Raw genomic sequence first — 60,948 nt, 5'->3', positions numbered from 1 at the left:
AAAATGGGGATAATATTATCTACATGGTCCAGCTGTTGTGAGGATTTAAAGAGGCCCCACATGGAAAGCTCCTAGCCTCTACCCTGGCCCACAGAAGCCTGCTACACTTTAGCTGTTGCTGTCTGTAACTAATGGAGAACAGGTCAGAGAACAGGTGCAGGGGCCGGATGTGCCGAGGCAGAGGCCTGACCCCCATCTCTCCCCAGGCTGGAGGTTCAAGCCTGACACCCCTATCTCCTCCCAGGCTGGAACTGGTTCCTATAAAGACAGAGCCCCAGGTCACGGGGAGGGGGTTGGGGGCGTGTCAGGGCTGCTCCCCCTTTGGGGGCCTGGGGTGGCCACTAGCCTGGCATGGGGCTGGGGGCAGGGCTGGCCCGGTGGCCGGGGTGGAAGGAAAAGGGGAAAACCAGCTAGGTGGAAATTACCCTGCGGTTGGCTCAGGCGCCCACGACACACTGTATTTATAGAGAGCTCCCAGCAGCTCTCAATGCCTCATAGTCGAATTAACCCTTTCCAGGCCACGGTACCAGCCTGGTGGCGGAGAACACTGGACTGGGGGTCAGACAGCCAGATCCGAGGTCCGGCTCTGCTGCCAGCGGCCAGGAGGGGGAGCCGGGGTGGTCAGTGACCATTCACCTGTCCCCCTAGCAGAAAATAAACTTCGGATCTTGGGAGGGTGGGACAGGGTGGGAGATGGGCAGAGATCAGACCAGCGCCCCTTTACTAGGGCCCCCGCGTGGGTCTGGACCCGGGTCAGGGGCGGGTCCCGGCCGGGTGCCCTGCCCAGCGGGCGGGCTCAGGCCTCTGCCCCAAACCTTCGCCGCGGGGCCAATCCTGCCTCTGGGGCGCACCCGGGCCGCCTTTCCGGGCCTGCAGCTTCCTCCAGCCCGCCCCGCCCCTCGGACTCCCGGGGCCGCCCCCGGACCCCTTTCGCGCCCGGCCTCGCGGCGGCGGCGGCGGCGGCGGCGACTCGGCAGCGCTCCGCCGCGTCCCCGAGTCCCGGGAGTCAGGCGCGGCGCGGTGAGTGCTTGCGTGGCGGGCTCGGCGCGCGTCCGGGCGGCCTTTGTTTGCGGCCGAGTCCTGCCCCGGGCTGCCGGGCAGCGTGCCTGCTGCAGGGCTGCTAGAGCGGGCGGTGAGCCCCGTCTCTCGCAGGGCGCCCCCACCGCAGCCCTCTCCCCGGGCCCGGGCTGGCCTCCGCGCGGGGAGCACGGTGAACCCCGGTTCTGGGTCCCGGAGGCGGCAGGGGGCTACCAGAGTCCAGCCCCGCCCCCAACCTTGCCTCCCCTCCCTGGCCGGCGGGGCCTGGGGCAGTGTGGGACCTGCCCTCCCTCGGGAAACCGCCGGAGGAGGCTGGGCGGGTGGCTGTGATCGCGGAGGCCCTGGGTGTGCAGGGGGAATAGAGGCAGATCTGTCATTGTGTTGATGATTCTGGAAAGCTTCACGAAGCCGCTAGCTGGAGCTAGGAGGGAAGTAGAGTCTCCCGGAGTCCCAGCAGAGGAAAACACCCTGACCTGACCACTAGTTCTGAGGAGGAGGAGGTGCCAGGGAGAGGAGGGCGAGGGGCTGGATCGGGGAGGGGGGTGTCCATTCTGCCTGGCCCAGAAGGATGAAGGAGTGGGCGACTGGAGGGCTTCCACGGGCAGCAGTGGGCACGAGGGGGCAGATTCTGAGAAGGATGGGCAGGGACAGCTGGCCTGGGTGAAGGGATGCATAGGTGTTGGGGGGTGGGAGGCAGAGCATGAGGGAGCAGGCGTGGGGCCATTTGGGCTTGGGAAGTCTCAGGGAGATGGTGGGTGGGGTAGGATGGAGAGGGGGTGGAGGAAAGGTAGGGACCCAGGGTGGGGACACGCTAGAGGGGAGGGGATTGAATCCCAGTGTCCCAGGTCCTCTATTGCTGCTTAGCTAGCGAATTGGCAGGTTTGGGGGCCTAAGGCAGTGAAACGCCAGAAAAGCGGATTTCTTTCTAAGCCAAACCTGCCCTAATGAGAAATGCGTGATGGATGACTCAGATATGGGATCTATCATTGAGGAAAACATTAAGCAAATAGGAAGGCAAAAACCATTGGGGAGTTGGGAGGGTTTGTTTGACTTAATTGAGAAAAACTACCTTCAAATTGGATGTGGATAATTGTAAATAAGTCTGATTTCATCATTAAATGAAGGCCCTAGGTCCTTTTCTTACATGCTGGTCTTTAGCAGTTAGCTTCTGTATTAGAAAGTAATGAAGCTGTTCTGTTTTTAAGAGAGTTCTTTATTTAGTTCAGCCTCCTCTCTGACTCCCTCTCGCCTCCCAGAAGTCCCTAGGAAATCTGATGCTGTGCAGCCTTCCTTGTAGTTTGGGGGCCTGCACACAGGTGGGTGCTTTTGGAGGCTGAGATAAATTGAAGTCTAAACTTGAATTTTAACTCTAAACATGTCCAATGGGTTGGGGTGATCTGAGTGGCAGGGCTCTGAGGCTGTGGGTATGAGTGGTGGCTCATATTTCCAGCTCTTTTGGAAATGGGAATATTTTGGGTGAGTATATTCCCTGATATCTGGAGTTCCTGAGATTAAGCATTAACACTTACGTTAACCATTAAGCATGGAAATCTTTCTCCGCTGTATTACACATATCACAGTCTGACATCAGGACACTCCTGATGTCAGTGAAATTTTCCTTCATGACTTCAGATCAGCACTGTGAACATCAGTTTTTGCACTAAGGACTTGTATAGCAAGGGGACTCTTGAGGGAGTGAGCTTTGCACTAAGTGGCTTCAGTTGATGCTTGTATTGGTCCCATGACTGACTTTGGAATTCTTTTCTCTCTTCAATGACATCACTGGTGGTTTCTCCTGCCTGCTTTCAGTGAGCTTTCCAATTCATTCCAGACTCCTGTGTTCCAAGAAATCAGACAATCCAGCTTGTTAGAGATGGGAAGCCTACATTAAAGCAAGCCCTAGGATGAGAAGGGGTTCTGGGATTTGAGGACCGCTTTTCCTTCCTGTCCTCAGCCCTCTGCACCTCTGTCTGGGCACCTGATGGAAGCAGGCTGGCTGAATGTCTGAGATACTCAGATGCCTGATAGCTGGGTCAGGTGCATGAATATTTGTGGAAAGGACAGTTATAGAAGTGTTGTCCCTTCTGTAGAGCCTGTGTCCTTATTCTGCTGAGGTTGACTTCTGAAAGTTCCGGTGGGAATTCCTCTGTCCTTTAACTGTAACCTTCTATGGCGTCGTCAATCGTCATTCTTTGGAGTAGGATTTGGGTTTGATGCTGAGCTGAGCAATACTGTTTGGGGTCAGAGACTGAGTGTGATCATAGGGCTGTAAATTGGGATTCCACAGCACCCAAAGAGACTCCTAGAAAGTGTTGTAGAACAAGTGTCTGGCTTATTGCAGGCTGCTTCTTGGTTGGACATACAGGGCTTGTGCTATGTGAAGAAAAATGACCCAAATCCAAGCAGCCTCTGAGATTAACAGAGCCTGAACCCGTGGCCCTGAGTCACGGGGTCAGGGGAGGAGGAAGAAGCGCAGGCGGGATGACGTCACTGCCCATGAGCTTATCCTCTGAGTGGGTGGCCACTTCCATTGCTGTCCTTTTCCCACACCCCCAGGGCAGGAATGACAGGGAGGTCCACTGGCAAAAGAGGGAAGGCATAGTCAGGGCCTGGGGGAGGGCAAAGAGGGTGGGAACCGGTCCATGTGATCTTTGAGAAATTTCTTTTGGTCTCGTTGGCTCAGAATGGATCAAACATCTGGAGAGGGCCACGTGTGCTTTATGTAACCCTTGCCTGCCAACCCCAGTTCTGCCACCCCTGCAGTAAGAGATTCCAGATAGGCACATTGAGTTTTCAGGTTTGGGGGCATGGGGCTGTGCTGGATGCAGTCCTATGAGGTAGGGTATCATTAGTTCCATTGTATAGATGGGTAAACTGAGGTCCAGAAAGAAGTCCCGAGCCCAAAGACATGCAGTTGGCAAATTCTGGGGCTGGGATGCTGTCTCCCTCCAGAACTGGCTCTTTCTGCCACTCTGGAGGCAGACACAGTCTTTACCCCTCATTCTGGAGCCTGGTAAGATGTGCTAAGGGTCCCCACAGCAAGGCAGAGGATTCATCTGGGGAGCTGGGGAGAGAGCAGGCCTGACCTGGGTATCCCAGAGTAGTTGTCCTTGCAGCCCAGTTGGAACCATTGCTAAGAGTTCTTACTCTTCGAGAGGCCTGGTCCTCAGCACACTCGTGCCTTTCAGGAGTCCCTCTCACACCCTCCAGTTCTGCCCAGTGCTCCCAGCCAGCTGCTCCCATTCTTCCTCATTCTCTTTGTGGTCCAGAGAATGAATGCCTCCTCCACACCCCTAATGCCTTTGGGCCTTTGGCCTTCCTGAGGCTTAGGGAGGGTATGTTGGAGGGAACCCGCTGGGAGTGGGGTTTGAGAAACATCTTTTGTTGGGAGCCTTGGAGCAGGGAGAGATACTACCTCTGGGAGGCAGGGCTCCCAGGTCACCCTAAGTCAGTGTAGGCTCCCAGGAACTGGGCCTCCCATGGGCGAGACACTGGAATGTGTGCTTATGGGGGAGGCCCTGTACTGGGGGATGTGGTGGCAGCAGGGGCAGTAGGGGCTTGAGCCCACTGGGAGGAAGAAGGGAGAGAGGACCACCAGGGATGAGCCAGACACAGAGATGGAGCTGAATTGTGATTTGCTGCTTTGGAGCTTGGGTGCTGGTGGGGTCCTAGGAGCAAAGGGGGTCAGAGAAAGAGTACTGTTCCCAGGGACCTAGATGTATAGATGTATAGCCTGACAGAGGAGGCTCAGTGCAGAGGATCCCAGGAGGCCTTTTCCCCATGCCCATGGCAATAATAACAAAAGTAGTAATAATCGTTACCACTGTTTGAGTGCTAGGGGCTTTAAGTCCTCTGTGTATGTTATTTTATTCTTACAGCAGTTCTGTGGGGTAGGGATTGTTACCTGCTTTTTAGGGATGTGGAATCAAATCTCAAAGAGGTTAAGTCATTTAAACTTGATCATGTGTCTAGCAAGTCTTCCAAGTTAGAATGTGAACCTAGGCCTGCCTGCTGTACCTGAGCTCAAACTGTACCCTGGGGCAGGCAAGGCAGCCTGATGATGCCATTTAACAGGTGAGGAATTGAGGCCCAGGGCCACTTGTGAGCAGGCCCTTAGTCACCTCTCATGGTGACTGATGACTGAGCGTGGCAGCCTACACTCGTTTCTCTAGGCTCAGATTCCCATCTCTATGATGGGCATGGAAGTGGGCACTGGACAGGTGAACTCCAAGGAGCCTTCAAACTCTGAGGACCAGTGGCGCCTGCTACACTCATGAGGAGGAATCCCTGGAGATCCAGGGGGGCTGGTGCTTAGGTGGAGAGGGGTCTGCAGCATTGTTCTGCCAGGGTGAACCTCTTTCAGGGTAGAAACCTAAAGAATGTGAAGGCAGGGAGGTGTTTAGGTAGAACACATCTGGAGTAAGTGGACCCTTCCTTGAGTGAAGTCTGGAAAGGCTTCTGGAAGGGATGGGGTTTCCAGACATATCTAGGTAGGCACGTAACAGGACTCAGCAGAAGTTGAGTGAATGCAGATATGTGTGCCACAGGCCTGCCAGGGCTTGACCTGGGATCCGCCCTCTGATTTGGTCTTATGCTCTCTCATGCCTTCCCTTCCTTTCTCCACTCCCCTCCTTCGAATCCTTTTATTCTGGCCAGACCTCTTCTGAGTTGAGTGTAGCTTTCACATTTTTCAGGGTTCTGTGTTTCTGATGGTGTGTGTGTGTGTGTGTGTGTACCTCCCGTGTGCACCCATGTGCGTATATAGCCTCTGCACACACTTCCAGTTCTGAGATGGTGTCACACTGCCTTGTCAAGTGGCTGTTGAACCCTGGAAGATGCAAACTCATTTTGTGGTGGCCCCTTAGCCAGAAGAGGGTGTGAGAGGCAGGCCAGCTGCTGTAGCAAAAGTCACCATGTTCTCAGATCTGCTGAAATGTCTACATTCTCTCTGGTTTTGCCTCCTCTGGTTCTGATGCCCTGACTTCAGTGTGGAGAGGGTGCCTCGGTGGGGATGGTCTGGCTTGGGGAGTCCAGGGGCTCTGCTCTGTCCTGTTCTCCCTCTTCCTTGTTCTTCCTATAAGCCATAAGGGAAGCAAGCTGCGGATGCCAGCCCCACTCTGCCGGGCTGGCGCTGATGACACACTGCTGTCTTGACTCACACAGAAATCACTTTGAGAGGAAGAATTGATTTCTTCTCTTGGGTGGGATTACGGGGCTGGGGAGCAGTGCCCAGTGGACAGCCTTGAACTCCAAAGGCCCAAACTGACTCATTATCAGGAAAAAGGAAGGCCAACAGGATTCCCAGGGAACTCTGGAGATCCCCTCGACTCTTTCCCCAGACTCCATTTACAGAGCACCTATACTAACTAGGACAGTTTAGATAATTTTGCTCAGTTGAGTCCTATAATTATCCTATGAGGGTAGAGTTTAAATTCCTATTGCACAAATGAGCAAACTGAGACTCAGAGAGGATGTTTTCCCAAAGTCGCATGGCTAGGAAGTGGCAGAGTCTGGATTTGAACCTATATCTCCGACTCCAGAGTCATCTTCTAAAACACCAGGGCTCACGCCTTCCATGAAGCTTCTCGTGACTACACCAGCCCAGCATGTGATCGTGGTCATAGCACAGGAAGGAGGCCAGGACCTTCCTTTGAGGGTTAGGGAGATGAAGACCCTGAGAGGCAATGGGCTTGCTCTAGGGAGCCTAGCAAGTCAGTGATAGAGCCTGGTCTAAAACCCACATAAATCTTTATGTTGCTCTTTTCCTTTTTCGTTTGTTAATACAAAAGATTTACATGCTCGTTGTCAAAGTTATAGAAGTACATCAACTAGAAGGTGGAAGTAGACCTTTACCTTCATCCCCATGCCCCAGAGTTGGGTTCACTATCACACTTCCAGACCCATTTTCTATATACAAACATTCATCCATCCATCTCGCTATCTATCTAAACACACAGGCATTCATTCATTCATTGAACAGTGCTTTGAACACTCATTATGTGCCAAGCCTTTGGTAGAACTAAGGATCCAATAGTAAATAAAGCAGACGTGGTTCCTGCTCAGGGAGGTCCCAGTATGACACGAGGTAAACAAACTGCAACGCAGAACAGGGACATCCTTAGAGTGGCAGACCTCCAACCCAGCTTTTCTGCCAAGGTGACCCTCAGGATGTCATCCAGGAAGAAGGAACTGTGTTTGCAAAAACCCTGTGAGGTAGGGAAGAGGGTCTCATTGTAAGAGACCCTGATGAGAGGTCAGTGGGAGGAGGTGAGACTGAGGAGGTGGGCAGGGCTGGACCGGGCAGGGCCCTGTATGCCATGGAGGAGCTGATTAGATATTGAAAGTGATGACATGATGCACTTTCGTTTTTACAGTAGTTTTTCTGGTTGCTGTGTAGAGTCTAGATGGGAGTATAGAACTGGGTTGGGGGACAAGAGAGAAAGTGGGGGACCGGTGAGGAGGCTTTTGTAGCCTTGCAGGCAAGAGATGATGGTGACTTGGCAGACCAGAGAGAGAAGCAGAGGTGGAGGGGAATAGAGAGAGTAAAGATATATCGGGTTGCCAAACTTTTTCTGTAAAGGGCCAGAAAGTAAATAGTTTAGGCTTTGTGACTATTGCAACTACTCAGTTCTACTGTTGTAGTGGAAAAGCAGCCACAGACAATATGTGAATGAATGAAGTGTGGCTGTGTGCCGATGAAACTTTATTTACGGATACTGAAATTTGAATTTCATGTGATTTCCATGTGTCATGAAATAGTCTTCTTCTTTTGATTTTCTAACCATTTAAAAAGGTAAACCTTGTCTTAACTGGTGAACTGAACAAAAGCAGGTGGTGAGCTGGATTTGGTGCTGGGGCTGTAGCTTGCAGACCCTTGAGATATATTTTGGGCTCAGGGATGGCTGTTCTTGGTGACGGATTGTAAGGGTGTGAGAAATCAGGTTTCTGGCTTGATCAGAGGGGGTGGAAGATGGTGCCTTTATGAAGTGGGAAGGGCTGGGGAGGAACAGGTTTGGGGGAGAAATCAAGAGTTTGAAGAGGGACATGTTAAGAGGGAGATGCCTGTGAGTCATTGGAACACAGATATTTAGGAGACAGTTGGGTTTAAGTTTGGAGCTCAGATGAGAGGTGTGGACTTGGAGAAGTAAATCTGGGAGTTGCCAGCATATAAATGATATTTAAAGCCATGGGAGTGGATGAAATCATCTAGGAAAAAATAGTAGAGAGAATTAAGGAGAGGGCCTAGGAGCAAGTTCCAGGGGGTTCAGTGCCAGAGAAGGAAGGGCCTGCACGGAAATATAGGAGATGGAGCGAGAGGTAGGTGACTAGATCTGGGACCATGGGACCATTTATTAATATAGAAATTAGGTCATATAACTCACAATATTCTTTATTCACATGACCTATGTCATGGGCTTATTTCCATGTAAGTACACCTTCTTTTGAAAGGCGGTATGCTATTCCATTATATAGATGCACCATAATTAATGTACCAGTTCCCTGTTGTTTTCCATTTTTGCTGCTGCCTGGGTATCTTTGAGAATGGAGCTAGTGTTTCTGTAAACCAGTCCCTGCCAACTATGGCCCCTGGGCCAAATCTTTTGCCACTTGTTTTTGTATAGCCCAGAAGCTAAGAATGGTTTTTACATGTCTAATCGTTGAAAAAAAAATCATGTGATTCATGAAAATTATATGCAATTCAGTTCCGAGTGTCCATAAATAAAGTTCCATTGGAACACAGCTCTGCTCATGCATTTATGCACTGTCTCTGGCTGCTTTCCTGCTGTAAGGGCAGAGTCGAGCACTTGTGACAGATAGGGGAGGGCCTGGAAAGCCTAAAACATTTGCTATCTGGACCTTCACAGAAGAAATTTGCTGACCCCTGCCTGACTCGATTCTACATCCAGAACCAGCAGTAGGTCCACACACAGGCTGAGCAGGGTATTTTGAGCGTCTCTGGGAGGACACGATCTAGAGAAAAAATTCTTTGATGCCCGAAATTCTGCCATCAGCTCTTATTTTGAGTAAACCATTGCCCTTTTAAAATGTCATCCTTTAAAATTCAAACCTCCTCTGCAAGGTTAACATTACATATGCATCAGTTAATCAAAGGTTGGGCCTACCTATGGCAACAATATTACTCCTCTACTTAAAACCCTTTCTTTCTTATCACCTACAAGCTAAATCCAAACATGACCTCCTGTTCCAGCCCTGGCTTGCCCTTTAGCTTCTCCTCCTCCTGTGACCACCATCTTACATCTCCTGTCTGCCCACATGGAAGGGCCTGCATTCCTCCAGCCTCCCACGCTGCTTCCTACCTCACTGCCTTTGCCTGGGTTTCTCCCAGTGCCTGGAATGGCCTTTCCCAGCCTGACCACCTGGGGAGCTTCAGGTCAATTTTAAGGGTTCACCTTTAGGGTTATCATGTCTCTGAGGTACCTCCAAGTGGTCCTCACTGTATCTTAAATAGTACACTGTACTGAACTGCAGTGATTTCTGTGCACTCCCCTATTGTAATGCAGGCTCCTTGAGGACAGAGACTGGCTTAGTCCTCTCTCTGTCCCCATTGCCTGCCTAACAGGCACTCAGTGAAGTGTTAAGTGAATAGCTAAATACACGAATGAATGTATATTCGAGGACTCCTTCGGCTGTAGATAATAGAAACCTGGCTCAAACTGGCTTAAGGAAAAAAAAAATAAAAGATTACTCATGTATCTGGGCAGTCTAGTCTAGCAGCTTGCTTCAGGCCTAGAGGCTGAAATGTTTTCGGGACTCAATATCCCTCCTGCCTTCACCTCTGCCTCTGTATTTGTTTGGATCAATTCTTTAGGTTATCGCTAGCTGATAGATTCATTGCCAACAGCCCCAGACCACATCCTTCTTAGCAACCTCAGCAAGAAAGAGTGTTTTCTGAGAGCGCCAGAAGCAAAGCCCTGGGAGGTCTCTGATTGGGTGTGGCTTGGCTCACAGGCTCATTCCCAAGCAAATCACTGAGTGGGGGCAGGGCAGGCATTCTCCAGTAAGCTGGGTCTGGTCACACGCTGAGGCCTGAGGCTGGGGATGAGCCCCACCAGCACCAGATGGAATGGGGTTCCCTGCAGGAAAGTGGAGCCCTGTTATCACAAGGAGCCAGCCTAGAACGAGGGAGGGGCACTCTAGAAGAAAGGATGAGGAATAAAATAAGAGAATCAAGACTGACTAGTGAAGGCAGAGAAGGTCTGCGCAGCATCTATTTTGCTTCCATATCAAGGAAAGAAGGGACAGAAGCTGTTAAGAAGGAACCGAAGTTCAGGCCAGGAGTGGAGGTGATAATCTGCTTTAAATGGATTTGTCTTCTGGCCCCTAGGATTGCGGAGTGAATTTGGAGATAAGATCTCTGAGAAGCTATCAGGGATATTTCAGGACAACTGGGGTAGACGGGGTGGGGGGAAGGGGAAGGTGTGGGTCGCAGCATTCCAGTTTCCCACTGTGTACAGAATCAATCCAGGGTCCCTAACCGACCCCTGAGCACCTCCCTTGCCTCATCTCCTGACTGCCTCTCCTCGGAGTCCCAGTCTTCCCAGAATATGCTGTGGGTGCTTGCTCCTCCGTGACTTTGCTGGTGCTGCCCCCTGTGCCAGACAGCTGAAATGTCTCCTCCTCTATGAGGTCCAACTAAACCTCCCCACTCCTCCATGAAGTGCTTGACCCTCCATTCCCGTAATACTGGCTATAAACCTGCATCATGTTTGTTGTGTGAATGGATAAATGAGTGCTGGAAGACCTAAGATGGGCAAATAACCAGTTTTATGGGGAATAAGGTAGATTATGGGAAGAACAGATTGGTGACCTTAATCCCTGACAAAACCCTGGAACTAATTGTCAATTGAGCACTTGAGGAAGAGTCCAGCTTCTTCAAATGAGCCTTTTTTCTGGTTCTTCTCCACTTGAGTGGTACCCCACCAGAAGCAGTGACACTTTGGGGATGAGATAGACGGGCAGCTGGGTGAATGGCAGCACAAGTAGGAAAACTTGTAACCCCAAAGCCCTGAATAGTGGATGGACGTTGATCCTGGGGCAGACCCTAGTGCTGTAGGGCTTTCCTGTTCCTGTCCTCTCCCTGAGGACCTTGATGACACAAGAAACAAAGTGGGGAGAGGAGGGCAACCTTTTTAGATAAATTCATTTGTTCTCTTCTTCATCTACCAAAAAATTATTGAGCACCTTCTATGCACCAGGTACTGTCAAAACAGTACTTCAAAAACGGCATCGTTACATAACATCGTGGCATGGTTACATAACACTGTGACTGCACTTAATGCCACCAAATTGTACACTTAAAAATGGTTAACATGGAAATTCCCTGGCCGTCAAGTTGTTAGGACTACACGCTTTCACTGCCGAGGGCCCAGGTTCGATCCCTGGTTGGGGAACTAAGATCCCACAAGCCATGGGGTGAGGCAAAAAAGAAGAAAAAAAGGTTCAAATGGTAAACTTCATGTTGTGTGTATTTTGCCATAATTAAAAAATATATATCATGGCAGTTGGAGTGAGGGACTCAGCTTAACTGGATGAAATGTAATTGTAACAAATGAAACATCCTATAAAAGTCCACCCCTTCCCTGAAGTTTTCAGAAGAGGATGACAGAGATGTGGATCTGCAGCAATGTGAGCAAATGACTTCTGGTTGTTGGCCACAGATTTGACAGTCTATTATTTTGGGTTGTTTTGGTGAAAAATGTGGCATGGCTGCCCAGTATGACCTCTACCAGGGAGAGGAAGATCTAATACTTGCAGGGCTGTTATAAGGGAGGGGGCAGACTTGTTCTGCATGCTCCAAGGGGTCGAATGAGGAATGATATGCGCTGACAGACTTTGGCTCAGTAAAAGGTAGAGCTTTCCACCAATGAGAGCTGCTCAAAAAAGCCAGTGAATTTCTTTGGGAGGTAGTGGGTGCCCGTCACTAGAGGGAGCACACAGAGCTTGTGGGAGTGGCCAGAGAAAGCTTCCCCGTTCTGCGACCTGACCATTAACTTCTGCATCTTCTTCAGGATTTGTTGGGTGGGGGACCTCTTCTCATTCCATGAGCTCCCTCAGTGATCCCAACTTTGGCTTCCATGAACAGCTCCCCCGTCCTGTTCTGAGTTCCAGCTCTGTGTGTCCAGGAATCCATCAGACATTTTGTCATGGATGATCCATTCCAAGCCCAATCAGAATTGTTCTTCCCCCTCATTTCCAGGTCTCCCCATCTTCTATGTGTGACACACGCACCCATTGGTTGAAGCCTTCAGTACATCCTTGGCTCTTTCAGCCCCTCGCATACAAACAATCCCTAAGACCAGTCATGTCTACCCTTGAAATATCTCCTAAGCTGTGCCCAGGTATCATTAAGTGACTCTGATGAGATAGTGTTCAGTTCATGTTTTGAAACACCTATTTTAGATGTGGTTTCCTTTTGCTGCTCTGAGCAGTAGCAATTTTCACGGGGTGGAAAGAGGGGGAAGAGAAGGCGGGAGAGGAAGGGAGGGATGAGTCCCTAAATTAGTCACTTCAGATGCTGTAAGAAAGACCCAAAATAACGGTGACGCTAGAATAGATGCTTATTCTCACCCAAGTGACAGTCCGGATATGTCCAGGGCTGATACTGCAGCCACTCAGGGGCCTTCTGTCCTGCTGTTCTGCAGTCCCCAGGGTGTTGCCTTTGGCAGCATGGTCCTAGATGGCTCACCACGTCTGTGTTCCAGCCAGTGGGAAGGGGGAGGAGAAGAGAGAGGGTATGCTCCTTCTCGTTAAAGGCATGCCCCAGAAGTTGTACACATCAGTTCCTCCCACATCCTATTAACCAGAAAATGATCACATGGCCATACCCTGCTGCAAGGCAGGCTGGGATCTGTAGTCTTTAGCCAAGAGGCCCTGTGCCTAACAAAATATTCTACAGAAGAGGAAGAGAATAGATGTAAGGGGAACACTAGTGGTTTCTACCACAGTCATTTTGTACATTTCAGTGTGACCTGCATGGCAGTTAATTGGCTAGACCTTAAGGATAGAGTACATGAAGGCTTAACGTACTAATGAAGTTCCATTAGCATCCAGTAAAGCGTTTTTTCTTTTATAGATGGGAACATTGAGCTCAGAGAGGGGAAGTCACCTATTAAGACTGCACAGCAAAGTGTCAGAACTGGGACTAGAACCCAAACTTTGGGCTCACTTTTTACTGTTGCAAAGAGATCTGGCTGAGAGGCAGACAAGCAGTGCCAGGAGGACAGGTCTCCTGGGACTGGGGAGAGACCACCTTTCCCAGCCTGTCTACCTGGGGAGCTGCTCATCATTTGTCAGCACTCACCTTTAGGGTTATCATATCTCTGAGATGCCTCCAAATAGCCCTCACTGTATCTTAAACAGTACTCTGTACGGAGCTGCGGTGATTTCTGTGCACTTCCCTATTGATGCAGGACAGACGCAGCTTAGTCCTCTCTGTTCCCAGTGCCTGCCTACCAGGCACTTGGTGAATAGTTAAGTGAATAACTAAATACACAAATGAATGTATATTCAAGGACTCCTTCAATTGCAGGTAATAAAAACTTAGCTCAAACTGGCCTGAGGGGGGGAAAAAATGATTGGCTCAAGTATCTGGGCAGTCTAGGTGTGCAACTTGCTTCAGGCATAGCTGGATCCAGGGGCTTAACTGCTGTTTTCAGAAGCTGTGCTTCTATCCTATGCTGGCTAGCAAAGATTGACACTGGTTATGTGGCTTGACCCTTCTTGCCCTCTCTGTGGGAAATGTCCAAGCAGCCCCTGCAGGAATTGGAAAGAGGCAGGGGGTTAAGAGAATATGGGGTGTTACTGGTGGTCATGGTAGGGGCAAGGAGTTCCTCTCTTGGATATCCCCAGGTCCAGGGCATCTTGGTATAGAGCCCAGCCTCAGCCCTTGATTTTTGGTTTTGGCTTTATGGGGGTACATCTTGGGTCATCTCTTGGGAGCTTCCCTGTGGCTCCACCTCTGCTGAGGTTGGATGCACTTACTGTACCCTCAGGCCAAGGGTGGCCTGGCCCCCTCACTCCTGCTCCTCTGGGAAAGCCAAGGCACCCTGTGGTCTTTCCTGGCAGGGTTCCGTGGAGTTCCCACATTCGGCTGGAACTGGGGTTGATGAGGGGGAAGGAGGAGGAGGAGGAAGAACCGGCTGCTGACTCACTGGGAGGGGCGGTACATGCTGACTCCAGGGCAGGTCCTGCCTGGGGATGACAATTCCCCTTTGTAGAAAAGGTGGGCAACGTGGTATGAATGCAGCGTGAGGTCTGTGTGTCTCCATGGGGCTGTGTGTACTGGGCAGCCCATCTGTCCCACTGGTCACAGGCCATGCTCCCATTCCCTGGCAACATCTTGTCTCTGAGATGTGTTCCTCCCTCCTGCCCTCAGCTCTGGGAGCCCAGCTATTGGGGTGGGAGTCTCTTGGTGTCCTCGGTTCTGGTCTGTCAAGGGCCTCTCCCCAGGGAAAGCATGAGAGTGGGAACTTCCCTGAGTCCAGAGTCTAGGAAGGGAGTTGAAGGGAGCAAATCCAATGCCCACCCCTGGGAACCTCTCATCCTCCCTCTGGAAGGAAGGACAGCTCGGCCCTTGGGGAACCTGATAGGTCTGGTCAGAAGAGAGGTGCTCCCTGACCCCCCCACATTCGTGGAGGTGGCAGGCAGTCCCAAGCGACCCTGGCAAGTACAACCCAGTGGCAGGAATTAGCTTGATGGATGAAGGAGAAGTCATAAGAAAGGTCTCGAGTGCCAGGCAGAGGAGTGTGGGTTTACTCCCGCGGTAAATAGGGAACCATGAGAGGTCCCTGTGGGGGAAGGATGTGAGCAGATTCCTGCCTCAGGTCCTAAGAGGAGACATGTGAAGTGTGGGGTTGTCAGGGACGGACTGGAGGGTCTCAGGAGGATCACAGGAGTGCTGGTCGCACAGGTCAGGGTGGGAGACGGTGGGCATGGGCAGCAGTGGGAAGAGTGAGGGAGGCCCAGGAAGGACAGGCCTTGGTTCTGTCTGGGGGTGAAAGAAAGGAAGGGAGACTTGGAATCTGGGAGCTTGTTAACCTTAGTCCCTGTGATTCCTTCAGTGGGCAGGCAAGCATGGCAGGCCGCTGCCTGCCAGCACTTCCTCTGGGCCGTGGTGGCCCTTGTAGGCAGGATGTGGCGCCCGCCAAGGGTGACTTTATGAATGGAGCGTGAAGGCTGCTGACTCAGCAGGCGGCAAGGCTTTGAGGCCGCCAGGTTTGGACCGGAAGTGTCTGGGAAGGAAGTGGCTGCTCAGGGCTTCCCCGCCGTGGACAGCTGGGGGTGGAGGATGGGCTGGGCAGGATGCACCCGGCTTGGCTAAGGGACTCCCTCAGCTCAGCTGCTGGGTGTATGTGTATGGGGTGGGGAGTGGGGTGCTAGGCTGGGATTGGGAGGGTTGAGGCTGCGTGCCTGTGACTGGAATTGATGCTAATGGCTGTTGATGACATTTGCTCCTTGGAAGGGCAGAGAGGTGTGTCAGAAGGTGGGGAACTCAAACCCTTCTCATCTGTGCTCGCTGGCAAATTACATCACATTAACGAAGTCCCCTCCCTTATCTGGGCTTTAATTTTTTTCTTCTTGCAGAATGGGACCAAGTCAGGCAGCCCGGCTCCCTGGGTGGTTTGGAGAATGTGAAACCTTTTATATTTTTGTGAAATCGTGTTGGATAGCATGAATCGACCCTGGTGACGTGGTTTGGTCAGGAGCTGGCACGAACAATCAGGCAGCAGCTGTGGGACACAGGGAGAAGGGGGACAGCTTGGTGGGGCTGGGGGCGGGCAGGAGGGCAGCCAGGACCAGGAGCAGGGCTGGACCCAGGGAGGTCTGGGCCTCCCTGGCTCAGGTCTGACGTGTATCACAGAAATACCTCACTCGGTCCTGACTCCGCTTGGGGGGTCAGCCCCAGTCCAGGCCTCGTCCATTTCTGATCGGTCTTGGGCACTCAATACACACAGGTTAAACTAGCCAGTGTCCTTTCCCTTCAGCCCCGTACTCATATACCAGGCTGCCTTCTAGAAGTCTCACCTGGAATTTCCTGCACAAACACTGCTCACTGTACGTGCCCTACACTGAACCCTTCCACATTCTCTGTCTCCGTGAGTGCCCCACCTGGTCACTGGGCTTAAAACCACGGACACCCTGACTGCTCCCTCTCTCTCTCCCCTGTCCTACCATGCTGTCGCTTTCCCCCAGACCTGCTTTGTCTCTTCTGTCCAGCTCTTCTCATTTATCCTGCACATGCTGTCAGAGTAATCTTTAGGAACCACAGCTCTGACCATATCCTTTCCTCTATTCCAGAACCTTCAGTGGCTCCCAGCTGCCTTTAGGATAAACTTCCAACCTCTTAGCCAATCTCTAAGTCTTATTCTCCCCGACTAGCTGTTGTCTTGAGCCAATCCGTGTACATCCTTGGCCTGAGCAGGCAGACTTGCCTTGCCGCCTTGCCTCTCCTTCCTTTTGTTTGCATACTAACATCTTAGAAGGGGTGGGTCCCAGCTGCCCCCTGCCCTGCTCCCCTGATCCAGCCTCCCCAGTGACTCACTTCCCTCCTGCCAGCATCTCTCAAAATATCCCTCAGCAGGGAGCCTTGTGCGGGTGTAGGAGGGAGGACCTCCCAGCGGGCAGTTGCAGCCTTCCACCAAGCTGGTCCAGGGGAGATGAGGTGAGAGAGGGCCTGGGGAGGACATTTTGTGACAAAGGCCTCACTTCCTCTTCCTCGCAGGCAGGGGCAGCCTTCCACCACGGAGAGCCCAGCTGTCAGCTGCCTCACGGGAAGATGCTGTGTGGACCAGGCAGCACGGGTATGCGTGTGGCCACTGCCCTGGGAGTGCTGTGGTTCTGCCTCGCAGGTGAGGGGAGCAGAGTGGGGCCTGGAGGTGGGGGAGGAGGGGACCACTCCCACCAAGCCTCTCTGTCTAGCAGGGCTGGGGAGGTTTTGGCTAACCTCCTCCATCTCCTCTCTGCCCTGTCCACCTCGTTCCTACCTCTGGGATCCAACAGGCAACTTACTTTACATTTTTAGCCTCTGTTTTCTCTTTGGTAAAATGGTAATGTGAGCACTAAATGTGATAACACTGTTTCTCGAACAAACTGTATGTGTGCTTCCTCCCCAGGGCCTTTGCACATACTGTTCCCTCTGCCTGAAACTTTCTGCCCCTGAATGTCTGCATGACTTGATCCCTTATTTCATTCAAGCCTTTGCTCAAATGCCACCTTCCCCAGGCTTTCCTGGCTACCTGTATAAAATAGCTCATCTTCCCTCCCTTTCCCCGACCTTACTTCATGCTTCTTCCCAACATTTATCTCTACCTGACATATTATATGTTTGCTTGCTTATTGCCTGCTCTGCTCAAAGAGCAGGATGTATCCCCAGGGCCAAGACTGATGCCAGCCACATAGCAGGTGTGTAAATCTTCCCACACAGTTCTTGGCACAGAGTTAGCATTCAATAATGGCAGCTACTTTAATAACAGCATCATCATAATTCAAATCCTAATCAGTTTCTGCTCTTAGGGAGAGTTTGCCTTCTCCCGCCAAGGGGAAGACAAAGTTGAGTGTCTGGTGCCATCTGGTGGTCGGAAGGAGGAAGCACCGCTTTACCCAGAGCTATTGATCCTTTGATTTCTTTAGACAAAGGGCATTGTCTGGGTGATTCCTCCAGCTTCATCCCCCAAATGCCCGATACAAGGGGCACCCTGTTGGTCTCCAACTGGAGAGCTGGCCTGTGGCACCTGGCATTGTGGCAAGAGATCCAATGCCCACTTAAGACCTTTAGAGATCACTACACACTGCAAAGATGATGATACCCACTCCCTGTATGTTATTCATGATGAAAATACTAACTATAAAATGCTATTTTTCTAAGTGTGAGAAACCTTTAATGAGTGCAGTATTCAGTTAGCTTTGTTTCGAGACTGTTTGATCTTCACATTTTTGAGTGTGCCTGCTTTGCTGGTGCCCAAAGCACACAATCTAACCATTACCCAAGAATGGCAGTGCCAGGCTAGGGGACACATCTCACCAAAGGAAAAGCTATCAGGAACCCCTACTTAACTTTCCAGGGCTCTAAAAGAAGAGCTGGACTGGAGGCAGAGGTGACTGGGTGGGAGGCTGCAGGGTAAATCCACAGGATAGAGGGCAGGGGTAGGAGCGGGGGAACCTGCCCCACCGAGCTTTTCTCTGGTTATGTCATACTCTTTTTTCATTCCCTTTCAATCTCAGCTTAATATCTCTTTATGGAGAAAGTAGCTCACCACCATATTTAAATGCATGGGTATTCTTTCTTTCTTGCATAAAAACTAATAATGTGTATTTAGGAAAAGAAAAATGAAAAAGCACTTGTGATTCTTTCTCATCCAGAGAAAACCACTAATAACATTTTGGTGCATACTTTTTTAAGACTCCCTTTTTACAATTTATAAAGATAATATATATTTGGGAAATGCAACCAGCACAGACAGGTGTAAAATACCTGCCAGAGTTTCGAAAAGCTACCTCCTTGCTTTCTACCCATTGGCTTGCTTTCTTCCTTCATACCCCTAATCACATACTAATAAGAATTTGTGTGCTAGTTTGTCCCTCTCTCCCACTAAAACGTAAGCTCTGTAGGGGTGTGACCTTGGTGTTGTTCTCCGTGGCATTCCTAACTCTTACCCCTGGAATAGTGGGTGCTTACTATATTCCTGCTGATTGAATTAGAACCAAAGGTAATAAACTCTTAGGCCTTAAAAAAAGGGGTGGGGGGGTGGACAGGGCCTGAAGTTAACCCGGAAGGGGAGGGGGACTAGGGAGGCCCGGAGTGTCCCATCCCCTCCTCACCGTCCCACCCCACCAACCCCATCCCCAGGCGCCGCAGTGGAAGTCCGGATCCCTGAAGACCCCGTGGTGGCCCTCGTGGGCACTGACGCCACCCTGCGCTGCTCCTTCTCGCCCGAGCCCGGCTTCAGCCTGGCACAGCTCAACCTCATCTGGCAGCTGACAGACACCAAACAGCTGGTGCACAGCTTCGCCGAGGGCCGCGACCAGGGTAGCGCCTATGCCAATCGCACTGCGCTCTTCCCAGACCTGCTGGCTCAGGGCAACGCGTCCCTGAGGCTGCAGCGCGTGCGCGTGGCTGATGAGGGCAGCTTCACCTGCTTTCTGAACATCCGGGACTTTGGCAGCGGCAGCGCCGCGGTCAGCCTGCAGGTGGCAGGTGAGAGCCGCGAAGGGGGGGGTGCCCTCCCTTTTGCACACCCCTCGTACTTCCGTCAGCTCCTTTACCCACTGCCCCAGGGCTGACCCGTGTCCTCACAGCCCCAGGCACCTTTCCCCTCCACTGTGTCCCGCTGCCCTTGCCTTACCTTGACCTCTGCCCTCTACCCTCTGCTCCCCTCCAGCCCCCTACTCAAAGCCCAGCCTGACCCTGGAGCCCAACAAGGACCTGCGGCCCGGGGACACGGTGACCATCACGTGCTCCAGCTACCGGGGCTACCCCGAGGCCGAAGTGTTCTGGCAGGATGGGCAGGGTGCGCCCTTGACCGGCAACGTAACCACGTCGCAGGCGGCTAAGGAGCAGGGCTTGTTCGACGTGCGCAGTGTCCTGAGGGTGGTGTTGGGCGCTAATGGCACCTACAGCTGCCTGGTGCGCAACCCCGTGCTGCAGCAGGACGCTCATGGCTCTGTTACCATTACACCGCATAGAAGCCCCACAGGTTTTTGTTTTGTTTTCTTAAATGTCCCCCTGGGGGTGGTGGTGGTCCTGTGTGCAGGGGTCACGGTATCTGAATCTAGCTCCATACCTTCAGTCTCCCGGAACAGTGAGATGCCTAATAATAATAACGGAAAAGATAAACAGGGTGCATAGGCGGCAATCTAACCGTGGTGGGAGTGGGTGAGGGTGATGATTACAGGTCCTCTCAGCTCTCTGGGTCCCCTGACTCCAGGGCCCTGGAAACCTCTGGAGAGAATGGAGAAGCATTCAGATCTCAGAAGAGAGAGGAAGGATAGGAGAGGGAAATGGATCCTGGCGGAAAGGGGAGTTTTGCTAGGGCTGGAGGCTGCTCCAGGCCGGGTACCCCCCCCCCCCACCCCGGGGATGGACCTTCTCAGGCCAAGGCCAAACTGCTGTGATTCTTGTCAGAAGATTAGGGAGACTCCACGTCTGGAAGTGCTGAGACTTAATCTGTTTTTAGGTCTGGGGAGAAAATTGGAAGATGGAACGGGACCTGGGGGTTGATGGAGGAGGAGCAGGGTGCTGTGGGGTGGTAGCCCAGAGTGTTGGCGCCCCTCCTCACTGCCTGCCGCTCCAACCTCGCCCTCAGGCGCTGTGGAAGTCCAGGTTCCCGAAGACCCCGTGGTAGCCCTCGTGGGCACTGACGCCACCCTGCGCTGCTCCTTCTCGCCCGAGCCCGGCTTCAGCCTGGCACAGCTCAACCTCATCTGGCAGCTGACAGACACCAAACAGCTGGTGCACAGCTTCGCCGAGGGCCGCGACCAGGGTAGCGCCTATGCCAATCGCACTGCGCTCTTCCCAGACCTGCTGGCTCAGGGCAACGCGTCCCTGAGGCTGCAGCGCGTGCGCGTGGCTGATGAGGGCAGCTTCACCTGCTTTCTGAACATCCGGGACTTTGGCAGCGGCAGCGCCGCGGTCAGCCTGCAGGTGGCAGGTGAGAGCCGCGAAGGGGGGGTGCCCTCCCTTTTGCACACCCCTCGTACTTCCGTCAGCTCCTTTACCCACTGCCCCAGGGCTGACCCGTGTCCTCACAGCCCCAGGCACCTTTCCCCTCCACTGTGTCCCGCTGCCCTTGCCTTACCTTGACCTCTGCCCTCTACCCTCTGCTCTCCTCCAGCCCCCTACTCAAAGCCCAGCATGACCCTGGAGCCCAACAAGGACCTGCGGCCCGGGGACACGGTGACCATCACGTGCTCCAGCTACCGGGGCTACCCCGAGGCCGAAGTGTTCTGGCAGGATGGGCAGGGTGCGCCCTTGACCGGCAACGTAACCACGTCGCAGATGGCTAACGAGCAGGGCTTGTTCGACGTACGCAGTGTCCTGAGGGTGGTGTTGGGCGCTAATGGCACCTACAGCTGCCTGGTGCGCAACCCCGTGCTGCAGCAGGATGCTCATGGCTCTGTCACCATCACAGGTAGGGGCAGACGAACAGCTGGGGAAGGATAGAGGGGGCCATTGCCTTTTTTTTTTTTTTCTTTTTTTTTTTATAGAAATGTGTTTGGCTTTTTTTTTTTAAATTAATTAATTAATTTATTTTTTTATTTTTGGCTGTGTTGGCTCTTCGTTTCTGGGCGAGGGCCTTCTCCAGTTGTGGCAAGCGGGGGCCACTCTTCATCGCGGTGCGCGGGCCTCTCACCATCGCGGCCTCTCTCGTTGCGGAGCACAGGCTCCAGACGCGCAGGCTCAGCAGTTGTGGCTCACGGGCCTAGCTGCTCCGCGGCATGTGGGATCCTCCCAGACCAGGGCTCGAACCCGTGTCCCCTGCATTAGCAGGCAGATTCTCAACCACTGCGCCACCAGGGAAGCCCCGGGGCCATTGCCTTTTATCTCGACCCTGAGCTGGAATTTAGGTAGGCTTGGGTGGTCAGAAGACTTAAAACATTTTCATACATTTCAAGTGTTTCAAACTCTCCCCCAAGAAGTCCTTAAGGGACTTGCTTTATCGAGCTCATAGGAATCATTTGTAGTGTTTGCCCTTCTAAGAGTGTCTTAGGTGGTACTTGTGCTTCTTGTACAGGGGACTGAGTACCTGCCTGGATCTGGAGGTGTGGGCGGGAGTTCTGGAGCAGCCACAAGGCATAGCTCTGGAGTGCTTTCCTACGGTAACCTCTCCAAGTGCTGGGAAGGTGTTGCTACATCACCATCTGATGCTGGGCACCATCTGACTGCGAGGCCCTGAGAGACAGCTGGGCCTCTCCAGGTGGCCATACCCCTCACCCCATCAATGTCAGCTCTCCTGATGGAGTTGAGCGGGACCCAGGCAGCCTTTGGAACAGCCGGGCTCTCTCTGCTGCCCCCATGTGGTCAAACACTAGATCAACACCGCCCCTTTGGCAGTTGCCTCAATCTCTGGTTTTGGGGTCCTAGCCCAGACACACTTCCCTTCCTTTAGTGCCCACCTGAGTGGGCATCCCTCTGTGAAGAGGGCTCAGGCCCACACTCAGGCCAGGGGAGGCAGTCTTCATCCTTGTTTGGACCTCATTCTGGCTCCTCTGTCCCTCCTCATGGGCCAACTAAGCTTTCCCAGGGGTCTCCCTGCATTCTCTGGGGTCAGGACAGCAGGTTCTGTCCATCTGGTTCTCCTATTTTCTCTTCCATGACTTCCACCCGACCCGCAGCCCATGCAAGTCCTGATCCCCCTGGTGGCCAGTTTCTGCATAAGCCTCAGGATTCACAGACTTATTCCTATCTTCCTGTTCCCCCCACTTACATGGACATTACATCAGAAATATTACAGAAATATTAGATAGAGCAGGATTGACAGAGAATGTGAAGCTTTCAGAGAAGAGGGGTTGGTCAGAATGGGCTGGAGTTTCAGGAGAAGTCTCTAGGGACAGGTGGGAGTTGAGGGGACCTTGAAGGATTGGTGAACTCTGTGATAATTTGCACACTGAGCTGAATTGGATATTTGCCACACTGTGTAGAAAGGGCTTGTGAATATAAATGTGGTTATACTCGTGTACCTGAAGATGCAGGTCTGAGCCCTACTCTGTCCTTGACTGGTGGGATGAGGGCAAGGCTGACCTGTGCTCCAGGCACCAACAACAGCCTAGGGGTGGACATAGCAAGAGCCCCTCCTCCCGGGTACTTCTGTGGCTCTGCTCCATGCTTTGTTGCAGGAGTCCCACCCTGGGATCCCCAGGGGTTTCTTCAGTGTGCTTCATGGACCGACCCCTCATGTCAGCTGCCATCCTCCTTTCCTGCTCCTGCTCACTGGGGACATTTACCCCACCTAAGAGAAGAATCTTTATTGAAAATTTTAGTAGCTAACATTTAAAGTGCTTTCATTTCACAAATGAGGAAACTGGAACCCAGAAAGAAGAGAGAACTTTCCCAAGGCCACAGGCTAGCACAGTGGCTCTCTTTTGGTGATTAGACACCTCTTTGAAAATTGGATACATGATAAATGCAGTCATTTGCATTTAAGTTTTGAGGGTTTGTGGCCCCTCTAAACTCAAACACGGGGGTCTGTGGACCTTGGCTCCGGAAGCCTGCAGTGAGCAGATGAAACGGACCAGAATCCAACTTTTAGCCTCTCAGCCTCATTTTCTCTCCTCCCCACCACCCAGCCTCCTGTTTTTGTGAGAGCAGGTCTGGCCTACTTTGGAGCCCTTGGCCTGTATTTTGCTTCAGGCAGCTTTGAGCCCTGTTAAACACTCTGGGATTCAGACTTTCAGTCCTCCAGCCTGGTCTCTCCCGCACCTGCGGGTGCTGTATGTGGAGGGGACTTTATGGAGCAAACACTGGACATGGAGCCTGGAGATGCAGGTCTGAGCCCCGCTCTGTCCTTGACTGGTGGGATGAGGGCAAGTCTGACCTGTGCTCCAGGCACCAACACCAGCCTGAGGGTGGACATAGCAAGAGCCCCTCCTCCTGGGTATTTCCGTGGCTCTGCTTTCCTGCAGGAGCCCCACCCTGGGATTCCCAGGGGTCCCTTCCATGAGCTTCAGGGACTGACCCTCCAGGCCCCTCGTATCAGCTCCTGTCCTCCTCCCCTGCTCCTGCTCGCCAGGGTGATGGGTCCCTTTGCTGCCAATATCCAGAGCGGCAGCGTTGCCAGCCATGCCCGTTGAAAGTGACGTCGGCTGCAAATCCCTGCATCTGTGTCACGGTCTCCACTGCCCAAGGGTTCATGGCACTGCTGTCTGCTCTGACAGCACCTTCTACAGGAGCTGCCTTCCCCCTGGCTTTTGTTAGATTTGTTGTCTCCAGGGCCTCTGCTCAGGACCCCGCGTGGGTCCTGGGACTGGGCTGGAGGATGGTGTGCTCAGAACAGCTGCTGGCCCTGACCCAGTTGAGGGTGGCTCAGCTCCTTCCCTCTGCCCTGAGATAGCTAACAGGAGGGCCCTCAGCATTTCGCAGAAACATTCCCCTGGCAAGTCTCCTCCTCTTGGGTAAACCCAGAACCTTCACTCTGGCACCCTCAGTGTCCGCCCTCATCTTTACACGGGAATCTGCAAACATCTTCTGTCAAGGGCTGGATAATGTATATTTTAGGTTTTGTGGGCCACATACCATCTTTGTTGCTGCTGCTGCTGCTTTTCCTTTTTTTGGTAACCCTTTACAAATGTAAAACTATCATTAACTCAAGGGTTGTACAAAAACAGGCCACAGGCCAGATTTGGCCCACGGGCTGTAGTTTGCCAACTCCTGATCTATAAGATGGGGGGTATCTCCAGGTGGGACTGGGGTAATCAGGGAGGGCCTCCCGAGGAGGAATCGTAAGCTAGATGGAGAGTTAGGGAGCAGCTTTTAGGTAGAGGAAACTGACAGCAATGGTGAGGAGGCTGGAAGGAGCCTCTGCAGAGAATGGTTAGGACACCAGTTTGGCTGGAGCAGTGGAATTACAAAGAAGATTGAAGCACTATTCTCATGTCAGTAGGGAGCCATGGAAGGTTCTTGAGCATCATCAACCACAGACTCTTCAGCCCTCCCAGGTTGAGGCATGTCCACGGCAGCCACGGCTGTCAGGGTTTAGAGGGTGTACGGATGGGCAGGGAAGGGGCACGGGAACTTAAGTAAGCTCTCTTCATGGTGTCGGGGCCCAGTGAGGGTAGGAGCCCCTGTTCACATCTTGGAGCCAGAGGGGCTGTCCTCAGGGCCACTGGGGGCCAGGCATGACAGTCTCTCTCCATTCTCCCCACCTCCCCTCCCAGGGCAGCCCATGACATTCCCCCCTGAGGCCCTGTGGGTGACCGTGGGGCTCTCTGTCTGTCTCGTCGCACTGTTGGTGGCCCTGGCCTTCGTGTGCTGGAGGAAGATCAAACAGAGCTGTGAGGAGGAGAATGCAGGTGAGTGAGAGAGGGGGAGGTGCGTGTGTGCGTGCGTGTGTCTCTGGGTATGTTAGTGTGTCTGTGACATCAACACAAGTGTCACTTTCCAGTGACAGAATGAGTGTGGGTGTGCAAATGCAGCTAGACAGTGTGTGTGTATGTGATCTTGAGGCTGAACATGTGTTGTAAACAAGTGTGAGCCTGCCCGTGAGTGTGCAGACATGGCAGGATGAGTGTGGATATGAGTGTGACTGGGAGTGAGTGGTGGATGTGTGACAAGGGGATGGATGTGTCTGTGCAAACAAGCGTGACTGTGAGAGCCTATGTCACATGAGTGTGTCTGTGAGTGAAAGCACATGGAACTCGAGTAGCACAAGCGTGAATGCTTTGTGGGTTTGCGTGCCACAGTGAGAGGGTGTGTCTGCCTCCAAGTGGGCAGAGTGTGAAGCAGCTGCTGTTTGCTTGGGCTGGGGGGTCAGTAGGAGTTGACTTTGGTGATTGGTAGGTGGTGAGTTGACATCAATAGGTAGGTGGTTTGACCTGGATAGGTAAGTTGACTCCAGTGAGTGGTGGGTGAGTGAGTGGACATTGGTGAGTGGGTGAGTTGACCCTGGTGGGTGTTATGTGGGTGAACATGAAAGTAGATGGTGAGGGGTGGGAGATGACTGGGTGTCAGGAAGGAGAGCTTATGTGAACGGAGAGGAGACTGGTCAGTTGGAACAGGTGGGTGGCTGCCTGTGTGGCAGGTGGCTGGGCAGGCTGCGGAAGGATGGGGAACCATAGACGGGTGGCTATGCACGTTGGAGGTGGTGGTTGACTGGGTTGGTGAGTGAGTGGACGGTGGGTGATGGGGCTGGTGGATGGTGCAGGGGCAAGTAGATGGTCCTTGGCCAGGTGAGTGGTGGGTTCCAGGCTGGGGTCCCTTTCGTCCTGCCACAGCGCTCTGCTCTGTGCTGGTCTCAGGCTCTGACCCTGTGTCCAGCATTTGGACCATAGACCAGGCCTGCTCAGCCCCATTTACCTGCTCTCGCGCTCCTGGGAGCAGAAGTTCAATGATGAAAGTAGGGCTGAGGAAGTTTTGTTTCACTCTTCCAGGCGCTGAGGACCAGGATGGGGATGGAGAAGGATCCAAGACGGGTAAGTCTGAGCTAAGAGCTGGAACAGGGGAGAGGACTCCAGAGTCTGGAGGGGCCACGTTCACTTGAAGGTTTGAATGAAGTGTGTCCCGGGGACTGAGGCCTCCCAACCTAGGTGCGTGTGTCTTTGCTCAGCGTTAGACCTCAGGCAGGTCTCCCGGGTGCTGCTTCATTTCTCCTGCCTCTGCCTTTACCTGCCTACCAGGCCACTCCACCCTGAGGGACCTGCACTGTGGAGTCTGGTGGCTTCCTAGGGGTGGAGTGAGGGCTCAGGAGACAGGGCAGCCTGAGTTTTAGTTCCAGCTCCAGCTCATATAAGCTGAGTGGCCTTGAGCAAGTCACTTTGCCTCTCTGGGTCTCAGTTTCCTCCTAACTGCTCCCTTCATAGGTTGTGTGGGTTAAATTAAATGAGATCATGTATCTAAAGGGCCTAGTATCATACCTGGCGCCTATAAGGGCTCCATACTTTGCAGTCCTGTTATTAGGACTGTGTTATCAGCCTGACATAGTCCCACTCTGGTTAGAGGCTGTGTGACTTTGGTCAAAGTGCTTTGTTCCTCTGGGCTTCAGTTTCTCATCTGTAAAATGTCATCCTGCCCTGATGGCACCAGAGGGCCATTTTGAAGCTATCTCGAGTGACTTTGCGCAGGGCATGGCACGAGCCTGGAGCCCAGTGGGGGCTGGGTGCCAAGGTACTGGTGCCCCACGGTCACTGGAGGCCTCACTGCCGTCTCTTCCCTGGGCTTCTTGGCTGGGGGAGGCAGGTTCCTACTGAGCCATTTGGGATGGTGCCAGTTGACACAGGTTCCCCCCAACACCCACAGAAGGAAGGGCAGGAAATTGATCCCTGGGGAGTGCTGTAAATTATGTCAATTAATTCTCTGCCTTTGGTGTCCCCGGGTGTGGCCAGTGTGGAGACAGCCCTGGGATCAGGCCTTATTTTTCATGCTCGGAGGCAGGTATAATTGGCAGAAGGGAGGGAGTGGGGAGAAGAGGGAGGCTTAGAGAGCACTGGGTCCCAGTTCTGCACGATCCCGGGCCCACGGGGGGACACTTGCAGCCTCCTTTAGTGCCTCACTTCACCCTATTTGTAGAGCCAGCTCAGCGTACTCTCACATCTCCAGCTCATAGGAGGGCTGGAGAGTTGTTCCCATTATAGAGATGCAGAAAACTGAGGCCCGGGGGAGGAGTGACAAGCCACAGAGTGGAGCTGGGACTTGGGATAGCAGCCGAGGGCCCCTTTTCTGGTGCTATGATGTTGCCCTCACCCTCTCAACTCTCCCTCCTGCCTTCTCCTCCCAGTTCTTCTAGCCTTTATTTCTTGCTTGGCTCCTGTGCCTCTGCCCAACACCCTACCCCACCACTTTTCACGGTGCCCCCCTCACTGTGTACTCCTTCCTTTTTTTGCAGCCCTGCGGCCTCTGAAACACTCTGAAAGCAAAGAAGGTAAAGACACGTGGTGTTTGAGATTGTGTATCTGTGTGTTTGTGCACCTGTGTGTAGGAGGCTGGGGAGGGTTGTTGTTGGTGGGGGTGATTATCACCCTTCACTGCTGCCCTGAGGCTCTCTCCCCAGAAGAGCAGCCTCGATTCCCCCCTGTTGAAATGGCAGAGAAACCAAGGTCCCTGCTGCTCTAACAGGACGCAAATATGATAGAGGCTTAACCAGGACAGGAGTCGAGGTTGTCTTAAGGCCACTGGTGCCCTGGAACCAACTTCCACTTACCTGGTTTCTGTCTTCTTCCACTCAAAGCTTCCAGCCCCAGGTCCAGAGTAGCTGCTCCAGCTCCCACACCCCCTCCAGAAGTAAGGGGGAAAGAGGAGAGGGAGGGGACACTTTCTTCTAGGGCTTGACTAGAAATAGCTCCTGTCACTCCCGTTTATATCCATTTGTCAGAACCTAGTCACATGACTCCTAACTCAAGTGAGGCTAGGAAATGTGGTTTTCAGCTAGACAGCCACGTTCCTGGTCCATAGTCAGTGGTTAGTAAGTGTTAGCAATCACTATTATTTAGAGTACTGTAACATCAGCAGTTACATTAGCAAGTGGTTGGGTGGAGGTTAGTTTAGCTTGAGATTCTTCCTTATTAAAAGTAACCAAGAGCCACACCTACGTATGTGTGTTTGTGTATAAATATATGTGTATCTCTGTGTGTGTGTGTCTGTGTGCGTGTGTATTTTGAACAAACTATTCCTTGATGCAGACTTGTCATTAAATATGAGTGGCTTCCAGCTAGAAAATCAAAGGTTTTGGGACCTTAATTTTTGGCCAGAGGTTATGGAGCCTTAAATAATTTTCAGGTTGCCTTTTTGTCCCTGTTAGGAAATAAACTTTCACCAAGTCCCTGGAGGCTGATCCCTGCATTTAGCTTTTCTTTGGGAAGAAAGGAAGAAAGGACATAGGCCCTGTGCTCAGAAAACTCCCAGAGGTGGGGGGCAGTGGGGCCCTCAGAAACCTGTGCAGAATTCATGATAAAAACTGGGTGAGAGGTCTTCAGAAAGGCAGCATCATGCAGAAGAAAGAGCCCCCTAGGGGAGACCTCGCTTTAAGTCTCTGCCCATAACCTTCCAGGGGGTTTCCTCATCTGTGGAATAGAGTGAAATCCTGTCACACCTCCCTTACGAGATGCCAAGGTGCCAAATGCAGAAGTGCTCTGTAAAGCAAGTCCTTCAGAATGCTGTAGAACGTTCCATGGCAGGAGTGGAGGCCTGTGTTGGGATCTGGAGGGATGGAGATAAATTATCCGCCTCCCCGTTGTCCTGAACCAAATGAGGCATAGAAGGATCAAGCAGATGGAGATCGAACCGTCAGCCTGGGTGTGTGGAGCAGTGGGCCTCCTGATCCTGCGCCCCAGTGTGGCAGCCTGGCCCCCTGGCCTCTGGCCAGGCCGGACAAGCACAGAGGCAGTCCCCAGAAGGGAGAGCTACTTTTCCAGGGACAGACGGAGCCCAAAGGATGGGAGAGGGAGGGGCAGGGTCACACATGCCCCGGTCCGTCTTCTAAACTCTCCGTTCAGGTCAGGGAGTGGAGTGAGGCCAGGGGTGTGAATCTATGGGGTGGGGAAGATGGATCAAAGGACAAGGAGGGTGTGGGGGCAGAGTTGGGAAGTGAAGAGTGTGCCAGACAGAGGGGAGGGTTGTGTGCAGGGTGGGTGAAACCCTGGGGATTGAGAAAGAGGCTGGCGAGGATTGGGCAGTCTCCCCCAGGCACCCTCGTGGTCTGTCTGATGCCCAGCTGCTGTGTGTGTGTCTGAGCCTCGAGGGCAGTGCTTGATGCAGGGGGCTGCTAGTCAGACTGCTGGGCCCTGTCACACATACTCCTCCCCTTGAGTATGTGACCACATCCCTGGGGTTCTGGCACGCTCCCGACAGTAGAACTCCTGCATTTAATGCTCTCCCCCCTTTTTCTCCTTTCCATCATGAAATGCAGATGATGGACCAGAAATAGCCTGACCATGAGGACCAGGGAGCTGCTGCCCTGCCCTGGGGCTCCCACCTCTGGCTGCACTGGGGCCTCAGTGTGAGCCCTGGGCTGGGGGCTTCTCTGCCCTTAACAGATGGCTTCTACTCTAGCGGGTCTACTCATTCTGCAAAGGACACGATACATAGACCACCCCGCAGCCTTATTTCTCCGATGGACATGATTCCCAAGTCATCCTGCTGCCTTATTTCTCCAGTGACACGATACATAAATCATCCTGCCGCCTTATTTCTCCAGTGGATATGCTACATGGACCAGCTGGCTGCCTTTTTTCTTCAAAGATGTGATACACAGTCACCCATTATCCCTTCTCAGCCTTTTCTCCCACCTGCCCGTAATTCTGTCTCCTCTGACAGGGCCACTGCAGCCTTAGCATTTCCTCGAGTCTAGAGGCTTCTCCTTCTTCTCTGTCCCTAAAGTTGGCCTTTCTCCTGTCCTACTAAGTGAAGACAGGGCCCCTCCCCCAGGCATGCAGACATGCAGGTGCACGTGCTGGAACACGTGAGGACCTCCCCTGGCCCCGTCTCTTCCGTGGCGCCCTAGGCTGTTCCCCGTGAGCCCCACCTTCTGCCCGCCCTCCCCACGGGAAGCACGTGCTGGTCACACTGGGTCTCTGGGCGGCTGCGTGGGCCCCCTTGGGGTCAGCTTCTGTCCCTCTGCTTTTCCTGACTTTCCTTTCGTTTATCCACTCAAGTAATGTTCACTGAGCATCTATGGGGTGTCAGCACTGTGTTAGGTGCTGGGGACCCTGTGTGAGAAGACAAGCCCCTACCTAAGGAGCTTGCCCTTCAGCTGGGAAACCCGTGAGGAAAGAGTGGTTGTGAGGGGGCTCCTGCCTCGCTCCCTACTGCACTCCTCTTCTGTACCGCATTTCCCTGGATACCTCACTCCCATCCCATCCCTAATCCTTACCCAGAACAGAGGGTGGGGGCAGAAACGTGGAGAGAGGGACAAAGCCTCTCACCACGACTGGAGAATCGGATGGTTTCCAAAGTGTCTTTCCAGGCATGAGCAGGGGGGCAGGCAGCCAAGGCCTGACAGACCCTGGGAAGCTGAGAGCCGCAGCATAGGGGAAGCCTGGGGCCTCTCCTCACTGGCTGGAGCCTGGGGGCAGGGACAGCCCCCTCTCCCACCATGGTGCTATTCTGGGGCTGGGCAGCCACTTCCTGGCTTGTCTCTGGCTGGTCCCCAGCCTCCAGTGGAGTAAACTTCTGATGATCTGATGTCCTCCTGTTGACATCCCTCCCTTCACCAGGAATGAAAGATGTGGGGATTTCTAATTTAAATGTGGGACTGAGGAATTTTGTTAACTGGGAGTGTATTTTGGGAAAAATAAATGCCTTTGTAGAAAGCATTTTCTCTGCAAAATATGTGGCAGTAGGGCGGGCAGCAGGACTTGGCAGGAAGGATTCCCTCCTGGACGTTTGAAGCCAGAGTAGGGATACCTGGATCTCCTTACTGCCACTGTCCTTAAGTCACTGGGTCTCCATGACCCCCTCTCTAGCCTCAGTTTCCCCCTTGGTAAAGTGATGTTGGCTGTCCAGAAAGCCAGGCCCTTTGGTCACTTTTTGGGGCTCCACCCCAAAATAGCTTTATCTCAGAAGACTAATAGCTTTGTCTCAGAAGACTCAGACCCCAGGCTTGTTTAAGGGCTAATGCCCCCATTTCATGGATGGGGAAGCTGAGACCCAAGAAGAAGTTGACACAGGAAAGGAGCTCTGTGTGCTGTTCTTGGCTGACCCAGTGGAATGGGCACCAGGCCCGAGTCAGAGGTCCAGGTCCAGGACCTAGTTCTACCCTGTGATCCTGAGCTGGGCATTTAGCTTCTCTGGGCCTTAGTTTTCTTACATGAAAAATGGGCCTGAGGTTTTCACCACCTTCCAGTGCCGAAGACTGGGAAGAGGGGTTGAATGTGGCAGGCAAACAGAGAACCGGGTTCAGGGACGTGGGAGCCTGCAGAGTGCACAGTGCTCATTTGCCCCTGGGTGCCAGGGTCTCAGAACTGGCCAGCCAGTCAGTCCCCGAGCTCCACAGGCCCTGGGGCTGCTGGAGGAGACCGGGCTGGGAGTCAGGACACTTGACTTTTTTTTTCCCAGCTCTGCTACTAACTTGTGACCAAGTCCTTCATCCCTCTAAACCTTCATTTCCTTATCTATTAAGAAGGGGTGATGAGTCCTCTTCTGAAAAGTATGTGGCATTCTTTACAAACTGGGGTGCTTCTTCTAAAGTCGATGACCCTGGGAATGAGACCGGTCACCTTGCTAGAAGTCCCACCCCTGGTCCTCTGGGTGGGTTTTAGAATCAAAAGCCTTGTGCTGAGGCTCTGCCTTTGCCCCCTAACTCGCCCTGTGCCCTTGAGCGTGTTCTCACCTCACCGGGCATCAACCCCACCTGTAATGTGGGGACAATAGTAGTTCTTTTTTCATAGGATCGTTGCGAGGGTTGGACAAAGCAGGAAGAAGGCACTACAAACTGTAAAGTGCTGGGCACGCGTGACAGCTTATCTTCCCCCCCACCCCCGCAGTTGGGCTGCACACTCTTGCGCCCTCCGTGATTTTGTAGATGGAGCACAGTGACCCAGAGCAAGACCCTGTCTGAACCTCAGTTTGCCCATCAGTAAAACAGGCACGGTAACCAGTGCTTTTTCTCTCTGACAGGGCTGGGATATGGCTCAGACATGATGCTGTATCAAATGCTCAAGGGAGGGACCCGGCAGGTGTGGGACTTCCCTGGGAGCTGAAGGGTGAGGAAGGTGGCCGCTAAGTCCCCTGGTGACTGGTGCCCCAGAGAGCAGTACTTTTAGCTGCCTTCCTGGGCAAAACTCCAACTCCTGCGTTTTAATGGAGAAATAATTCTCACAGTGTGACAAGCTGTAGCCTGCAGGTGTCACATCCATATTAAAGAGGGGACAGAGCAAGGGTTCATTTTCCTGGCGTGAGGTGTGACCAGAATAAATCTCCAGGACCATATGTAACCAAGGCTGTGAAGACCAATTAGTGGCCCTGACTACTCAGGAGGAGGGGACTGGGTGTGTGTGGGGGGTGCCCTACCTTTCTCTACCTGCCTGCTTCCTCTTCAGAGCGCTCTGCTTCTGCTCACAGGCAGGGACGGCACCTTCCATGGGGCCTGTTCGGGGAGAGGCACCTGACCTTGCTCATCCCGGGAGGCGGTTGCCAAGTGGGATGCTGGTACATGTGGGCCAATGAGCAGAGACCCTGGCAGATGCTGAGCTGGGCAATGGCCAAAGATCTTGATGCAAAGCCCAAGTCTTAAACTGAGACATGAAGCCAAAGTTTGCTCCGAGGAGTCCAAAACCCAGGCCTCCAAGTGCAGGGCACTCACAGAGGAGCAGGAGCGGAGCTGCCGTGAAGTGAGCAGCCGGAACGTAGAGAGTGTGGGGGGCAGAGGCTTCAAATACCACAAACGCAAACAATACAGAAATGTATAGAGTGGTTGTCTTCACCTCCAGTCCCCCCACTCAGAGGGAAGCACTGCTAAGGGTGCGATATCCTTCCAGACTTTTCCCCAGGCTTACACATTTATAAAAATGAAATCGTACATACAGTTCTGCAAATTTTTTTCTGTCTTCTTTACCATTTTCTCAAGTCAGTTCTCTTTCTTTACTTTTTATATGGAGGTGTATCATACATCTAGTGTGTAAAAGATGCTAGTCCTCAGGGTATGGCTCCGTGAATTTTTATAGAAGTATTTACCCATGTAAACATCACCCAGATCAAGATATAGAACATTTTCAGAATCCAGAAAGTTCCCTCTTGCCCCTGCCCAGTCAATGGCCCCACCCAGAGGTACTACTCTGGTTGCCCTCACCATGGATTGGTTTTGCTTGTTACTGAACTTCATGTAAGTGGAGTCCTACTGTATATATTATTTTGTGTCTAGCTCCTAGCAAGAGACTTCCCTCATTCTTTTAAAATGGCTGCATAGTATCTCATGGCACTGCTGTTCTAGTATATGTTTTGCCAGTTTCTATAGTTTGGAAACAAATAATGTAGCCTCGTGCTCCATTTTCTACAGTATGGAGCCCCAGAAGTGGGATCATGGGGTCATAGGCCTGTGGATTTTAAATGTTGATAGAGCTGCCAATTGTTTGGGCCCATTTTTTTTTTTTTTTAATAAATTTATTTATTTTTGGCTGTGCTGGGTCTTCATTGCTGCGCGCGGGCTTTCTCTATTGCGGCGAGCGGGGGCTACTCTTCGTTGCAGTGCGTGGGCTTCTCATTGCAGTAGCTTCTCTTGTTGCGGAGCACGGGCTCTAGGCGCGCAGGCGCAGTAGTTGTGGTGCGCGGGCTTAGTTGCTCTGAGGCATGTGGGATCTTCCCGGACCAGGGCTCAAACCCATGTCCCCTGCATTGGCAGACGGATTCTTAACCACTGCATCACCACCAGGGAAGCCCCTGGGTTGCCTTTGTAGGCAGTTCCTGTGGCAGCAAGAACTTGCAAATGAAGAACACTTAGGACCACTAGCAAAATGGATCCTAGACAGGGCAAAAATGGTGCTGGGAACTGCTGCCGCAGCCAGGCTCTCAGGGACTCGGCCGCGGAGCCCGACTCAGCAGCAGATGGGGCCTGTGGGCCTCTCTTTCTCCCCCACCCGCCCTGCACCACCTTCCCCTTCATCACCTACCTTGTGGTGGCCCCGCCTCAGTTCCCCAGGAGCTAGCGGTCTTCGTGGTTCTGGGACCCCAGTCTTGGAGGTGAGTGCGTCTGCCTCTTGCTGGGTGGGCTGGGAGCAGCCGTCTGAGTGTGTGCTGGGCCTTGGGCTGAGCCCTGCATCCTGTACCCACCACACCTGACCACAGGAATGGGGCCACGTTCATCAGCATCTCACTGGATGCAGGTGCCTCAGGGCAAGTTAAATTCCCTGCACTTGTGTCTGAGGGTGTTCATGACCTGGCCATTTGGCTCCACCAGCTCCAGGTAATTATGGTGACACTATTTCACCACTAATGAGGTGGTGCTCGTTAGGAAGCACTGGGTCTCATGGGGCGTGCACATCCCAGCCCTCAGAGACAGAGGGTCTGTGACCTTTGTCCCCAGCCTTTCCCCAGCACCTGAGAAGCAAAAGAACCCCCCCACTCGCCTCAACTTCCCTCAGCTGATATGATTTCTTCACCCCTATTGCCCTCCTCTGGACATGTTTCATTATTGTCCCTTTCAGATGGAGGCCCTGCCATGGATCACAATGTTTCAGCTCACAGTAGATCAGCCTCTCACCTCCTTGATCCTTAAGCACTATGCTCCTAGCGATACAGCTCCAGATCACATCCGTCCAGTGGTTCTCAACCCTGGCTGCACCTTAGAATCACTTAAGAAAGTTTTATTATTAGTAGTGCCTGGGCCCCACCCCCAGAAGTTCTGATGCAGCTGGTTGAGATCATTGCTAAATATTTGTTGTGCGTACCCCAGGGGCTCCTGCCTAGCTTACAAGTTAATGCGAAATAGGATTCAGAGAGACAGCCCTGAGCCGAGGCTTTGGAGACCAGGCACATGAGACAAGCCAGCTGTTCTCAGTGATGACTGAATCAGACCAAAGGGTATTTGTTTTCTCACTAAAGGAATCACAGACAATACAGGTGCAAGGAAGGTTAAAGGAAGTGATCTTGTTTAGTGTGGAGAAGAGCGGGACCCTATTCCCTGTGTTGTGGGACCCGGAGGAGAGCAGGAACCCTGAGTTCCTACCCTTGGTCAGACCAGGCACCCAGGCTCCAGGGAAGTGAGAAAAGATGGGGTGTCAGGGATGATGACTCAGCCCCCTTCACCTGAGAACAGGAGAAAGGGGGCTCCCTCCTTTTCCTCCCACTGCCTCCCCTTCTCCCTCTGTCTCTCTCCCTTGTCGCCCCCAGGCCTCCAGATGTGCACAGTCACATGAGAGGTTCTGGCTCCCTCCCTCCCTCCAGCACCACGAAGGGAAGGACCATCTGTCCTGCTCGCTGCAGCCCAGCAGTCTGTGTGCGTGTGCCAGGCTCAAGGAAGCACCCTTCACGCTCTTCCTGCTTTCTTTCCTCCCTGCCTCAAACTTGCTTCTGCCCCAGGATATTCTGTGGCCTCCATGGTTCTGCAGACCTGCTCTATCCAGAGTGACAAGAGTATAGCATCTTTCCTCCTCCACTGCCTTCCACCACCCTCCTGCAAGGTCTCTGGCCTCTAGTCCTTCCTCAGTCTCAAAGCTTACCTATCTGGAGTCTACCTGTCTAGTCCCATGATTCACAGACTGTCAGGCTCCCGGGGTCCTAGTCTGTACCTTATCCCATTCCTTTCCTGCCTCTTGTGTTTCAATATCCTCTCCTAAGTGGTTCCTGCAGAATGTGACCCCATTCTCAGGGCGCTGGGAGTAAGGACCAACATGTGTCTCTGCCAGCCACTGAGCTGACATTTTGCCTTATTTGCTAAGATAATTTCGTGTAATTTGTTGCTAATGAATGAACGCATTACTTCTTGTTCCTATAGCTTTCATAATTACTTTGACGTCCACGTGCTCACTGGTGACAGCTTCAGCAAACATTCTGAGAACCTGAAGCTGGCCAGGTTGCAGAGCAAGCTCAGCCTCCTTGGGTGACCACGCTGAGAGCTTTGGTGACCAGGGAGTCATGGCCAGGGTGCTGATTTCCTTGGTATCTCCATCCAGGCTGCCCTTCTGAGTGTCCGCCCATCCACTGCAGCTGGAAGGATCTGGGTCAGCCCTACAAGACAATGTGCTGGTGGCCAGGGACTCCAGACCTGGGGCATTTGTGGAGTGGGCTTGGCAATACTGGGAGAGGAGTCCATTTTGCTCTGTCTGGAGGATGGGTGATGAGGGAGAAGGGGACAGAGGTGACTGACGGAGTGGAAGAAGTTGTATGGATCATATTCAATCCTGTTTATAAAAGCCTTTGCTCAAGCTCTTCCTCCACTGGGTCTGCCCTCTCTCTTCTCTGCCTATGGAAATCCTATGTACTCCCTCCTGTGTATCCCCCTGGATCCCTGACTGCATCTCGGTGTTTCACAGCCATAATAAAGCACTGGCTCCTTTGCTGCTCTCTGGGAGTTCATATCCTCCCTAGAGCAGGTCTGGATTTCCCCCACCCAGCCCAGGGCACAGGCAGCCCCTGTCCTCTGGTACACTGCAGGCAGGGAAGTACCCAAACCACATTAATCCAGTCTCTGAATGGAAATCAGACTGAGGCTGAAGTTTATTTCTGCACCATCCCGGAAAAAAGGATTTCCCAGCAAATGAATAATGTAAATGAGGCTGCCAAAGGGTGCTTAACCTATTTAAAGGAATAATCTATTTAAAAAATCTCTTAGACAGCACCTATTTACCCAGAAACAATTGATATGGTAATTGCGAGTCATTCTCTTTTTTTATTTACCGGAGAAGGTTCCCTAAGCTCCATGTTCACCCACTCCCACACTCTGTGTGGGGAATGCTACCTGCTAACCCTTGGGGTGCTGGGTACTCTGTGTCCTTGCAGGTCACAACTGCAAACTGAGGTCAAGAGCAGTAGCCCCCTTCCCTGGTTCACTGAGATGAAGAGAGATCGCCCAAAGGACAGAGGCTTCATGGCATTACCTCACCTGCACTTATGTGATGTGAATGAATAGGTCTGAACAGGTGGCCTCAGGCTCAGCCCAGACCAACAGAGAGGGGATAGGCAGTCGGACAGGGTGTGGCAGGGGTGGAGGGGTGCAGGAGGATAGAGATGCGAAGGGGGAGGATTGCTCATGGCTCAGCTGAAGATGGCAGTAGAAGGAGCTCCAGGCTCGAGGGGGAGGCAGCCATGGCCCCCTGGGTACCAGCACTGCAGATCAATGTAATCCCTTGGCCTGCAGATCGATTCTGCTTTCTCAGGGTTTAATTGGCTTGTTGGCTTTGGCTTGGGGAAGAGAAAGAGGCTCTTACCCAAGGAGAGGAGCTGTGTCAGAGGCAGCCATGGCACCTCCATCCCTGCCCCACCCCCACAGAGGGATAATGGGTCAGGAGACATCATTCTTACCCCTTCCCCAGGTCCCTGAGCTGGGCTCTCCCTGCCCACTGGAGTGGGACAAGGCTAGGCTGAGATGCCTGGGCTGAGGGCCTCCTGGGGATGGTTGTCTGGCTCTGTGCACCTGCTCTGGCTCTGTTGCTCCTGGTCTGATGTGGCTCTGGATGGGTATGTGCATGGGGAGAAGGGAGTAGATGAAGGAGTGGGGGGGAGGAGAGTGAAGGACAGCATCCACAAATCTGGGTACCTCAGCCTGCCCAGGAAGGGACCTCCCAGCTCTTTCCCCTGTACCACTGAGTCCGAGAAGGGGAGCAGTTGCCCAGCAACTCAGAGCAGCATTCAGAGGAAGGCTCTTGCCCCAGCTCAGCGCTGGGTCCATAGGACTCTGTTATATTGCCTTCTGGGGTTCAATCTGAGGACAGGAACATGGCATCAGAGCAGCCAGCTTCACAAGGGGGGGAGGGGAGCCCAACAAAGTGGGCTTCTCCTCTTTGCAGGCCCCACAGGGCCAGCCCCTCTGAGGGAGTAGATGTTTCATTGGTGGTGGTGGCAGTGGTGGCTGAGACCTCACAAGCCATCTCTCCTCCCAGCCTCAGCAGCCTCTTCTCTGCTCCTGTGGTTTTCCTAATAAACACATTTAAAATATTTATGAAGGCAACTTCAATGAAGCAACACAACATTACTCTAAAATGATTTGCTTCTTCTAATAGGTAGCTTTGGCATGAGCGCTGATGGCCAAGCTCCTAAGGGCAGACCCCTCAGGGTGAAGCCCCAGGGTTGGCACTCACGGCTCTCCCTGAATGAGCTAAGCGGTGGTAGTCCCTTCCCTCTCTTGGGGGGCCAGGCCTGGTGGCAGGTGAGGAGGTAGGATGGTTTGATAGGGCTCAGGGACTGGACTCTGGAGGAAGGAGTTGACTGGATGAGGCTCTGGGAGAACTCCTGATAGGGGAAGAGCCTGAAAACTGGAAGTTTCTCTGGAACCATGGACAGCCCCTCCAAGCTTTGCTCCTGGGGGGGCTGAGAAGCCCAGGGGCTGGGAGCTAGGACTCCTGGGTCCATGCCCCACTTTGTTGATAGGAAGGGCTCTGCTCTAGAAGGAAGTGATGGATGCCATGGGTTGGTGGGGAGGGGCCTGGGATGCTTTGACCACTGAAGAGTTGGTGGCTGAGCTCAGCTACTCTCCAGCAGTCCTGGGAAGACTGATAGCAATACCTTGTATACACAGGTTGGGGTGGCATTCGGGATTGGCAGCTGGCCCCAGATTCTTCTGCCTGGCCTTTGAAAGTCCAAGGAGTCCCCGGCTGCCCTCCTTGCACAGACCCCTGCGCTGTCCTCTCATGTCAGCTAGATGCACCTTGTCCAACCCTCCCTGGTGCAGGCAGATGGGGAAATGGATGCTCCTTCTCACACCTCCACCCCTCCCCAGGCTGGAAGGAAAACCCCTGTCTATATCTATCTGGAATGCAGATGGAGGGAGGCCGTGCTGGCAAAATCTGGGGAGGAGGGTTCTATCCTCCCCCAGCTCATCCCCAGAAAAGCCTCTTTCTAACAAGAACTGTTTTCATCACCATCGCCTAAAGCCTGGAGCTGCTCTAATTATGTGTCAGGCTGGAATCTGACAGGAAGCATTTTAATTATTAATTTGAAGTGTGCCTAGTGTCAGAATGGAGGAGGGCTGGTTCCTTAAGCTCACTCATGCCCAGCCCTGTCTGCTGGGACCTCATTAGTGACACCCCAGGCCTCCCAGACCTCCCTCCTCAGGCAGAGCCTCTTTCTTGCCATGGCGCAGAATCTGCATCTCCCACTCCTCTGCCCTTCCTAACCCCCTACTTTGCACAGCGCTCTCTTGTTTTCCTTATTTCCCTAAACCCTTCGGCATGGAGTCTACCGTTCCCACTGTACAGATGGAAGAGATTGAGGCCCAGGGAGGGCATGGGGTCTGCCTGATGTCGCAGCACACAACAGCCACAGGCAGGACAGAACCTCTGCATTTTCTAGTTTGGACTCTTTAGTTCTTGCCTGCCAGTGGAGGTGGTCTTCTGCAGGGCTGTCTTTCCCTATTGTCCCATCTTCATATTCATGTCATCTAAGGTGGCATGCAGAGTCTTCTTTGATGCGTTGCATGCATCTGACACTTTTAAGGAACAGTTTGCTTGCTCCATTTACACCCAGGCATGGGCATGCCCTTCTGGGTTCTGGGGCCAGACTGCTTGCCCTGTCCCAGGTGAGGTAGGGTCAGGGCCTGCCGTAGACTGAGGACATCATTTGGCCTGTTTCCTTTTCCGCCTTGTCAAGGGAGATTCAGCTTCTGCTTATTGGTTGTTTTCTAGATTTGACCCTCCACATTCTCCTGTGGATCAGGGCCTGTCCCTTCTGTCACATGCCATTGTTTCTGCATTTCTGGATTCAGGGCCATGAAGCCCCAGACTGGACAGCAGCCCTGGAGCTGAAAAATGTACTGTTTCATGTGTGTCCAGCTGCTGCTTGCTTCTGTATCTGAAGATTCCTTTTGTTTTTCCTCTGAGCCCCGGGAGTTTTGCAAGGTTGAGGTGGCGTTCCTATCCCAGGCTTCCCTCCTTGTGTTGCTAGATTCCCAGGTAGCCTGGCTCCACCCTGGCTGATCCCAGTTCCTCCCAGGCCATGCCTGCCTCAGTCCACATCCAAGGCTTAATGCTTAGGAAGTTGCTCTCAGCTGATGGCCTGTGGTTCACTTCTCTATGCAGCCTTCCTTTATGTTTGATCCCATGCTGTAGCTGGATAGAGAAGTCATGATCCACTAGGGAGGTTTGATCTAAGAGGACCTGTGGTGTCCAGAGTAGGGAGAAGGAACCTTGGAGGAATTGGGGGAGGCTTACCAAAGATGGTGACATTTGAACTGAGACTTGAAGGATAATTGGTATTTTAGTCTTGGTTGGGTGTAGGAAACAGAAGCTACTGTATTTTAAGCAGAAAGAGGTTGAACGCAGGGTCCTGGGTGTTTACAAAATCATTGGAAGGGCTGAAGGAGCAGGCTTGAGGCTGGGTCTCCAGGAATGACTCCCAGAATACTACAGAACTGACCAGCCAGGAGGCTGCTACCTTGGCCACTTTAGAAAGGCATTGTGGTAGGCTGAATAATGCACCCCCCCCAATATCCCCATCCTAATTTCTGGAACCTGTGAATATTATCTTACAATGGTAAAGGAGACTTTGCCGATGTAAGTTAAGAATCTTGATCTCACCAAAGTGGGTATAGAAGGATCATATCTCAACATCATAAAAGCCATTTACAACAAACCCACAACCAACATAATACTCAACAGTGAAAAGCTGAAAGCCTTCCTACTAAATTCAGGAACAAGACAAGGATGCCCACTCTCACCACTTCTGTTCAACACAGTATTGGAAGTCCTAGCCAGAGCAATCAGACAGGATAAAGAAATAAAAGGTATCCAGATCAGAAGGGAAGAAGTAAAATTGTCACTATTTGCAGATGATATAATACTTCTATATAGAGAACAGTTTCCACACAAAAACTATTAGAACTAATCAATGAATTCAGCAAGGTAGCAGGATATAAGATTAATATACAGAAATCTTTTGCATTTCTTTACACTAATAATGAAATATCAGAAAGAAAAAGTAAGGAAACAATCCCGTTTAAAATTGCATTAAAAAAATACCTAGGAATAAACTTAACCAAGGAGGTGAAAGACCTATATGCTGAAAACTATAAAACATTGATAAAGGAAATTGAAGATGACTCAAAGAAATGGAAAGATATCCATTTGCTCTTGGGTTGGAAGAATTAATATTAAAATGGCCATACTACCCAAAGCCATCTACAAATTTAATGCAAGCCCTATCAAAATACCCATGACATTTTTCACAGAACTAGAACAAATAATCCTAAAATTTATATGAAACCACAAAAGGCCCAGAATTGCCAAAGTAATCCTGAAGGAAAAGAACAAAGCTGGAGGCACTGCTTCAGACTATGCTACAAAGCAATAGTGATCAAAACAGCATGGTATATGCAAGAGGGAAGAGATATGGGAACATATGTATATGTATAACTGATTCACTTTGTTATAAAGCAGAAACTAACACACCATTGTAAAGCAATTATATTCCAATAAAGATGTTAAAAAAAAAAAAAGAATTAAAAACTGAAAAAAAAAACAAACCCAGCATGGTACTGGCACAAAAACAGACATATAGCTCAGTGGAACAGAATAGAGAGCCCAGAAATAAACACATGCACCTATAGTCAATTAACCTATGGCAAATGAGGCAAGAGTATACAGTGGAGAAAAGACAGTCTCTTCAACAAGTGGTGTTGGGAAAGCCGGACAGCCTCATGTTAATCATTGAAATTAGAACACTCCCTCACACTGTATACCAAAATAAACTCAAAATGGTCTAAAGACCTAAATATAAGACATGACACCTTAAAACTCCTAGAAGAGAATATAGGCCAAACATTCTCTGACATAAATGGTAGCAATATTTTCTTAGGTCAGTCTCCCAAGGCAAAAGAGATAAAATCAAAGATAAACCAACAGGGCCTAATCAAACTTAAAGGCTTTTGCACAGCAAAGGAAACCATCAACAAAATGAAAAAACAACCTACGGAATGGGAGAAAATATCTGCAAATAATGTGACTGATAAGGGGTTAATATCCAAAATATACAAACAGCTCATGCAACTTATTGAAAAAACAAACAACCCAATCAAAAAATGGACAGAAGACAAACAGACATTTTTCCAAAGAAGACATATAGATGGCCAAGAGGCACTTGAAAAGATGCTCAACATCGCTAATTTTTAGAGAAATGCAAATCAAAACCACAAGGAGGTATCACCTCACACCTGTCAGAATGACTATCATCAAAAATCTGCAAACAACAAATGTTGGCAAGGATGTGGAGAAAAGGGAACCCTCGTAAACTCTTGGTGGGAATGCAAATTGGTACAGCCACTATGGAAAACAGTATGGAGTTTTCTTTAAAAACTAAAAATAGAGCTAACATATGATCCAGCAATCGTACTCCTGGCTATACATCTGGAAAAAACAAAAACTCTAATTTGAAAAGATACATGCACCCCAATGTTCATAGCAGCACTATTTACCATAGCCAAGACATGGAAACAACCCAAGTGCCCATCAACAGACAACTGGCTTAAGAAGATGTGGTGTGTATATATATATATATATATATATATATACACACACACACACACGTATATGTATATAGTGGAGTATTACTCAGCCATAAAAAGAATGAAATATTGCCATTTGCAGCAACATGGATAGACCTAGAGAATATTATACTTAGTGAAGTAAGTCAGAGAAAGACAAATACTATATGATATCACTTATATGTGGAATCTAAAAATATCAGTAATACAAATGAACCTATATACAAAACAGAAACAGACTCACAGACATAGAAAACAAACTTATGGTTACCAAAGGGGAGAGGGAGGGAGGGAGGGAGGGACAAATTAGGAGTATGGGATTAACAGATGCAAACAACTGTACATGAAATAGATAAGCAACAAAGATTTACAGTATAGCACAGGGAATTATATTCAACACCTTGTAATAACCTGTAATGGAATACAATCTGAAAAAAAAACACCTGAATCACTTTGCCATACACCTGAAACTAACACAATATTATAAATCAACTATACTTCGCTTATTTATTTATTTATTTATTTATTTTTGGCCTTGCCACGCGGCTTGTGGGATCTTAGTTCCCTGACCAGGGATCAAACTCTTGCCCCGTGCAGTGGAAGCTCGGAGTCCTAACCACTGGACTGCCAGGGAATTCCCAACTATACTTCACTTTAAAAAATAAAAAAGGAATCTTGAGATGGGGAGAGTATCCTGGATTATCCAGGTGGGCCTAATATAACCACGAGGGAGGTTACATAAGAGGGAGGCGGGAGAGCAGAGCCAGAAAACAAAGAAAGAAAAAGAAAGAAATTGGATGACAGAAGCAAGAGCTGACTTGAAAATGGAGGAAGGGGCCCTGACCCAAGGAATGCAAGCATCCTCTAAAACTGGAAAAGGCAAGGAAATGGATTCTCCTCTAGAGCCTCCAGGTGGGACCCAGGCCTGCCGACCTTGATTTTAGTCCAGTGAGATTGATTTTGCACTTCTGACCTCCAGCCTTAAGAGAACAGATTTGTGTTGTTTTAAGCCTCTAAGTTCGTGGCACCTGGTTATGGCAGCAAAAAGAATATGGGATGTAGGGGAGGAATCACTGGGTTCAGGACCTTGCTGCCGTAGCCAGGCCGGGGAGCAGGGATCGTGCTATTGCCTCCCCACACCCAGGAGTCGGAAGACTCAACCCTGAACTGCTGCTGCCTTTCCACACCCAGGCTTGCTGGTCCCAAACAGCCCAAAGCAGCCATAGATAGCCTCCAAATCTGCCATCCCAGTCTTGTCAAAGTGCCTCTAACGTCTGGAATGCAGCGTTCACACACAGCTTCAGCTGTAAGAGGGCCTGGGGAGTGTCCTTTCTACCTTTCCAGTCACAGCAGTCTAGCAAGGCCACTAGGAAGGGGTAGGACTGGGATGCCAAGTGTTAGTCAGACATAAACACAACAGGGAATAACAAATGATTCAAATGAGTCATATGTGTTAAAACCCTGTCTGGGGACACACCCTGAAAGCCTCACCCTGGCTCATGCACGGCTGCCTCTGTGCTTGAATGAGGCTAAGCTATTTGCCCCAAGTCCCACAGCCAGCAGGTGATAAAGCAGGGATCAAACCCAGCTTTGTTCAGTTCTACAGCTGGAGCTTCTAGGCCCTACAGAGGGGGAAGCAGGGTCAGTCCCACGAAGGCAAATGGCCTTGAGAACACAGAGGCAAGAGGGAAGCAGGCACTTCAGGGACTTCGAGCGGCTCATCTGCCTTGAACGAAAGCTATGTGGATGGGAGTGGCAAGGAGGGCTGGGACCAGCAGACACCAAGCTAGGAGGGTCTTAAATGTCCTGCTTTGTTTTTTTGTTTGTTTGTTGTTGTTGTCATTTGGCCATGTGACATGTGGGATCTTAGTTCCCTAACCAGGGATCGAACCAGTGCCCCCTGCAGTGGAAGCACGGAGTCTTAACCCCGGAACCACCAGGGAAGTCCCTTAAATGTCCTGCTTTGTGATCCTAAAGGCCACGAGGAACCACTGAAATTTTTTTCTTTTTTCTTTCTTTCATAGGATGTTTTAAGGCAGCAGAGTGACAAGTTATTTCGCATTTTGTATGTGAAGTACGGTTTACACTAGAGATCAGGGAGCTGAGTCAGGGAGAGCAGACTGAGCCCTGACCCTGCTCACACACGGAGCCCCTCCCTTGCCCTGACTGATCCTATCCTTGGCCTCTCCCTGAGCCCTAATTCTTAATGTAGACTCAGCCTGTCCAGCAACCGAGCCTTTATCTCATCCAACCATCCCAGGAATGCCACTGATCACAGGGGTAATCGGGTGAAAGAGTGATTCACTCAACACAGCCGTTCTCTATCGCTATGTCTGCAGCCCAGAGCTCACATCTTAAAAAAGCAGAGAAGTGTCAGCTTCCTCGTGAAGGATGACTGGACAGTGCTTGCCTTGCACCTGTGAATCGAGGAGGACCCGGAAGAGTAGGAGGTGGGGGAGGAGAGGAAGGTGTCCTAGAACATTAAGCTCCCTTTTCCATAATGAAGGGGGCTCTCATTACAAACCTGGAGCTTCCTAGCAACCAGATGGGGGTGGGGGAGCACGTAATGATAACCTGGAGCTACGTGTGCTCTGCTGGGCCTCCAGGAGAGAGATCTGACCCCAGGCCCTCCCACAGTCACATCCCAGCGGGGTCTTACTTAGGAGAGGGATAAGGAGACCTGGTAAGCAGGGCTAGCCAAGTCCATCCCTCACTGATATCCTCTGAGCTTTCAGAATGTACAAGCCTTATGGGGAAAAGGCACTTGATTAAGCAAAAATTCACTTAAGTGACATCTCACAGTGTCCCATCCCACACTTGAACGATGGCAATTACCTAGTGAATGAGTTGTCTCTGTGGCTGGTGCTCCAGTAGATTGATGGAATAGCTACAAGGGCTATTTGAAGATTCCTTTATTAAAAAGTATGAATTCATCCCTCGGTCTTGCCTCTAAATTAAAAAAACAAAGCAAAACAAAACTGAGTGGATGCTTCAGCACTTCCAGCAGAGGTCGGCGCCTTAAAGAGGAGCAGGGTCAGGCAAAGTGCCCTTCTTGCCCCTTTGCTCCCCCAAGACCCAGAATGACATCCCCTCCTTCTGGGAAGACTTTGCGACTCATGGCCTCCACTGTGGATCTGGAGAGGGGTTTAAGTCCTGAGGGCAAAGGAGGGCTATCGTGGGCCTGAGCGAGAGGCATGTTCATTCAACGTACATTCACTGAGAACCTACTATGTGCCAACCCTGTGCCAGCTCCTGGAAGCACAGTGATTGTTCCTGCCCTCAAGGGGCTTGTGATCCACTGGAGGAGAAGCTGTGTGGGGAAAATCAATCTCAGTTCAGTAATGAGGGTGGAAGGAAGGTATGTTTAAGACATGCAGGGGCAGAAGGAAGGCAATGGCACAATGAAAGATGAATTGGGGGCAGGTCCTACCCTCAGAGGAATCAGCCTGCCTGCAGGAGGCACTGTAAATGCATGAGGGCCACTGGGCAGAAGGGGGGAGGGCCATCCTGGGGGGTGTGGGTGATGCCCACTCCACTTGGAGGGGTCCTGCTGCTCAGTTTCTGCTGATTGTTTCCGTGTGGAATACCAGCCCAGCATTGTCAGATCTACTGATTTTTTTTTTCTTTTCTTTTTTTTTTTGGCCACGCTGTGCGGCTTGTGGGACCTTAGTTCCCTGACCGAGTATAGCACCTGGGCCCCAGGTGGAAGCGTGGAGTCCTAACCAGTGGACCAACAGGGAATTCCCTACTAGTTTTTTTTTTAAGACAATTTTTTAGAACAAAATTGAGGGGATTCTCTTCCCAAGAAACCTGAAATCTGTTTTTATGTAACGTCCTCTTTGAAACAAAACTATGTGTGGGAAGCAAACAAGTGTGCAGGCCACAAATTTGCAACCTCTGGATGCAACAAAGAGAAACACCCAGGGAACTGGAGGGTGAGTAGGGTCAGCGTGGCCTGAGAGGGATGTCACTGGGCTAGAGAAGTTCTCAGAACGCACCCCCCTCCCCGGGGCAGGAGGACCACCTGCAGCTTCCTGGACACGCTCCCAGTCTCTGGCCTGAGCACAAAGAACCCTTCTATGAGGAAGCCAGAGGGAAGGGCCTGGATTCGGCCTTCCTTTGAGAGATGCAGGACCCTGTGGCAGACCCACATGCTGAGTGGGCAGGACTGGACTCCATGTCTGGGGCCCACGCTGAATGGCCTCTCCTCTTGCCTTCACCAGGCCTGGAGTGAAATCCATCCTGAGAGAGTGGCACCCCATTCTCAGGCACCAGGCACACTGCAGTGTGCCCCGCCCATGAAAGGGGTGGTAGACTGAGCGCCCTGGGCCTTGTCAGGCTGGTCTCCTGCCTCATGCTCCTGGCTCCTCTGCCAGGGACTTCCTGCCCACCCCCCTTGGTGCCTCTGGGATCACAGGCTGCCCCCAGCCATTCTCCCCCCAACACTGGGCTCATCACTCCTGGGACTCATCCCCTCTTGTTGGTTTTATGGATTTAACTCTCCACACTTGCCCTGGGTCCCTGGGGCAAATGTGCCACCCCCCAACACTGTCCTCCCAGGGAGTGGTCAGTCTTGGGGGCAAAGGGGAGAGATGGTGCCAGGGTTCTGCCCCTCTCCCTGCACTCCGGGGTCACCAGTGAACTCTTTTCCTTCCCCACCTCTCCAAAGTGGACGTAACCATCACTACCTCCTTTGGGAAGCCTCTCACAGTCTACTACTTGGCTCAGGGAAAATTCTCCATCCCTACCAAGATTTCCTGGAAAAGTCCTACCACTGGCCACAAGGAAACCACAGAAAAATCAGGGCCCCCAGGCCTCTTTCCACAGTTCCTCCACAGGCTGTGTCCTGTAGTGACCCCTGCCTTGTCCTACCTTCTTGGGGGTGGAGGCTGGGTCAGGTAGAGTGAAGGGCAGGTGAGCTGGTGTCTGCGGTGCTTCTAAGATGGCAGCAGCAGCGGTGGGAAGGGAAGGACGCCCTGCTGGTGCTGCACCACGGTATTGTTGCCCACAGGGGGAGGCTTCCACCCTCTGCGGGGATCAGGGAGGGAGCAGCCTGAACAGGGAACTGAGAGACGCAGGCAGGTGTGTGAGCTTGAGCGTTCCTGGCAGGGAGTCAGATATGATCAGGCACAGTGCCTGGGTGTGGACAGCATGGGCCTGAGGTCACCCACCTCGGTCTCCTTGGCTGACATGGCTGGGGACAGGAAAGTGGGAGAGCTCGGTGGTGATGGTGGCTTCGCAAACTTCTGTAGTCAGGGTTCAGGGCAGGAAGGTGGGCAGAGTCAGCTCTCATCAGGATCTTGGCTAGCTCACCTCTAATGGGGCCAGTGAGGTCCCAGCATCCCCCCACCCCAACCCCACCCCCTGCCCCATGGAGGAAAGAAAGGTTCAGCGAGAATGCGCGTTGCAGGAGGGGTGTTTAATCTAGTTGTGAGATACTTTGGGGAGTTAGCATATCTATATTACTTACCATTGTGCTAATCATGTGATGTTCTTACCTATTCATTACAGTGGGTCCCTATCACGATACGGTCTTCTGGATAATGCATTACGGAGCTCCCTTCTCCCAGTCTCAGATTAGACGGGAAACCTTGATTCCTCTTCTCACGGTCAAGAAAATGGAGTGGCTCTGAGGAGGCTGCGGGACTCTCAAGTCCCTCACTGCAGGTGCTCTCATCTTTCCCATCTTGCACCAACATGCACCCTCTGCTTCAGCAAGGCTTTTCTCTGCTGTCCCCCGAATGGCCGCCCCAGCCATCTTTGTAAAGTTCTACTTACCCCAGATGTCCTTCATTCCCACTTCCAAGTGTCCAAGTTCTACTCCATTGCAAATGAATTCCATTTCAAATCCTCCTCCTTCCAGCATCCTTTCCTAGATATTCCGGCCCCTAACTAATGCCAGCTCAGCCCAGACCAGAAAAGGGCTGGAAATTTCTTGGGCTGAGGACAGCCTAGTCTTCCTGGCTCTGCTGGAGACATGAGAAGGGGAGGAGGACGATTTGGACCTGGGGCTGTTTTCTGCTGATCCCTAGTCCATGCCCCAGACCCACGGGGAACCAAGGGCAGGTTCTAGGAGTCTCGTTCCCAAGGGCCTGAGCCCTGGTGAGCACTGGTTAGTTGTGCTGAGGGAAATCCATGCTCTGGCAACATCTCTACTTGCAGGGGTTCCTGGTACCTTGAAGCTAGGAGTGTGGGAAGCATGGGGAAGTCTAGATCCAGATCCTATTTCTGCATTTAGGAGCTGGCTGTTTTGGGAAGGATACTACACCTCTCTGGGTCTCAGTTTTCTCATTTGTAAAATGGCAAGAGTCTCAGTTACGTGCAGGGTTGCTGTAAAGTAGGTAAGATAATTTATGTAAAGCGACCAATGCATCAAATAATAGGTATTCCATAAATAGTAGCTCTTATATAGTGTAAATAATAACAGCAATGGTAAATCCCCAGCTCCACCAATTTCCTACTGTGCAACTTTGAACAAATTCCTTATTTGTTCATCAGCTCCCTCACCTGTAAAATAAGGATCGTGGTTCATCCGTTTATTTAATAAATAATTATTGAGCAACCTATTATGTGCCAGGCACAACTAAATCTGTCATTTAGTGTTAGTTAAGAGATGCAGCACAGTGCCCAGCATGTACTAGGTGGTTGATAAATGTCAGTTTTCTTATACAAGCCGCAGCTGGAGGATGGGAGGTAGGTGGGGGGAGGGAGGGGTTGGGACAGAGAAAGGGAACTCAGGAGGGGCAGAGGTGGAAGGCTGGGCCTGCCTTGAATTCCCAGCTTCCTCCCTGCCCTTTTTTCCTTCTCTTGACAGAGCCTCGCTTTGTCTCTAAGGGTGGGGGATGGTGCTGGGGCCTGTGAATAGTTTGCCCCTCTTTCTGCCCCTTGGTTTCATCAGACTACTTCTGTAGACTAGATCATCTGTCCCTTGCCTGTAAAATGGAGACAGTGTCTTATTCTCAGACATTGGGGCACTGCAATGTGCCCGCCCCATTAAAGTGGCATCAGGCTGAGGACCCCTGCCCCCACAAGGACATGTCCCAGAGCTGTCTCCTCACTAAGCTGGTCTCCTGCCTCAAGCTTCAGGTTCCTTTCTCAGGGATCACAGGCTGGACCCAACGCCTGTGGGCTTCTCAGCACTGAAACCCCACACCGTCCTGTTTTGACTTTGCCCGACCCCCAGCCACACCAGACCAGACCCTCACAGAGCACTGTGTGTATGTGTGTGCACAAGCAACATGAGATCTGGTATGTAGGAAGTCTGCAATAAAAGCTGATTGAATGAATGCACAATGGATCCCCTCTGCAAATGGGGCTCATTCATTCATTCAACAAACATTTATTGAACTCATAATCCGTTTGGTTCCAGGCTCTATGTCAAGGGCTGTGACATTCAGGTTAACAGTAGCCAAGCTCTCCAAAGACTGAATGGCATTCACAGGTTTCCTGCTCCTAACAGCCCCAGGCCCACCTGGCTCTTAGAGCACCAGGCCCCTCCCTCACCCCCAGAGACCAGAGCACTGACTCCACCATGGATTTTGACTGCAGCAGATGTTCGAGTGCTGAGTCATTGACTTCGAGGTCGAATCCCGGTGCCATAACCCATCCTGTGCCCTTAGGCAAATTATTTAACTTCTCAGAGCCTCAGTTGCCTCATCTGGAAAACAGGCATAAATAAAAGTGCTTATCTCATATTTGCTGTGAGGAATAAATAAGATGAGGCACATGTTTAGAGCAACACCCAGTGCATAGCACGTGCTCGATGAACGTGAGCTGTAACTACGACTCTTGTCTCACTCTTGTGTCACAAGCGCTTACCTCCCTCTGTCTCCTCCACAGCACCGGCCAGCACAAGCCCGAGCACACAGGAGGTGGTCAGTGAAATAAGACCTCTTGGAAACAGGGAGCTCTGATGGGACATTCTGGGTAAGGAAACCCAGAAACCAGCAAAGGCGTGGCGGTGGGGAAGAGCAGGGGGGGACTGTGCCCGGAGAAGCAGGAAGATCGAGGGGAAGGTCTCAGGGATGGCAGCGTCTGCTCAAGGACGGGAAGCTCACTACTCAGAAGTAGCAGGTTCAGTGGCTCAACAACTCTGTCCTAGTTCTTTCCCTAGGTGGCCACATTCTGCATTTCAAGTCATAAGAAAGCCACGGGGATCACACTCTACTGTCAGCGAGGCCTGGACTGGATGTGGCATAATTATGAAGGAAGACCAGTAATCTGGGGGGCCTTCCGAACAAATACCCACTTTCCCCTCTTCCAGGACACCCTCACACCTCTGCCCTATTTGGGGCAAGTAGTCAGGTGGTGGACCAGGGAACAGGTCTGGCTAACTGATGGATGTTAGCCACGACCACATGCAATCACAGAGAGCCAGAGTGGGGGGTGGAGAGGGGGCTACCAGGAAAGGACAATGCCTTACCCAGGGCTCTGTCAGAGATCCCTGGCTCTGGGTCTGTTTCTTCCTTGGTGAAATGGATACTATTCTGTAGGTTTCTTTTCCCTGTTGTAAAGATGAAAGACTGTAAGGCTAAAACCAATCTTGCCATTGGAAAAGAAAATCAAGGGTTGGAGGTAGAACTGGAGGTCTTCCTTCAGAGCTAGGTGTGCCCATACCTGGGGTGGGGTGGGGCTGCCCTGGATTGCTCCCTCCTCACTGTCAGATAGGGCAGAACCCAGCTGGCCCTGGGCCCCTGGCATTCATCCTGTGAGCCAGGGTCCCATCAGCCCCAACTGCCTGAGAACTTCCTGGGGCTGATAAAGGAGCTCAGACCCCTGGCTCTCAGGCCTGGGCTGGGGAGAGCTAGCCACGGTCCACCATGCCCCTGGATCTCCACCCTGGAATGCTGCACCTTGGCTCACATCTTTAGGGCTCTGACTTTAACCCCTAGCCCGAGGGGAGATTCCAACACTGTAAAGCATGCGCCCTAGGCCTGGCCCATCTCATCCTGATAGCATCCCCAGCATCTGCTCGACTGGCCTGCACAATCTCTAGCTCCTGCACTGCTGCGGCTGAACAGCGCCTCCCCTGGCCCCTCAGGCAGGGGCAGTAGGTGCTGCCAGGTTGCTGGTCAGACCCTCCTGGGCCCCCATGTGCAGCAGGGGGGTCCCCAAAGAGTGGCGTCCTTACCTCCCTGATCTGAGCAAGGCGCAGTGAAGCGAGCTGCCGCAATCTCCGGAACTCAAGCTGCTGTGGGGGACAAAGTGAAGCAGTGACCCAGGGACAGCTCCCATTCGATGGGAGTGGCTTCTTTGCCCACTCCACTCAGGACTCCCCACCTGGAAAACACTGGAATCTGGGTTGGGTTGCACTGACCACAATGCATGTCCAGTGCCTTGGTGCTTACCAACTGCTTTCACATTCCCCATTTTGTCAAAGCCCCATAGCCCCCAATGAGGTAGGCGAAGACTATCAGACCTATTTTATAGATGAGGTAGATAGGCTCAGAGAGGCAAATGGATTTGCTCAAGTTCACACTGCTGCTACATAGCAGAGCCAGGTATAACCTGGAAGCCACATGCTCATGGTGGGCAGAGTGGCACAGGCTCTGTGACTTTGGGCCAGTTACTTAACCTCTCTGAACCTCAGTCTTCTCATGTGAAAAATGGGGATAGTGATAGTTCCTATCTTGTTGGGTTATTGTGAAGATTAAATGAGATAATGCTGTAAAACGACCTCGGCATAGTAGTCGCATAGGGACCTGCTCAATAAATGTGAGCAATGACTGTGGTTATTATCCCAAGAATACTCAGATGCTGTCCCTGTGTCGGCCACGGCCCGGATGAAGCCCTGTTGTTACCTCTAGGCTCCCATCTTGTCTCTGTTGGTGTCATTCAAGACCTGCTAAGCTGGGCTCAGGGTCCCAGTATGGAGAAGCAGGGACAGAACAGGGCCACTGGACTCCTCTCCAGGGCTGCCTGCCTGGTGAAGGGGGCCGGGAGCCTGTCTACGACTCTGGTTCACAGCCCCACGGTGGTGGCTGCCTGCTTTCTCATGTGGACCTCAGGTCTGCTCAGGGCCAAGCAGGGGCTGACTGAGATTCTGCCCTGCGTCTTTGATCCCTAGAGGTCAAGGCTGAACATGGGAGCTGAAAGGATCAGGAGTGGTCTAGGCTCTCCAAACAAATCTCGGCCCAGTCCAGCCTGGCCCTCCAGGGTCTGTGGAAGCCCAGCTTCCCAGCATGGAGGCCCACGCATGGGAAGAGCTTGTTCCTTCTCTATGTGCTGGGCAACCCTGAGATGGGAGGAGGGTGGGATTGTATATATCCAGGTAAGTTTGCCTTTGGGAAGCAGAGGCAAAAGTCAGCCTCAGAGTAAAAGGCACGGGGGTGTGAGTGATCCTGGGCCCAGCTGGAGTGATGCCACCCCCAGGCCCTCGGTCCTGCAGTCTCTTCCAAATTACACCAACCGTTAGCCCTGGGCTTGGACACTGCTGCTTGAGAGCCTGCCTCCTACTCACGAATGCCCTCCAGGACAAGGCGCAGGCCGGCAGCCAGACTCCACCACCGTGCTCTGGGGTCTGCAAGAGGAGTCCCAGGTAAGACCTCCCCCACCTCACCTACACACCTTTGGACACCCTCTTCAGGAGCCCTGCCATGAGAAGGAAGGGAGGGTAGTTCTGGCCACACTTCCTGAGACCTAAGAGGTGAGTAGGCATCTCTGTGTCTACGATGAGCTCTGTGAAAGCTTTGGGGCCTATGGGGCCGGATCCTTAGCATTTTAAAATTTTATTATGACTGCGTTTGTTTAAATATATATATATATTTATAGCTCTATGTGCCCACCGCCCCCCAGCTCCCTCCCCGGCCCCTAGTTTTTCCCCTTGGCTTTCTGTCTGGTGGCCATGTAGGGCAGCACAGTCTGAGTGCTCTTGTCTGACACCGTTTGGGTGCTGCTGTTTCTTGTGACCCTTCGGGTCTGCTCGGGGGCCGAGGTGGGGCCTGAGCGGCGGCCAGTCAGTGGAGAGCGCCTCGGCTTGTAGGGAGCCGGGGAGGGCTTGAGGGGGCCCGCGTGGGCCTCTGTGTGGGGAGGCTCCGGGGACAGGCCCACCTCCTCCTCGCCGTCCCCCTCCTCGTCGTCACAGCACAGAGCATGGTAGAGCACTTTGTCGCTGAACCGCACCCTCTCCCGCGTGCCCGGGGTCCGCTGGGGCAGCTGGCCCTTCACAGGGCCAGCGCTGAAGGCCTCCTCGCTGGAGGAGTCCGGGGTCTCCACCCGGGGCCCGTTGGGGATGGGCATGCCGCCATTCATGAGCCGGTAGTCAGGGCCAGCCCCCGGCCGGGTCGACTCGGGGCCGTCCATGGAGTCTGAGGGGGTGGAGACGTCCAGGAAGGAGCAGAACTCCCAGCTATCCGAGAGGATGTCAGCTGTCATAAAGTCCAGGTGGCCCAGGTCAAAGGGGCCGCCCACGCCCGCCTTGTCGCTGCTGGAGGTGCTGCTCACGGTGGCTGTGGTCCAGTCATCTGGCTCCAGTTCGAAGTCGAAGTCCGAGGTTAGCTTATCGATCTGGCTCACCACCTGGCGGGGGAAGGGGAGAGGAGTGAGAGGGGCCAGGCAGCGGCCAGCATCACCTAGGTGTGAGTGTGCCCCGTCCCGCCCTACTACACCCCCCGGCTGATGACCCTACAGGACACGACTGGACTTGAGGTCACAGGTTTGTTTGCCCTGTTGAGGGCCCAAACTGGACCAGGGTGGACAGAGCTGGTTCTGGCCCTTCCCCTGGTTCCACTCCTCAGTGCCTTTCGGGGAAGGGGGATGCCTTCCAGCCCTGCACGCCATCCATTCACACGCCCCTCTGCCCCAAAGCCAGCTGCTGTTCTGGGGGGCAGCCCTGGTGCTCAGAGCTTGATCTTCCTTTGGTTGACAGGGGGCCATTTAAAAAGGGCTGAGAGACTCCAGCAAGGCCACTCAGTGGTAGGATGAGCAGCCCACCCACCCTTGGAGAGGAAATGATACATGGCAACTGCAAAGAAGACTCTGCCCAGGCTTTCTGAAGCATCCTGGACCAGCCCCTGCAGTGGGTCAGCAAGTGCCCCCCATGGGTCTCCACTACCCCGCCCCTACATAGCCCTGCAGCCTCCTCCTTCCTCCCCTTCCCTGCCTCTTGATGAGTGAAGATCAATCTTGGTTTGATGGGGAAGGGATAAAGTAAGCATTATTTGGTAAGCAATAAGAAAACCATCCATCCTGGGCCCAGAACTGCTGGTTAAGTGCCCTCAGGGGCTACAGAGGTCACTGCACCCACCTGCCCCGCATAAGGTGAAGCCCTGTTTCATGCAGGAGGCCCTGCCTCAGGACAACCCTTGCCTAGGCCACTGTCAGCACAGACAACGGCAATGAAGACAGTGAGGGAGAAAGGGAGACCCAGTCAGACACAGGGAGAGGACAGAGCAAGGGGAGGAGAGGAGATTCAGGCCAAAATCCAAACCAGTAGAACAACAACAACAAAAGCAAAGCAGAGGGACCAAGAGACCCATAGACAAAGACATAGGCAGTGAGTCATCAGGCCCAGGAGCTAGCTCCCAGCCCTCTCCAGTGCTCTTTCCCTGGGGTCAGAGAGGTCAGTTAATTCATTAACTAATGAAGTCCCTAATTCAACAAACATTTACTGAAGATGACTGCTGTCCAGGGATGTGCTAGGCGTTCAGCAAGGAGTGGGGGTGGTGAGTGCCTCAAAGTGCAAGTGGAAAGCAAGGGCAAAGATGATGGGTCAGGAGGAGTCTGGCTCAGTGAGACGTCTACTGCGTCAGGAGTCGGGAGCTCTGACGCTGGCAACGTGGTCAGTCGTTTTCCCTCTCTAGGTCTCAGTTTCTCAATTTGTAAACGGGGAGTTGGGTGACTAGTTTATCTCCAAGCTTCCTTCCATCTCTGAGATTCTAGGACTCTGTATTTAGAGGAGTGACTTGAGAAGCTGTTTTGGGGTGTCAATGCCTAGGGATGCCCACTTCCCACAGCCCCAGACCAGGGGTGGAAGGAACACTCAGCTGAGGCCTATGGAAGAGCTGGGGGAGTCAAGACACCTGGGTTCCTGATTCAGCTTAGACATCAAATGTTCTGTGTGTCTTTGAGTAACTCACATAACCTCTCTGGACTTCAGCTTCACTCACCACCAAGTGGGTATGATAATCTCAGGCCTGCCAACCTCACCAGAGCTTCCTGAGGAACAATGAGAAGGCAGTAAAAGGGCTTCGTGGGGGCACTGGTGATAAAAGTGACATCATCTCCCATCTCTGAGCACCTACTATGTGTCAGGCTTTCCACCCACGAGATCATCATCTCCTGAGTTTATGGATGATGGGCCAGAGGCACCAGTCACCGGGGCCCTGAGATTCCCGCCTCCGCCGGCCCTGCAACACTGCACACGGCTGAGGTGCTGCCATGATTTCTGGGCTTGGACAGGCAATGGGGATAGGGCTCTACCCTCCAGTCTGACCACCCCAGTACCCCACCCTAGAATGACTCCCCCACTTCAGAGAAGCTCGCATCCCCCTGAAACCCTTGCTTAACCCAAGCCCCTCCTGAGAGCTGGTGGGAGCCCTGGCCTAGAGTAGGGGCTCTCAAACCCGGGTGCGCATCAACTCCCCAGAGTCTCCGATTCAGTAGGTCCCAGTGGGGCTCAAGAGGTGCATGTCTAACAAGCTTCCAGGTGATGCTGCTGCTGCCGCTGTTGGTGCAGGAACAGACTTTGAGGACCACTGGCCTAGGGGACAGGGGATTTAAGCCGGTGAAAAATAGCACCCCAGGGCATTGGCACCCTGGGGAGAGGCCCTGTGCTCCTGGGACAGCCACAAGCTCTAATTAGACTCCGCTGATCAAGCAAAGCTGCCGAGAGTCTGCTGCTGTCTGAGGGTGGGAGGATGATGGTAGGAATCTGGAGTTAAATGACTCAGCTGTGAACTCACAGCGTTGCCTGTGGCCAGGCCAGGCCCCGAAGCTGGGCTCCTAATCCCCTGTGAGGAAGATGCAGGGTCCACAGAGCAGGAGCCCTAGAGCCTCAGGCCTGGACACTCTTCCCGCCCAAGAAGCCCTTGCCGGCCACCTGCTCAGGAGGCCTTCACGTTCGGGCCCTTCCCCTTTTCCATTAGAATGCCCCTCTCTGTTTCCATCCTGGGAGAGTGGAGGGAAGGAAGGGAGGGAGGTCTGGGCTCAAGTCCCAAGTCTGCCCCATCTTGGCTAAGAGGCTTGAGAGGCAGGTGATTTCCCTCTCCATGTCTCATTTCCTCCCCTGTAAAATAGGAGGACACACCTCTACTCGCCAGATGTTGGGGATTCAATAGATAGGAATGTGCTTTAAACTGCAGAGTCTGCACAGCCAAGCACTTAAGAACCTGGGCTCTGCAACCGGGCCTGGGGACCCAGATTGTAGGCAGGGCCGGGGTCAGTTCACAAAACCTGCTGCACGTCCCTGGTGCCTCATTTCATGGGGCCAGTTAGGAGGGCGGGAATAGGGCAGGCCCCAGGCTACCTACCTCCCTGCTTTGGCTGTCTTGAAATCTATGATTTCTCTCTGAGATTTAATAATCATTTTGCCTACATGTAATTTGGGATTGTCTTGGAGTGCAGGGAAATAATTATATACACAAAAGGAAAGAGAGGGGGAGAGAGAGAATGGAACCACAGAAATCACAGAACCATAGAACCTTGAAGCCAGGAGGGACTGGAGACACCGCTGAGACCACCCTTCTCCTTGTGCTTGCTGACGGGGACAAGGAGCTGAGCTGAGACTGGAAGTCAGGGGTTAAGAACGGGAATCACCTGCTCTACAGGGAGCAAGAGTGAACACTAGAGAGGAGGGGCAGGGCTAAGGGCTGGGACAAAACCTGCTGGGGGCCCCAGGCCCTGTCCCAAGGGTGTCTACAACCTCCGTCCTGGTCACAGCCTCAGCTGCCCCCCTTGAACACTGCACCCATCCAGTCTCCCCACTGACAGCAGCTTCCTGACCAGCTCCTGCTGCATCCAGGGAACTTCCTAATCAGCCAGCAGGAACACATCCCCTCTCTGCTTCCAGCACTTCACGGCTCCCCAAACTCCTGAGCCTCCCAAACACAACCACACAGCAAATCTGGTCACAGGTCCTGTTCTCTCCAGCAAGCAGCCTCCTCCCTGCCAGGCCTGCCCCCTCACCTGCCCAATTCACTCCACCGAGCTCACTTGTGCCTCTGGGCCTCACCTGGAATGTCTCCTTTCTTTCCCACTCATTCCCTCTCACTTCCATAAGGAAGTCTTCCCTGACCCCCAGTTGAGGACAGGTTCCCTGTGAAAGGCTCTGAAAGTACCCTGCACCTCTCCTTATTTTCCAATAGTTATCACTGCTACCATTTTGTGTGCAGATGTTATAAGGTGGTTGATGTCTCTCTCCTCACTAGACAGGAAGCCCCATGAAGGGCAGGACTGGATCTGTCTTGCCCACCATTGCATCCCCAGCTTGGCACAGGGATTGGCACATTCTTTACAAATATAGCTTTTGAATGAGTGGATGAGTTGAGACAGCGGGCTTAATAAAACCACTTGGGGCTTCTTTTTCGAGAAAAAGTTCCACGGGCCTGGACACCCCAACACTGCCCGCCCTAGCCTGCCCTCCAGCTGTGGGTGAGACCTCTCTCCAAAGAAAGCACGTCTGTGTTCCCTAAGGCCCCAGGACTGAGGACCCGGGAGCCCCAGAACCTGTTTATCTCCTCCCCCTTCACCTCTGGCCCCTTCAACTCCCTTGACAAGCTGCTACCTCCTTCCCTCCCTCCCAGCTCCCCGGGCAGCTGGTTACATAACTGGGGATTCTGCATTATTTATGACCACTGATTATTTTTTAATTCTTGATTACGTTATTCATTGTCTTCCTGGAGGGCTGCGGAGTTGGGGAAGGGGTGCGAGTTGACCGTGATTCATGATTTTCATCCTGCAAGTTGGCATAATTGGCCGGGGAGCTTCTTGAATCTGTCTGGAGGAGGAGAACGCAAAGGGAAAAGGGAGGAAAGGAAGGCGAGAAAAAAAAAATAATAGGAAAAAATCCGCACAATTCTTGCTGAGCTGCGGGTGATGGAGCTGACCCACTTTGGCACAGCTCTGTGGTCCCCAGCCTCTCCTGCTCCAGCTGCTTCCTGGCTGGGCCACATTTATCTCATGCCTGAATGGCCCTTGGCTTTCCTTGCCACCTCATATGCAGCGCCTTGCTGAGGTGACCGCACAATCACCACTGGGCCTGCTCCCCATGAAAATTGGGTGGGGGGATCCTCCACCACCACGCCTGGCTGTGAAATGTTTGTGCCCACCCCTCCATCCTCCTGAGGTGTTCGGACCTAGGTGGGCAACTGTGCCCTTAAGTCATGTCCTACCCAAGAGTCAGTGATGATGTGAGAGACACTGGCGATCAACACGAGAGACAGTTTTGAGCCTCCATGCAGAGTGATATCTTGGGGAGGGGGCAACCAAGGAGGAAGAGGCCAAGTAACCTGCTGAAGGTAAGTTCAACATCCAAGAGGCCAAAGGCAAGCCCCTTATCCCTGGCCTTGGGGGCTCCCAGTTGATAGGAAACAGGGAGAGCAGTGGGGAGGCAGACTCCCACCCCGAAACACAACCAGCAGATTCCTGGAGAGCATGTGGGATTCTCGCTGAGGACAAAATCCAAATTCCATACCGTGGCCTGCAAGGGCTCTGTGTAATCTGACTCCCTGCTCCCTCTTTGACTTCCTGCTTTTCTCCTCCTAGTTCACTCCACTTCAGCTGCACTGGCTTCCTTGCTGATCCTGAACACGCCGAGCCCATTTCTTCCCCAGGATCTTTGCACAGGCTGTTTCCACTGCCAGGAAGGCTCATCCCCTAAATACCACCCTCACTTCCTTTGGTTCTCTGTTCAAAAGCCATCTTATTGGAAACCCCCTTCATATCCCCATGTCACTGTCACTCTCTATTCCCTTTCCTTGCTGCAAGAGGATGGGACTGCCTACTGCAGGAGGTACTAAATGGTGCCAGCCAGGAGGTCAGGGTCCTGGCTTTGACCTCCCTGATGATGGCTAAGAAGCTGATGTGACTCCAAAAGAACAAAGCCATACACGGAGTGAGGAGCTGGCCAGTGCTAGAATATTTCATTAATAATATCTAACAGATATGGAATGAGTTTTGTGCCCATCACTGTGCTAAGTACTTTATATATAATATCACATTTAATTCTCACAACAACCCTGGGGCTGGGGGGTGGGGTGGGGAGTGTAAAATTTGTTATCCTCATTTACATGGGAAAACAGAAGTACAGAAAGGTAAAGAAAATTTCCCAAGTTCACACAGCTAGGTAGGGGGCAGATCTTGGATTTGAACCAGAGACATCTGGCTGTGGAGCCCATGCTCTTAGCCCGTAGGCTGTGCTGTGTCTCCAAATTAAGATCCACAGAAATCTGAGGAGCTTAGAGAGCCTGCTGGGATTGGCCTGGCATTCTGGAGTATTGGGGAACCTAGGAGAGATGAGGGCTAATTAATGATTGACCGTCATATCCCTCTGCAGCACAATTTTAGCTTTCAAAGCATTTACATTCCTCACCTCGCTTAGTCCATTAAACTACTTTTCCCATTCATGGGACAGAACTTGTTCCTCATCGCCTGGGAGGCCAATGGCAGAGCTACAGCAGGGGTTTGGAAGGGGAGGGGAGGTATGGGACAGGAAACTCCAAATCCTCTAGGGGTGTGAGTAGGTGTTGGCCCCCGTACCGCATGCCAAACCCTGATGAAACCCTAAGATCACACTGAGGTGAGAATGATCATCATCCCCATCTCAGAGATGAGCACACTGAGGCTCAGGGGCCTGGGAAGGGAGTGCACTGGTGTCCCTCGTCTTTCTACGAACTTGAGGCTGTGTGCTCAAGAGGGTGAGGAGAGTCTGCCATGATCAGTGGTGTCTGGGGCTGGGGAAGGGAGGAGCAGAGAGAGGAGAATGACAGAAGGGGACACAGCTAAGCCCTTCCTCTCTGCTGGCCTTGCTCCTTCATCAAGCATCCTGTGCTACTCCCCAGCAGTCTTGCATGTGAATCTTGTCTTCACATCCAAGTGCTCTGCCCCCCTGGCATGAGAACCCCATTGGTGAGCCCTGAGCTGGTACTGCCCGGGGAGTGGGGTGTGATGAGGGAAAAGTGTCTGCCAC

At 52.3% G+C, this 60,948-nt stretch overlaps 2 protein-coding genes across 5 annotated transcripts in view; one reads left to right on the top strand and one right to left on the bottom strand.

Annotated features, from left to right (window-relative positions):
* The first annotated feature begins 741 nt into the window (after window positions 1-741).
* On the top strand, window positions 742-29,908 carry CD276 (CD276 molecule). 3 transcript variants are annotated; one of them, XM_061180078.1, is made up of 10 exons: window positions 742-1,020; window positions 16,781-16,907; window positions 18,905-19,252; window positions 19,437-19,751; window positions 20,361-20,705; window positions 20,889-21,185; window positions 24,928-25,062; window positions 26,140-26,181; window positions 27,591-27,626; window positions 28,752-28,834. In XM_061180078.1, the coding sequence occupies exons 2-10, from the start codon at window positions 16,835-16,837 to the stop codon at window positions 28,778-28,780; spliced, it is 1,620 nt and encodes a 539-aa protein (XP_061036061.1). In that variant the 5' UTR covers window positions 742-1,020; window positions 16,781-16,834; the 3' UTR covers window positions 28,781-28,834. The 3 variants fall into 3 exon arrangements, with proteins under 3 accessions (XP_061036061.1, XP_061036063.1, XP_061036062.1); XM_061180080.1 differs by lacking the exon at window positions 28,752-28,834 and adding an exon at window positions 29,610-29,908 and having other exon boundaries at window positions 763-1,020; XM_061180079.1 differs by lacking the exon at window positions 742-1,020 and adding an exon at window positions 15,729-15,756.
* Window positions 29,909-53,599: 23,691 nt separating this feature from the next.
* INSYN1 (inhibitory synaptic factor 1) overlaps window positions 53,600-60,948 on the bottom strand; it is an 11,699-nt gene continuing 4,350 nt past the window's right edge. For both annotated transcript variants that reach the window (XM_061181943.1, XM_061181942.1), the window contains one exon: window positions 53,600-54,341. In XM_061181943.1, the coding sequence (XP_061037926.1) occupies window positions 53,634-54,341 (708 nt within the window). In that variant the 3' untranslated portion in view covers window positions 53,600-53,633. The remainder of the gene's footprint in view (window positions 54,342-60,948) is intronic.

The sequence above is a fragment of the Eubalaena glacialis genome, chromosome 2, assembly GCF_028564815.1.
Source record: "Eubalaena glacialis isolate mEubGla1 chromosome 2, mEubGla1.1.hap2.+ XY, whole genome shotgun sequence".
NCBI classification, from domain to species: domain Eukaryota; kingdom Metazoa; phylum Chordata; class Mammalia; order Artiodactyla; family Balaenidae; genus Eubalaena; species Eubalaena glacialis.
This window is presented reverse-complemented; position numbering and strand designations above follow the sequence as displayed.

Coding starts and splice junctions, on each gene's coding strand:
- CD276 (XM_061180078.1), top strand. CDS start 16,835: ATGCTGTGTGGACCAGGCAGCACGGGTATGCGTGTGGCCACTGCCCTG. Junction 16,908..18,904: donor GCTGTGGTTCTGCCTCGCAG/GTGAGGGGAGCA, acceptor CCCCATCCCCAG/GCGCCGCAGTGGAAGTCCGG. Junction 26,182..27,590: donor TGGAGAAGGATCCAAGACGG/GTAAGTCTGAGC, acceptor CTTTTTTTGCAG/CCCTGCGGCCTCTGAAACAC.